The 71,454-nt window shown below is 32.7% G+C and overlaps 14 protein-coding genes across 14 annotated transcripts; 8 read left to right on the top strand and 6 right to left on the bottom strand.

The window, feature by feature from the left end:
• The first annotated feature begins 8,559 nt into the window (after window positions 1-8,559).
• On the top strand, window positions 8,560-9,738 carry LOC130665957 (cyclin-T-like). The gene has a single exon (XM_057466589.1). It carries the CDS (start codon window positions 8,560-8,562, stop codon window positions 9,736-9,738), a length of 1,179 nt encoding a protein of 392 aa, XP_057322572.1.
• A 15,268-nt stretch (window positions 9,739-25,006) lies between these two features.
• LOC130664798 (histone H2B) lies at window positions 25,007-25,474 on the bottom strand. Its single transcript, XM_057464897.1, has one exon. The coding sequence runs from the start codon at window positions 25,444-25,446 to the stop codon at window positions 25,072-25,074; it is 375 nt and encodes a 124-aa protein (XP_057320880.1). The 5' UTR covers window positions 25,447-25,474; the 3' UTR covers window positions 25,007-25,071.
• Window positions 25,475-25,775: 301 nt separating this feature from the next.
• Window positions 25,776-26,199, top strand: LOC130665487 (histone H2A). Its single transcript, XM_057465908.1, has one exon. It carries the CDS (start codon window positions 25,818-25,820, stop codon window positions 26,193-26,195), a length of 378 nt encoding a protein of 125 aa, XP_057321891.1. The 5' UTR covers window positions 25,776-25,817; the 3' UTR covers window positions 26,196-26,199.
• Window positions 26,200-29,588: 3,389 nt separating this feature from the next.
• LOC130665569 (histone H3) lies at window positions 29,589-30,078 on the bottom strand. Its single transcript, XM_057466019.1, has one exon. It carries the CDS (start codon window positions 30,034-30,036, stop codon window positions 29,626-29,628), a length of 411 nt encoding a protein of 136 aa, XP_057322002.1. The 5' UTR covers window positions 30,037-30,078; the 3' UTR covers window positions 29,589-29,625.
• Window positions 30,079-30,309: 231 nt separating this feature from the next.
• LOC130665575 (histone H4) lies at window positions 30,310-30,910 on the top strand. Its single transcript, XM_057466025.1, has one exon. The coding sequence runs from the start codon at window positions 30,369-30,371 to the stop codon at window positions 30,678-30,680; it is 312 nt and encodes a 103-aa protein (XP_057322008.1). The 5' UTR covers window positions 30,310-30,368; the 3' UTR covers window positions 30,681-30,910.
• A 1,007-nt stretch (window positions 30,911-31,917) lies between these two features.
• Window positions 31,918-32,724, bottom strand: LOC130665566 (histone H1-like). Its single transcript, XM_057466016.1, has one exon. The coding sequence runs from the start codon at window positions 32,680-32,682 to the stop codon at window positions 32,023-32,025; it is 660 nt and encodes a 219-aa protein (XP_057321999.1). The 5' UTR covers window positions 32,683-32,724; the 3' UTR covers window positions 31,918-32,022.
• A 3,692-nt stretch (window positions 32,725-36,416) lies between these two features.
• LOC130665567 (histone H3-like) lies at window positions 36,417-48,626 on the bottom strand. Its single transcript, XM_057466017.1, has 2 exons — window positions 48,283-48,626; window positions 36,417-37,038 (listed from the first exon to the last, which is right to left on the bottom strand). The coding sequence occupies exons 1-2, from the start codon at window positions 48,624-48,626 to the stop codon at window positions 36,726-36,728; spliced, it is 657 nt and encodes a 218-aa protein (XP_057322000.1). The 3' UTR covers window positions 36,417-36,725.
• Window positions 37,328-38,054, top strand: LOC130665568 (histone H3). The gene has a single exon (XM_057466018.1). The coding sequence runs from the start codon at window positions 37,370-37,372 to the stop codon at window positions 37,778-37,780; it is 411 nt and encodes a 136-aa protein (XP_057322001.1). The 5' UTR covers window positions 37,328-37,369; the 3' UTR covers window positions 37,781-38,054.
• Window positions 40,650-41,051, bottom strand: LOC130665574 (histone H2B). Its single transcript, XM_057466023.1, has one exon. The coding sequence runs from the start codon at window positions 41,022-41,024 to the stop codon at window positions 40,650-40,652; it is 375 nt and encodes a 124-aa protein (XP_057322006.1). The 5' UTR covers window positions 41,025-41,051.
• Window positions 41,354-41,773, top strand: LOC130665572 (histone H2A). Its single transcript, XM_057466021.1, has one exon. It carries the CDS (start codon window positions 41,396-41,398, stop codon window positions 41,771-41,773), a length of 378 nt encoding a protein of 125 aa, XP_057322004.1. The 5' UTR covers window positions 41,354-41,395.
• A 4,686-nt stretch (window positions 48,627-53,312) lies between the features above and the next one.
• LOC130665576 (histone H4) lies at window positions 53,313-53,674 on the top strand. The gene has a single exon (XM_057466026.1). The coding sequence runs from the start codon at window positions 53,313-53,315 to the stop codon at window positions 53,622-53,624; it is 312 nt and encodes a 103-aa protein (XP_057322009.1). The 3' UTR covers window positions 53,625-53,674.
• A 3,948-nt stretch (window positions 53,675-57,622) lies between these two features.
• On the bottom strand, window positions 57,623-58,167 carry LOC130665570 (histone H2A). Its single transcript, XM_057466020.1, has one exon. It carries the CDS (start codon window positions 58,123-58,125, stop codon window positions 57,748-57,750), a length of 378 nt encoding a protein of 125 aa, XP_057322003.1. The 5' UTR covers window positions 58,126-58,167; the 3' UTR covers window positions 57,623-57,747.
• Window positions 58,168-58,469: 302 nt separating this feature from the next.
• LOC130665573 (histone H2B) lies at window positions 58,470-58,927 on the top strand. Its single transcript, XM_057466022.1, has one exon. It carries the CDS (start codon window positions 58,497-58,499, stop codon window positions 58,869-58,871), a length of 375 nt encoding a protein of 124 aa, XP_057322005.1. The 5' UTR covers window positions 58,470-58,496; the 3' UTR covers window positions 58,872-58,927.
• Window positions 58,928-62,639: 3,712 nt separating this feature from the next.
• Window positions 62,640-66,134, top strand: LOC130665956 (probable serine/threonine-protein kinase DDB_G0283337). The gene is made up of 5 exons (XM_057466587.1): window positions 62,640-62,643; window positions 62,728-62,893; window positions 62,957-63,234; window positions 64,270-64,414; window positions 64,478-66,134. Exons 1-5 carry the CDS (start codon window positions 62,640-62,642, stop codon window positions 65,334-65,336), a joined length of 1,452 nt encoding a protein of 483 aa, XP_057322570.1. The 3' UTR covers window positions 65,337-66,134.
• The last annotated feature ends 5,320 nt before the right edge of the window (window positions 66,135-71,454 follow it).

Genomic DNA, 71,454 nt, shown 5'->3' with positions numbered 1-71,454 from the left:
TTGTAATAAAATATTGGCTTTCACATAATACTTTCTTCATTTTTTGTAAAAATCTTTTATCTTCTCTTCACTTGAAAAGGCTAAAAAATTTGTAACTTGTTACTAAGAAAATTGGAAATTTTCAAAAATTCGGGAAGTTATTGGTTTCGGTCCGATTTTCGAAAATCGAATTTCCAAGAGATCTTGACGGTTTGAAGTTCTAGGGAGCTATTCTGACAAATTTCAAGATGATGCCCGAGTGTATGTATGCATGCATGTACGTACGTATGTAAATATCTGTAATTTTTGAACGGATGAACCGATTTCGATCGACGAGGTGGCATTCGACGCAGCTTATTAGTATCTAAAAGCTGTGAAAAATTGAGCTTGATCGGTAGGGCTCGTTCAGAGATATTCCAAAAATAAAATTCTTTTAAAAACGTTTTTTTTGGATAAATTGTAATGCGTTCGATGGATTGATTGCAAAATCTACTGGGCTCTAAAACTTTATATGCCGCGTCGAATGCTCAAGGAGCTTGAAAACATTACTGTAAATATATTTTCGAGTGTTTCGAACTCGAAAATGCTATTACATGGAATCATTTTTTTATGAGCTTTTCAAGCTCTAACAAGTTACGTTTTATGCTAGAGTTTGAAAAGTTAAGAATCAAAAATCATTAATGAAGAAGCGGCTTTTAAATTTTTACTATCGATTATGTTCTCTGAAATAAATGTGTTAAGGCAGAAATCAATGTCAGTGATCAAAATCAAGATTTGAATGAGTTTTGACTTAGGCCAGAGCAATAATATATGGAATATCCGAGAAAAACATTAAAGACTGGGTTTTTTCCATTTTTTGCTGACAATATGTTTAAAACTAAGGAACAAGTTATATGACATTATCTGATGATCGGAAGAGACTATAAAGAGAAAGAGTTGGTATGATTTCAGACACATTTTAGCACATTATATTTTGATTTATCTGGAAAAAATAACGTAAAATTTTATTTTTTTAACTTTTCAGCGCCGATATGTTTTGAACTAATCAACCGATTTTGACGTTTGAGGTGGCAATCGGCGCGTTTTCTTGAATTCTAGAGCTGATTAAAATTTGAAAACGATCGGTTCAACCATTTTGAAGATATTGAAAAAACCCGTTTCTTACCATTTCTTTCTCCAACGATATCTCTCGAACAAATTAACCGATTGAGATAGTTGTGGTCCCATTCGACGCGGCTTATAAAGTTCTAGAGCTGATTAGATTTTGAAGTCGATCGTTCAACTCGTTTCTGAGAAATCAATAAAAAACTAAAAAAAAAACTTTTTTTTTTCGTAATTCGCCAATATTTTCGAGTATACTTGATCACATGATCTGAAATTTTCAGGAAAGTTGACGGCCAACAATCTTTTTCGATTGCCACTTTAAACATCTAAATTAGTTCATTAGTTAAAAAGTTACAAAGAGTTTACACACACACACACACACACCCACACACACACACACACCTACATACACTCGGACATCATTCTGAAAATAGTCAGAATAGCTTCCTAGGACCTCAAAACGTCGACATCTGATGAAAACTCGATTTTCGAAAACCGGGGTGAAAACAATAACTTCCCGAATTTTAGAAAATTTACAATTTTCTTAGCGGGAAGTTAAGAATGTTTTCTTAAGTTTTTTGGAAATATCTCAAAAACGACCAGATAAATCAATCCCAAAATCTGATCAGCTTTAGTACTCAATAAAATGCGTCGATTGCCACCTCAACCGTCTCAATCGATCAATTCGATTGAGAGATATCGTTGGAGAAAAAATGGTAAAAAACGTTTTTTAACTTCCCGCTAAGAAAATTGTAAATTTTCTAAAATTCGGGAAGTTATTCTGACTATTTTCAGAATGATGCCCGATTGGCTGTGTGTATGTGTATGTGTATGTGTGTGTGTGTGTGTGTGTGTGTGTGTGTGTTTTTTTTTTTTTTTTTTTTTTTAAATAACAATTAAGAACGAGCTTGCTGATTAAAAAGAAGATTCTAAAACAGGTAAGTGCGAAGTCACATTAACAATCCAGCATTTAGCTATACATCCGCTTTTATTGCCTGCATTGGAACTTGAAGTTTCAGTGTCAGCAACCAGTCAAAAATAAGTAACTTTAAGACCAACTATTAGCGTAAGCCTTAATTGTCATTTGCAATTAATAATTAAGCAAAAACTATAAAGTGTATAATTTATTATTTTAACTTCTTTCGACTGACTGTAGAGACATTGAAACATTGAGTTTAGATGCTGTTATCATGAACAGTATTTTGAATAATTTAATTTTATAAAATTTAAAACAAACCATCGAGTATGAAATAGAATTATTTCCATAAAGTTTAATTATTTATTAGTCTTATGATTTAACTGCAATTAAAATAGAATAATTTTTGTTTAAAATTGTTTCTGCCACGATATAAATTATTAGAATCCATATGACACATATCCAAAATCAGTATTATTAATAAAAATTAGCCATTAAATAACTTATACGTAAGAGTTAAAAAAACGAATAATAATTCCCGAGTCTAAAAGAAACAAATTATAATTATGTAAAATTGGAATGATTAATAAATATATAATCAAATTATTTTATCAAATTTTTTTTTTATTATAAAAATTGTATTTGAGCTGCGTAACTATACAATGAAATCGGAAGTTCAAAAAAAGCTTAATCTTTAATTATTAAATATTATTATCAACATTATAAATTTATAAATTGTTAGTAATTATACCCGGGAAAAAATGATCAGGCCTGACCATGCCTGTTCATGTATGATCAGGCCTGAAATTAGACATGATCAGGCCTGATCATACCTGTCCATACCTGTTCATGTCTGAGGCGTTAAATACACTCAGGCCTGTTCATGGTTGTTCATGTCTGTTCATGCCTGTTCATGTCTGTGCAGGCCTGATCATGTCTGTTCATGCATGTTCAGGCCTGACCATGTTTGTTCATGTCTGAAGCGTTAAATGCGCTCAGGCCTGTTCATGCATGTTCAGGCCTGTTCATGTATGAAGCGTTAAATACGCTCAGGTCTGTTCATGCCTGACCATGCCTGTTCATGTCTGTGCAGGCCTGATCATGTATGTTCACGTCTGAAGCGGTAAATGCGCTCATGCCTGTTCATGTCTGACCATGCCTGCTCAGGCCTGATCATGTATATTAATGTCTGAAGCGTTAAATACGCTCAGACCTGTTCATGTCTAGAAAAGTTTATTAAATTCACTCTATGGTAGGTTTTTAAATAAAATAATTTTATTTAATGAATAATTAAATATACCGTTTATTGATAATTTACAAACTTATCGATCGAAATTAATGTACATTCACTATGAACATTCAAAAATTTTTTCTCAGCATATTTGGTCGTTTATATAGATGATTTTCCACTACAATTAGATGAAACATACTCTCTATCTGATTACAATCAATTAATAATGACGAATTATTTTTGGTAAAAGGAATAATATGTTGAACTTGCACCTGTTTTTTTGAATGAACAAAATACTTAGTATTGTCTATGATATATTCATCAACTATAAAATATATTAATCCATCTTCAGTTCGAAAGAAAAGTTTTATCGAACCATGGACTGTAACACTATTTTTCAAGTTTATTCTTTATAAAGAATAACCGTTAATTATATTTCTAATGGATATAGAAAGACTTTATATTCTTACCTTCAAGTTTGATATTTTTATTTTATAAAAATAAATTTTTAAATTTTATCTTTAATTAATATTTTTTAATTATTATAATTAATTTGTTAATAATAATTTAACAGAACTTTTCAAAATAAAAATGTGACTTGCATGTGTTTATATCCATTGTACATATCTAGTGAGAACATCAGTGATAATGAAGTTATTCATAAAAACAATAATAAAAAGTCATCAAACGAAATAGAAAATATTAGTCCATCGAAAGATGACTTAAAAAAGCAGATAGAATTGCTAAAAGCTCAAAAGAAAGAATCATTAATAGCAGAAAACAGTAATATTTGTACATTGACTCTTCAAGACCAAAATAATAAGTCATCGAACAAGGAAATACCTTCAGATAAAAATGTTAATCAAGATGTATCAACAGACAAAAAATCTGATCCGGAAGAAGTAAAAAATAAAAATGATTTCGATAATCTTAACGAGCGTGAAAATGTTGAGCAATTATTCTCTCCTAATCATGATGACGGAAAAGTACGTAATGTACTGTTCTACATGAGTATGAAATTAGAAGACAAAAAAATTATTCAATTATAAATTAAAAATTAAATATTACATTAAAAAAAAACCTACACTGATTTTTTAAATTTCTACATAGGCGTTTTTAATTTTTCTAATTTTTTTATACTTAATTCGTTGTTATTTAATTTTTAAAACTTAACTTATATCTTCTAGATTCATAATCAATGATCTATTAAAATGAATATTAAAAAATAAGCTTACTTATAATAAATAATAACCATTAATTTAAAAATAATTTCATCTTATAGATGAAATACATTGGAAATGATGTATACTGCAGAGAAGTAATCTATAATTCAGCATTGGGAGCTTCGCATAAGGCAACGCACTTGGCAAGAAGGTTACTAGAAGGCGTATTTAAACAAGAAGCTTTGATGGGTTGTACTTTAACATGGCAGGCCCCACGAGGTACAAATAAAAAATTAGTGGTTAAGCCATTAGATCAGCGTGCGAAAGATGCAATTGTTGGTGAGTGTTCCTTTTTATTTATTAATTTCATTAATTACATCTTTATAGTTGATTTACTTTTTTTTTTCAGACTTTTCAATGCGTATAGCCATTGAAAAAAAATGGCCAAGTCAAAACCGAAGTACTATATTTAAAGAAATGACCCAAAAATTAAAGGAATATAAACGTGACCACAATAAGAAAAATCCAACACTTAACAAAAATGATAATTAAATAACAATATTTATTACCTCTATTTACTTCTATATATTAACTTAAATACTTAAGTTAATTTAAAAAAAAATTAACCAAAGGTTAAACGAATATTATAGTTAATATTTAATAACTTTTAATAATAATTAAGTGATATTAACAACAATAAATAAACATTAATATACGCGTAATTAAATAAATATTTAAGAGTTTGTAGTTCTAAAATAAATGAACCAAAGGTTAACCAAATGTTACAGATAATATTTAATAATTTTTTTAAAAGATTAGTGATAATAATAACAATTAACAAACATTAATATATTTGTAATTGGATAACTATTAATAAGTCTCAAGCTCGTAAATAAATAAACCTAAAGTTAACTAAAATTTTATGTAATATTCGGATTTTAATTTTTATAATCACTAATTTCCATTATAGGATATAAATACTATAATTAAATATTCAAATATTTATATTTACAACTTTTAATATAGGTGAAAGTAAGAAGCATCTATTGTTTCAGATCCAGGAAGAATAATTAAATCCGATCCGTTTGTACATGAGCCTTCAGACCTGATCATGCATGAGCAGGCATGAGTATTCAGGCCTGATTAGACATGAAAAATGTTCAGGCCTGCTCATGTCTGATCAGGCCTGAACATTTTTTCCCGGATATACTTTTTTCTGTATTACTTATAATTGTTCATGAACAATTAATTTTTTTTTTGCTTTAGAGTTCCTTACCAAATTTACCGTGTATTTAATTATCATTAAGAAATTTAATTTTTATTCGAGTTAGTTATTAATTCTTTAATGATCCTGAAGGTAGCAGACAGTTCACAACTGTTGGATTTTTTTTTTTTGGACGATACAATTTGAAAATTGAAAAAAATGAAAATATGCACAAAAATATGCGAAAATTAAAAATTTTTTAATTTAGGGCAAAAGATACTAGAAATTTTTTCTTTCTACCAAAATTAATTGTCCATTTAACAATACGGAATTCCCAATTGGACCATTGTCTCGACTATGGAGACTATATACTCTCCATAAGTCTCGACTATTATAGTTGTCCAGTCTATCTCTCATTAACTTTCTATAACTATATAATTATCTTTCTACTCTTAAGATATAAATAATTTATGACCCATTATTGACGATTTAATAAACATTGGAAGCCTTTTCATTTGCCAGGTGTTAAAATTAAGCTAACATTTAAATATGACGATAAGTACTATACCGACATTATCATGACACATCAGTCATTAGGATGCAGGTACAATTTGACCGTGAAGTTCTTTCAGGTATAATGTTAACGCGTAAGACTCATTATCCTGAATGCACCCGCATGGCGCTTGAAATTAGTATTACAAAATATTTGTATTTATTCATCATCATTTCAGGTAGAGCTTAAATCATTAACTTATCGAGAACTCTTATATAGTCTAGAATGTATATTAATGAACCTGAATATTTTAAGTATTAGAATAATAATTGTTAAGATATTGTCTAGACGATTATTATATTGGCGTCTGCAGGGAAATAGAAATGCTCGTATATTACAAAATTACAAAATTTAGTGTCATCTTAGAAAGAAAATTTTTTTTTTAAATACATATGAAAGATCTTTCACGATCTAATTGCGCTTATTATTTTCAAAAAATATGATTGTGAATGTAGCAGACATCAGAGAAATTTAAAACGATAAATAAATAGAGTAAATAATATAAAAAATAATATTTACAAGCTTAATTTTCACAGCTTGTGGGAGATAACAAGCAGCGTCGAATGCCACCTTAGAGATCAAAATCGATTCATCCGTTAAAAAATTACAGAATATTTACATACGTACATACACTCGGACATTGTTGTAAAAATTAGTCAGTATAACTCCCGAGAACCTCAAAACGTCAAGATCTGTTAGAAAGTCGATTTTCGAAAATCGGACTGAAACCGATAACTTCCTTGTTTTTTTCTTTTTTTTTTAATTTTCAATTTTCTTAGCAGGAAGTTAAAAATTCTGGTAAATTTTGAGCTCTGAATATTAATATTGAACGAAAGTTATTACTTCAATTTTATTCTGTGGAGTTATTTTTCATTAATAATATTTCCAACACTCCTCTTCGGAGTAAATTTCACTCCGGAAGGATTCATAAATTAATAAAAAATCATCTACTTCGCGTTTACACCGCATTCACTCCGGATTTAATCCGCACTCACTCCGCGAAATTTTTGCAGGGTACCTACACCTAAAGTTCAAAATCCTGTCCGGTAAACTGTAAAAAATTCGCGGATTAAATCTGGAGTGAATGCGAAGTGAATGAATTTTTAATTATTCACTCCCCTCGGAGTAAAATTCACTCCAAAGGAGAGATTTCGCGGAGTAGATAATTTTTTATTAATTTAATTTCTCCGGAGTGAAATTCACTTCAGAGAGGAGTTTTGGAAATATTATTAATACAAAATAACTCCACTCAATAAAATTGAAGTAAAAACTCGCGTATTATATTATTGATCAGCTGATACGCACACACACACGCACAAGCAATCGCACACTCGCAAACACACGCACCCACACCCGAACACACACGCACACATTCGCACACACGCACATATTTGCACATTCGCACACATTTTCACACACGCACGTATACATCCGAACACACACACACGCATATTTGCACAAACACACCCGAACAGACACAAGCACACATTCGCACACACACACACACACACACACACACACACACACACACACACACACACACACACACAAACACCTGCACACACCCGAAAACACACATGCACGCAAACACGAACTCACACACATACACATTGTTTCACAGCTTAATATAAATTTATTTCACTCCCAATTCACTCCGGACCGGAGTGAATTGGGAGTAAAATAAAATCCGCGTCACTCCGAGATCACTCCGCTAAAAAAAAATCCCAATTCACTCCGCATGCGGGGTGATTTGTTTTTAAAACTCCGGAACTCCGAGCGGCGGAGTGAATGCGGAGTGAATTCGGATCGAAATTAAATCCGGATTCACTCCGGATTTTTAACAGTGTATTATTGATCTTTTATTAATAATTTAAGTATGGAAAGTGTTTTATAAAGAACATCAATAATAAATTTAAAATCCATATAATAAATTTTTTTCAAATTGTGTAATTTTTCTCGCAATTTGTTTATTTTTTTATTGGTTCGCAGATACAGAGTCGGTTATCCCCAAAAATATGAATTAGTTTAACAACTGAATATTATAAGACCGCATGACCTTAAAATTCATAAACGTCACTAGCTTAATGACCTTTACCTTTACTTTTGTTACCTCAGGTACCTTTCTTTCCACCCCAACTATTACTTACTCATTATCCTCTTACTCTTAAGAGCGACAATTTCATTGGCACGATATCTTAAACTGCTTTGTTCGAAAATACCTTAAATCTGGGTGTCTCGTCAATATTCATCATTTTAGTCTTGAACTCCAAACCGTACAGTTCGTTCGAGAATAAATTACAAGTGTACGAAAAAAAAGTTTGTGCAAATTCAAAAGTATATCAACTGTTGTGGTGAAATATAATTTTTACAGTACCTAAAGTGATAGTCGATTTTGAATACTGTGTCATCATGGCTCGCAGCAATTGGTATTTCAACAACGAAGAATTGATGAACTCTCCAAGTTTTAGAGACGGTATCAACGCAGACAAAGAATTAGATCATAAGCAACAGGCCGCTTACTTAATCAACGATTTGGGTACGCGGCTCAAATTATCTCAAGACTGTATAAATACTGCAACGGTATTTATGCACAGATTCTATACCCAGAAGTCATTGTCTCAGTTTCATAGATATGAGGTAGCAACGACGGTTATTTTTTTGGCAGCAAAAGTCAAGAAAGTGCCACAAAAAATCGAAGATGTGATTCGAGCTTTACATACTTGCCTGAACAAAGACAAAAATCACACGCTAGACATCACCACTGCTGAGTACCAGGAAGAGGTTAACACCATAATTTGTAATGAGTGCTTCTTTCTGCTTATATTGGGATTTAATATAGAAATAAATCATCCACATGATTATATATTGAAGTTCTGCAGAACAACCGATGCAAGTAGAGAACTTCGTAAAGTTTTTCTACACATGGCGACCTACTCTCTACAGCTGACGCCGATGTGCTTAAAGTACAAACCGGCAGTTGTCGCATGCTTCTGCATCTATTTCACTGCACAATCGTCTCAGTGGAAAATTATAGGAGTCAGTCAAGAGAAACCTTGGTTTTGGTTTTTTGGTCCCGAAATTACGTGTGATTTATTAATCAGAATGGAAAAAGAATTCAGGGAAATTTTAGGTAAAGTTTCATCTCAAATTCGGAACAGAGTGATGAATTTGTTTAAAGTTTGTCCTAGTGGCCAAGTGACTCTGGCAAGTTATCCAGATAACAGCAGCGAGCCTTTAAAATGTACAAGGTCGGTTAATGAAGTCACACCACCACGGGCAGCTAGACAACAAATATCGAGAACTCGGCGGACGATTAGCTATCAAGAGTATTTAGATCGAAAGAAACTAGAAAAGTTAGCTAAATCGGATGATGAATCGTCGACATCCTCATCTAACGCCACTGAAGATCTGCAAGATAATTCCGTTGGAAGTAAAAGTATTGAAATAACACCGACAACCATAAATGGTATATCAGCAGATCCTAAAATCAGCATCAGTGAAATTGCTGATAGTAATGACCGTAAACGGAAACATGATACTAATGTTGCAAGTATTTTTTCTCCTGCTAAGCAATGTAAATACGTATAATTTTTTTCAAACTATTTGATGTTAGTAATCATTTGTACATATGTTATTAATTGATTTATTATGATAGAATATTATATTAGATTTCCTAATTTCCTAATCCTCAATAAACCAAACGGCTCTTTTCAGGGCCACCAAATTTTTCAAAACGTAAACTACTCTCCAATGTTTCCTAAAATTTTATTAAATTTAAATTGATATTGTAAACTTAAAACACCATTAAAATTGTGTAATTTTTATTATCTTTAGAAATAATATTTTTGTTTATATTTAGTAATTTTTATGATTTTAGTACTCCGATAAATATTAACTGCATAAGCGAAATTGAAAAAATGAAGAAAACATTTATTGGTACGAATAATGTTACATTTTATAATGTTTTATGTATACTTCCAAGTACTTTAACTTACGAGGGGTATTTTTAAATTACTGACTAATGAAGATTCGGAAAAATTACAATGAAATATTTTTAGGAATATTTTTTATTAATATTATTAAGTTTGGAACCGGTGTAGTGTTAATAAGTATAATTAACAAATTTGTGATATTCATTAGTAGTTATGTAAAACAATTACTTATTTATTTTTTTCATTTTTAATACATATATTATGTATATGACATAAATGTTTCACTTATCTTATAAGTGTATAATTAAATCTAATAAGTTGTATTTTTATCATTTATATTTGTTTTTAAGTTTTTTGATACCAAAGAAGTAAAGTCATTGGAAAATAAAAAAAAAAATTTAATCCTTGTTTGGTTTGAAAAATCCATTTTTAATATGTAAGTTATTTTTAATAAACTCGTAGATCATAAGTCGTAATTTAAAATTGTAATTATTAATGTAATTTCCTTATTTATATTACATATATGTATATTGTATATATCAAAAATAAATTACTTTGTTTTTTTAATTTTAGATAATTGTCACAATTTATTTTAATATTTAATTTTTTATAATTTTACTTACTACTATTTATTAATCTATTTAATTAGAATTTCTGCAGTTGTTTTTAATTTGATTTGTGTTTTCGTTATTCTCTATTTTAAAATAAAATAAGTAAAGTAAAAATAGAATCATTAAGTAGAAAAAAAGAATAATTACATTTTCATTTCAAACATCACTTTTAAATAAATATTTAAAATTTTTATTGGCAAAATTTACAATAGAAATTGAAACGTATGTAGTATAAGTTAATAAATAATAATTAGCGAAAGAAAGTAATCATAAGTTTAAAGTTCGATTTATAATAATTAATTATAAATTAAAGTCTCCATTGATGATTGAATTTTTTTTTAAATAACAATTAAGAACGAGCTTGCTGATTAAAAAGAAGATTCTAAAACAGGTAAGTGCGAAGTCACATTAACAATCCAGCATTTAGCTATACATCCGCTTTTATTGCCTGCATTGGAACTTGAAGTTTCAGTCCCTGGTTAAAAAAGAGAATTAAAAAGAATTAACCCTTCGTCACTCGCTCAATGAGCGCGGCGCCGCCTTTTTTACAATTATGCAATTTTCTCATAATTACGGTGACGGATGACGTCGAAAAAATTAGAATGCTTGAATTAGACATTCTAAAAGAATTTCTAGCATTAGCCGCTCCTAAGAAATAAATTATTTTGTTGAAAAAAAATATTTTCATGCGAAAGAAATTGAAAAGCGGCGCGACGCCGCCCAGTGCGAGTTAGTAACCGGTAAATGTCTGCCGCGCGCTGCTGCCAACTTGTGTGTGGTAATATTCTCTTGTACGATATAGATATATAAATATTTCGGTTTGACATTTAGGTATTCTCTCTTAATAGAGATACATTTTTTATTAATAATTAAGAATAATTCTACGCGTAATAAGTATTTTGTCACAAACAAAAATATGTTATTTAAATATTAATTATTATATTTACAAATATATATTTATATTATATGTAATTTGTGTATAATATTCAAGAAGAATTTCGAGGTTATAACCACAACAGGTAATTGAATTTTATTTTGTTTTTAATTAATTTTGAGTTAAAATAATGAAAAAATTCTAGTAACAATAGAAGCATTATTAATAATTATAAAATTAATAATATTAACAATAATCATAATAATAATATCAACAATAAATAATTTATTAAAATACATTTGAGTAATAATTTTATGAGCAAGCGATTTTTTTAATAAAATTGTTGTTAAAAAAAATTTAATTTTAATTGAAACGGAGTAATTCCTAATAAAAAAAATTAAAAACAAAATGGAAAATCTATCTTTTATTTTTTAATTTCGATAAATTAATTATTAAAAAAAATTTTATTTAGATTATTTTTTATATAGATTTAGCAATCTGAAAAATGTGGGAACAGCGCGCTTGATTTAACACGGCGGCGCAGCGCTCACCGCGCCAGTGGCGAAGAATGAAAAAGTGATGCGGGTGACGAAGGGTTAAAAAGAATCAATTTTTCAATATTTTTTATCCTTTTCAATACTGCCAATCCTCTCTTAAATGGCCACGTTACATGGCTTAATCCTTTTTAATTCTCTTTTTTAACCAGGGGTGTCAGCAGCCAGTCAAAAACAAGTAAATTTAAGACCAACTATTAGCGTAAGCGTTAATTGTCATTTGCAATTAATAATTAAGCAAAAACTATAAAGTCTATTTATTATTTTAACTTCTTTCGACTGACTGTAGAGACGTTTAAACTTTGAGTATCAATGCTGTTATCATGAACAGTATTTTAAATAATTTACTTTTATAAAATTAAAAACATGGTTCGAGAAATATCGTCGACGAAGGAATGGAAAAAAATTTTTTTAACTTCCCGCTAAGAAAATCGATGATTTTCGAAAAATTTGGGAAGTTATTGTTTTCACCCCGATTTTCGAAAATCGGGTTTTCATCATATGTCTACGTTTGAAGGTGCTAGGATGCTATTCTGCCATTTTCAGAGCGATGTCCGTATGTGTGTGTGTGTGTGTGTGTGTGTGTGCGTGTGTGTGTGTGTGCGTGTGTGTGTGTGTGTGTATGTGTGTGACCGGCTTATAACTTTTAAACTAATGAACCGATTTGGATAGTTAAGGCGGCAATTGAATGAGCTTGTTAGCCGTCAACTTTCCTAGAAATTTTAGATCATTTGATCAAGTCGACTCGAAAATATTGGCGAATTACGAAAAAAAAATTTTTTTTTTCTTAGTTTTTTATAGATTTCTTAAAAACGAGTTGAACGATCGACTTCAAAATCTCGAAGAGCTCGAAAATGTATTTACAACAATGTTTTCGAGCTCAAGAACCTCGAAAACAGCGGAAAGTTTTGAATTTTTTTTTATTATTAAATTTTTAAACCCTTACATCGTGAAGGTTAGATGTATTTTAAGGTCTCCCTGGCGGTTATGAATCACCCTGGAAACACGGTGGAATCACGGTGGATGCACGGCGGTTACACGGTGGGTTTTTTGTCATTTTATCACCGTGATTCTACGGTGGTTACACGGTGTACCCATCGTGATTCCACATACATCGCGTAATCTCCGTGGATACACCGTGGAATCTCGGTGAATACGCCGTGGAATCACGGTGGGTACAACGTGTAACCATCGTGGAAACACCGTGTATACACGGTGGTAAAATGGCACAAACCTACCGTGTAACCACCCTGGATCCACCGTGATCCCACCGTGTTTCCACTCCCAGGGTGTTTCCACACGGGAAAAAATGCTGGAGTAGAATTTACCACACCAAACTAGTAAAAATTTTACTACACTTTGTGGTCGCCGCAATGACAACTGTAGTAACATAAGCCACAGTGTGCGTGATATTTTACTACTATAGGAGTTCTGTTTACTACTGTAATGTGGTAAAACTTTGTAGTTTCCACAACTACTTAATGTAGTATAAAATACTTATTTTGTGGTTTTGGGAACCACACAATTTTATATGAATTGGTATCTGTTACTATTTTTGGAGTATACAATACCAGATTACTTGTACAATCTACTCCAATATGTGGTAAAATGATTGAAAGAAGAAAATAACAGCGCCACCTATAACTTTTTTACTCCATTCTGTGGGTATTCTCAACTTGTGTCATTGTATTTATTATTATAAATAATATTATAAAACATTATAAATAATAATATATATAATTAAAAATATTTATATACATAATTAAAAATCGAGGCGTGCAATTATAATTTACAAAATTAAAAAAAAATATATATATAACAAATATAATACAAAAAAATTTGTTTTGTATTACCTGTCATTCTTCCTTTTGCTTACCTCACCTACAACTTCTATTAAATTTTATTTCTATGCTCTTATCAGTGAATCGTGATTTTAATGCAATTTTTCTAATCATTGCCTATTGAGTATTTGTTATTTATTAGAATTATAACTTTTAAATCGATGTTTTTTATATTTTCTATTAATAAAAATTAATACTTAATTATTCTAAGTTTATGCTTATACGAGAATTTATTAATTACAAATATATTTTTAAAATTATCATTATCGGGTATTGATAAAAAGTAGGCTTTTGAAATTTAAGTCCTTATTATTTTAAGTTATTCATTAATAAATTCATTTTTATATCATTTTAATTTGATGTACTGTAAGTCTGAAGAATCTAAGATTAATTTTTACATTTTTATAACGTTTTCAATATCATAAAAACTAATGATCGTTATCTAACAGATATTTAATTAATACATTACGAATAAAATATATTCTACTATGTTGTGGAGTAAAATGAACCACAGTGGTTATTTAATGCTAGTTCTTATTACTACTTACTGTAGTAAATGGTACTACAGGTTGTGTACCACAGTGTACTAGTAACTGTTACTAAACGTGTAGTTATCCTATATATTACTAGTCAGTGTAGTAAATGGAACTCCATTTGTAGTAAATTTAACTACACATTTTTTTCCGTGCAGGGTGATTCAAAACCGCCAGGGCTGCTTGTCCATTAAATTTGTATTATTTTAAATGAAGATTTATTACATGACAGTTCTTTTCATTACAAATATTTTTTACTAGTTAAGAAATAATTTTTTGATAGTTAAGAAATCATGTCTTAAGAAATAAAATAAAATAAAAATAATTAAAAATAAATAATTTCAATTAAACGGTTGCGGCTACCGAAATAATCGGTAACGGCTACTGAAATAATCGGTAGCTATTACCAAAAATTAATCGGTAAGAGCTAGCGATTGCCAATCGGTAGCTGCTACCGATTAGTTGTTTCCGTGTGGTATAGATATAAGAAATATTAGTTTTAGCTAAGTATCTCGAATTAACTAAATTGCTGGAGTTGGGTTAACAATGTCAATGACCATTTTAATGAAGTAAACGTCGGGTTTATTTGGCTTTTATAGGATTTAAATTTTTGTTCCATACCAATTGAAGCCTATCATTTAAAAATGAGTCTCAGAAATTCGTCAAGTAGCGTTAGTTATAAAATCGATGGCTCAGTTATTAGTTTTTTTTTTTTCAAAGAATCTTTATTGATATATTATAAATTTAACAACAGTGTGTTACATTACATGTATATTATTGGATATAAATATTTTTATAATTCCTGGCTCGTGAGCTTCTACTTATCTAATATTTAATTTCGGTCGCATGTTTTGTATTACGTTGATATAGACTTTTATTTATTTGTAGGAGAAAAATTGGTTAAAAAAACCTAATTTGATATGTTTTATTTATACTTATATACTAATGCTTATACACTATCCTAATCTTACATCTATTTACAGAATTTACACCATTATTTACATTATTTACACCACCAGCATCTAGAACTATTTGTTGAGGCACCTTCCCGAGTCGAAAAATAATTCCGGATTTTGGCCTCAACAGTGGATTTTGGACTCATTCAGGTCTCATTCGGCAGTTTTTGTCGGATAAGTCTCAATCAAGCCTCAACAGCTTAACTAATTGGTTAAGTCTCATTCTGCCCTCAACGTGAATATGATTATATGAGGCCAAAATCCGTTCAAAATTGCGACTTAAAAACAATATTTCAGTTTCTTTTATTATTGAGGACAAAATCCGTTCATAATTTGGACTTAAAAAGAATACTTTAGTTTCATTTATTATTGAGGACAAAATCCGTTTATAATTGGGACTTAGAAAAAATTATGTTTCATTTTTTTAATAACAATGAACTTAATAAAAATTTAGAACTTAGTAAAATTTTATGTTGTTATATGTTTTAATTAAATTTATATATCTTGAAAGTTATGTGTAATTGATCTTGAAGTATTCTCTATACACTGAGAGAAAAAAAAATTTTTTTCAAGTATTTTTTTTACTTATTTCTGTGAATACTTAAAACAAGAAATTTTTCCAAAATTGAAGTATAATATTTCTTATTTTTAGCAACTATTGCTTCGATCTAGTAATATATTACTAGATACACGAGTTACTTGTAACAAGCAATTATTTCTTGAATTAAGTTGACATATTGCTATATTCAAAAAAGCAATTACGTAAGCCAAGAAAAATCTTTCTTTGACCAAGCAATTTTTTTCCAAGTTCGAGAATATTTTTTCTCAAGTCAAGAAACTTTATTCTTGGCTAAAGACATTTTTCGTATTGAGTCAAATAAAAAAGTTCTTGAACTAAAACAAAAAAAATTTTAAACTTAGTAAAAAATTTCTCATCTTAAGTGATTTTTTTTTTCAGTTTGAGGATATTTTTTTCTCAAGTCAAGAATCTTTATTCTTGGCTAAAGACATTTTTTGTATTAAGTCAACAAAAAAAGTTCTTGAACTAAAAAAAAAAAAAAAATTTTAAACTAAATAATAAAATTTCTCAGCCCAAGTGATTTTTTTTCCAGTTCGAAAATATTTTTTTCTCAACTTAAGGAATTTTTTATCATGGTGTGACGAGACACAATATTTTCATATATAAAAAAAAAAAAATTATTAAAAGAAAAAAAAATAAACGCAAAAAAATATAATGCGTGTAAAAAAAAAATAAATAAAAATAAATAAATTTAAATGAATAAAGAGATAGAGAAAAGATAAGGCGAGTGAAAATAACAAAGTGCGCAGACACAGAGTGCGAAAGAAAAAATTAGTACCAGGAGTCACCGCTAGGCGCAGAAGAGCGCTGCAACATTTTCTTAGTTGGACAGTTAGAATAGAAGTAATAAGTTCCGTTCAAAGGAGTGAAAAGGTCACTCTGTCAACTACTCGCAACAGGACAATATCCTAGTAGAAGAGTACAAGTACCCTTGAGGTAAATACTTGAGAGTAGATAGTAAATATTCGCTAATTCAGAGTGCCAACTGTATTTCCTTTTGGAATTTATAGTACGATTGGCTTTTTGAATTAGCGAATATTTACTAATTTTCACTAATTGACTTTTGGAAAATAGGTTTATTAAACATGTTTTCATATTTCGACTCTAATGAATGATTAGTAATTTAATAATAAATAAATTAATTTAAATTAAAAAAGCGTTAATTTTGGTCTCGTCCATAAAAAATATATACGTAAGTTTAACTTCATCTGGGTCTCATCCACAATTCTATACGTGAGATAAACCTCAGTTTGGTCTCACCCATCAGCAATATATACGTGAGGTTAACCTCATCTGGGTCTCATCGATAAGAAATATAGACATGAGGTTAACCTCATGTACGCCTGAATGGGACAAAAGTCGCACAAAATGAGACTAACCTCATCTCAGATTTATATGAATTTTAAATGGTGAGGACTAACTGAGACAAACCTCAAAATCTCTCATTTGAGGTCTAAAACCGGAATTATTTTTCGACTCGGGAATATAGACATGAGGGTAACCTCATGTACGCCTAAATGGGACAAAAGTCGCACAAAAAGAGACTAACCTCATCTCAGATTTATATGAATTTTAAATGGTGAGGACAAACTGAGACCTACCTCAAAATTTCTCATTTGAGGTCTAAAACCGGAATTATTTTTCGACTCGGGAATATAGACATGAGGTTAACCTCATGTACGCCTAAATGGGACAAAAGTCGCACAAAAAGAGACTAACCTCATCTCAGATTTATATGAATTTTAAATGGTGAGGACAAACTGAGACCTACCTCAAAATCTCTCATTTGAGGTCTAAAACCGGAATTATTTTTCGACTCGGGAATATAGACATGAGGTTAACCTCATGTACGCCTAAATGGGACAAAAGTCGCACAAAATGAGACTAACCTCATCTCAGATTTATATGAATTTTAAATGGTGAGGACAAACTGAGACAAACCTCAAAATCTCTCATTTGAGGTCTAAAACCGGAATTATTTTTCGACTCGGGTTGTGCTTTAGATACACATTACGACTTTCAATTGAGCATATATTTTGTAATATATCATGTGTTTGCAGTTTATGACTATAAAAATTTGTTGTCTGATCGAATATTATTTGTTTTAATAACGGTAGGTTCGCCATGTCATGTAATTTATATTTGTAGATGTATATTCAGCTTGGTTTAGAATTATTTTAAGGCATTTGTTTTCTGCTCTCTGTATTCGCTTATAATTAGATTGGCAAGTGTTACTCCATATCGGGCTAGCATACGTAAGAATTGGTCTAATACACATTTTACATATTATAAGCTTATTTTCTTTTGTTACTTTACTATTACGAGCTTTTAACAGATATAACATCGATATCGCTTTTTGATATTTAAATTGGCAAATGTGCTCTTGTTGGAGTCTATCTCGTCGTCAGTTTCAGATTGGTGTGGGCAACTTTCTTTTTCTCTTCTGTCCCTCGCGGACTTGGAATCACTGTAAAATCATGGTCAAATCCCAGTGAGATTATAGTAAAAACATTGTGAAACCATGGTGAAATTACGGTGAAATCACTGTGATTTTGTGCCATTCGGTCACTGTAGTTTTATGGTTATCTCACAGTGCTATTGCTGTGAGTTTATTGTGATACCGCAGCCAATTCACAGTGAATTCACAGTGAATTCACAGTGAATTCAAAGTGAATTTACAGTGACCTTACAGGAAATTCACAGTGAATTTCCTGTAAGGTCACTGTAAATTCACAGTGAATATACAGTGACTTGACCGTGAATTTTTGGTGAAGTCACAGTAAATATACAGTAAATTGGCAGTGAATTTTCTGTGAATTCACAGTGAATATGCAGTGGATTTCCTGTGAATTTCTGACTATTTTATTCGTAAACTTTAAAACTGGAAATATTAATAAAAATAAGAATAACAATATTAATATTAATATTAATAATAATAATAATAATAATAATAATAATAATAATAATAATAATAATAATAATAATAATAATAATAATAATAATAATAATAATAATAATAATAATAATAATAATAATAATAATAATAATAATAATAATAATAATAATAATAATAATAATAATAATAATAATAATAATAATAACGAGCGATCTGCAGTCACTACGTGAAATTCCAAGATTTCGGACTCTTTCAGAAGAGTTATTCTGAGTTGATAGAACTCTCAGTAGAAAATTTGTGCAGCTGTCAAAAGATTCATTTAGAGTTTTTTAGAAAAATAATTGATTTCCTTAACACGTATTTTTTTTTGTACTTTGACAAAAATCGTTCAAGAAAACATTAATGTCATAGTGTAATACAAGATACCTCTGTATTACTATCAAAAATGGATAATCATCTCTCTGCTAACATTCAGCGAGTAACGCATTCCATGAATGCCTCAAGATCAGAATTTATAACTTCTGAAATAAGTATCTTACTAGGGACACTACAAAAGGTGGGCGCGATCTAGTGGTGAGCACTGAACTACTTCCGCTGCTGCTGCCTAGCATCATAACTTTTAAATCAATAATCATTAGGATTAAATATATATTCATTAATCTCGAACAAATATATATATATATATATTTATTCTAAATGGATATATTTTTTTGTGTCTAAGTAATATTTATTAGAGTTGATATAGTAATATGTTGCTTTAATATTTGGGGTTGTTGGCACAGTAAAATAATTTAGTTGTCTATTAAATAAATATTTTCTTAACTTAACCAAATGATTTTATTATCTTAGAGAGAGAATTATTAATGTCAACCAAATATAGTCTATTAAATCATTTATTAAAAATGAGAAAATAAATCATGTCAACGTAATAAAATTTAGTTGTCCCAAATCAATTTTAGTTTAATAGAATTTAACAAAACCAATTTAATTGCCGAAGAGGAATTTTTTTTGTGAATTAAAACTTCCTGTAGAAAATTTGTGCAGCTGTGAAAAGTGTTATTTGGAGTTTTTTATATTTATTAAAATGTAAAAAAAATATTCATGTTATTTTTTTTTAACTGTTGATTATTTATGATTTTTAAGTTTAAAAAAATTTAGAAATAGTATGAGTGTTTAAACACATGAGTGGAATTATCAAAAAATTTTTATAAATTTGATAAAAAAAAAAAAATGTTTTTAATTACTTCTTTAGATTCCACCAGATGATTTATTATCTAACATGTTTAAGCCACAATTATATTTATATTCTAATATATGTATAAATAATTACCAGCCGTAACAAGTAATTGAAGTATCAATTATCGTCGGCATTATAAATTCGTCTCTTGACACTTAAGCTTCTAGCAACAAATTATTTTGCACACGGCAACGTAATCCGCCAGAAATTTTAATAAATATAAAAAACTCCAAATAACACTTTTCACAGCTGCACAAATTTTCTACAGGAAGTTTTAATGCACGAAAAAAATTCCTCTTCGGCAATTAAATTGGTTTTGTTAAATTCTATTAAACGAAAATTGATTTAGGACAACTTAATTTTATTACGTTGACATGATCTATTTTCTCATTTTTAATAAATAATTTAATAGACTATATTTGGTTGACATTAATAATTCTCTCTCTAAGATAATAAAATCATTTGGTTAAGTTAAGAAAATATTTATTTAATAGACAACTAAATTATTTTACAGTGCCAACAACCCCAAATATTAAAGCAACATATTATTATATCAACTCTAATAAATATTACTTAGACACAAAAAAATATATCCATTTAGAATAAATATATATAAATATATATATATATTTGTTCGAGATTAATGAATATATATTTAATCCTAATGATTATTGATTTAATAGTTATGATGCTAGGCAGCAGCAGCGGAAGAAGTTCAGTGCTCACCACTAGATCGCGCCCACCTTTTGTAGTGTCCCTGGTAAGATACTTATTTCAGAAGTTATAAATTCTGATCTTGAAGCATTTATGGAATGCGTTACTCGCTGAATGTTAGCAGAGAGATAATAATCCATTTTTGATAGTAATACAGGGGTATCTTGTATTACACTATGACATTAATGTTTTCTTGAACAATTTTTGTCAAAGTACAAAGAAAAATACGTGTTAAGGAAATCAATTATTTTTCTAAAAAACTCTAAATGACTCTTTTGACAGCTGCACAAATTTTCTACTGAGAGTTCTATCAACTCAGAATAACTCTTCTGAAAGAGTCCGAAATCTTGGAATTACTCTGACTTTATACGTCAAATTAAAAGTTATTCCGAGTTTATAAGACTTTTTCAAACTTCGAAGAATGCTTGAACAACTTTTTTTCTGATAATTTAAAATCACCATAAAACTATAGTCAAACCACCATAAATTTACTGTGGAATCATGGTGAAATCACCACAAATTTACGGTGGAATCATAGTGAAATCACCACAAATTTACGGTGGAATCATGGTGAAATCACCATCAATTTACTGTGAAATCACCATTAATTCACTGTAAACTCGCAGTGAAATCACTGTAAAATCATAGTGAAATCACCATAGTTTACTGTGAAATCATGGTGAAATCACCATAAATTTACTGTAGAATCATGGTGAAATCACCATAAATTTATTGTGAAATCATGGTGAAATCACCATTAATTCACTGTAAACTCGCAGTGAAATCACAGGGAAATCACTACTAAATCACAATGACAAAATGGCACAAAATCACTGTGAATTCACTATGAATTCACCGTAAACACACCGTAAACTCACGGTGAAAGTGAATTCACTGTGATTTCACTGTGATTTCACAGTGATTCCAAGTCCGCGAGGGGTTTTGTGTATAGGCACTTGCATCAAACAAGATAATACTTGCTTGATTACGTGCGAGGACAAACTAGATGTGTCCTGTCTTAATGTTATTGAAATAATTGTGACTGAACGATGAATCTGTTTTGTGATCTTTATTTTGAAAACGTGTGTACAGCTCGAGAGCTGAAGGTTCAGTAATTATATCGGTTTTACAAAATTCTTACAAGTAGTTGCCAGGTATAATTTTACAAAAGTGGGGATGACTTAGGTAGTGGGTTATTACAAATTTGGTGGGAGTACTTAGGTTACTAAAGTCTTGAATTGTCAAGTCCTTAACAGGAGGGTAGGACATCAGAAGAGTGTCTCTAACATTTAAACTTTTGGATCTCAGAATTCCAAAGAGGTATTTGCAGTTAAAATATTAGGCTCTAATAAAGTTGAGAAGGTAACTGAATTTTGTTTAAATATTTTCTATGGTAAGTTGTCAAAATACTTAAGTGAAAGTGGACAATTATCGGATTAGATCCTTCTTAAAAGACCCGAGTAATAAAACGTTTTAAGTAAATATTCCTTGAGCAATAAATATTTGTACTTAAGTGAAACTAAACATCTGGTGTAAATATGTTTGGGTATTTCCCAGATATTTTTCTTAATAAAAAATGTCTGTTTTCATATCAAATAGCATATATGAACGTTATCACTTAATTAACTGTTTTTCGACTTAATTCTTACTTTGCAAGTCAGTAACTTTTCAGCGAGGTGCTTCGTTCGAGAGCTGGACTCCGAATCCCTCAGTTATTAGTTCAGGTTGGGAATTGGAGAAATGAAAATTTCTAGTAGAATAGATAAATACTTTAGCTAAGTTCATATCAAATACGTGTAAAGTTTGAAGCTTAGGTCAAAATTATCTTATGTAGCGAATTGTTGCATTAAAATTTTTTTATTAAGGTTGTCTCGTAGCGATTCAAACGTGAATCGCTGCGCGCGCTTTCCCATCTCACGTGAATTTAACAACACCTCCTAACTAATAAAGCGCACTTATTTATTATAAGCTCAAATGCCTTGGAGTCAATCGCGATACAGTTGGATGCATTCAGCGTACGATGCAACTTTGGCGAGCACGGTTCCACATTTCATGTGGCAACGACAAACGTGTGACCGAAGTTGTACAGTACAAACGAAGTGTCTTCCACGGAGATTCCCTGAGCCTTCTACTGTTTTGCATCTCACTGCTACCAATATCTGTTGCACTACGCCGTACCCGTGGATACTCAGTGGGCCCACCAACTGATCGGAAGTATTCGATCACCCACTTACTCTACATGGATGATCTGAAGGTATATGCTCCTGATAAGAAACACTTTCAGACAGCCTTGAATATCGTAGGGGAGTATACACGGGATGTTGGCATGGCCTTTGGGTTGGACAAGTGCGCGGTCGTTAATCTGGTGAAGGGTAAGTGCTCTGATGAGCGTGAAGATATCGAGTTAATAGATGGGAGCGTCATTGACCATATTGACGCCGGAGAGTCGTACAAATATCTAGGGATTGACGAGAGTCCTATGCAGGACGTCTTGAAAATCAAAACGACTCTCTGCAGCGAGTATGGGCGGAGACTCCGGAAAATCTGGTCATCAGAACTTTCCGGAAAGAACAAAGTCTCCGCAACAAACATGCTTGCTGTCCCAGTGCTTCTCTACTCTTTCGGTGTCCTTAAATGGAACCGAAAAGAGCTTAGAGATCTCGATATCAAGACGCGTAAAGTCATGAACATCAAGCGGAGCATGCACCCCAAATCCTCAGTCACCAGATTATATCTTTCCCGGCACATCGGAGGGAGAGGTCTACAGAGCTTGGAGTGTCTACATGATCGTATGGTTTTGGATTTAACATATGAAGTTGTCAATTTCACAGCAGATGAAGACGACTCCCTCATGCAAATTGTTCATAGTCATGAAAATAGGCATAAGGGAGCGTTTTGATATAAGGTAGCAAGGTACGCGGCAAAATCCTTCGGTCTTGGAAGAGTAAACCCTCTTATTGAACTCCCTAAGGAGGAATTTAAGAGTCATCAGGAATGCTGAGCAGCAAAAACTGCTCAGTACACACATGGACAAGTCCATGACAGCGTGTTCTTTAAACACGTGCGTAACCATGGCTTGTCCACCCAGCTGACGTTTTCCTTCCTTAAGTCAGCTGGCCTGATGTCCGAGACCGAAGGATGTATTTTGCCTGCCAAGATGGTGTAATCAATACCCTCGAATACCGTGCTAAAGTACTTCAGATGCAGCTACCCGACACTTTGTGTAGGGTGTGTAAGCAACATCTTGAGACGCTTATGCATCTCTTGTCAGCATGTTCTGTGCTGGCAAGAAGTGCATACATTCAGCGTTACAACGCTGCTCTGTGAGTACTTTATTACCACCTTAGACACACGCACGGTATCGATAAAACACCAGGGCTGCCTTATCTGCCAGGAGATATTCCACAAGTTGTTGAGAATGGCCGTTGCCGTATTTATTGGAACGTACTATTTGCAACAACGCGGAAAATCGACCATAATAAACCTGATATTGTGCTCTTCGATAAAACCACTCGTGACATCTATGTCATTGAGTTTTCAGCTCCAGATGTATAATATCACAGTTAGAGAAGAGCACAAACACCAGATTTATCAGAATCTCCCGTTTGAAATTGGTAAACTTTACCCAGGCTACCGTGTCAAGCTTGTCGTACTTATTGTTGGCGTCCTAGAAGGGATGAAACAGTCTTTTTTGTCTGCCCTGGCAAGAGTGCCAACTTGTTCAGCGCAAGTTGAGTTTCTGGCATCGCGGATGCAAAAGGCTGTTATCCTCGGATCCCTCCGTTTACGTAGGCAACGAAACTTGGCCTGCTGCGCATGCTGATCATCTTGTTAATGAAGCATAGCAGCAGTAATGATTTGGCGCTCAGGTGAGGTCCTCGGTAGTAGAGTCGAACTACTGGGGATAACCCCCTGAACATTTAACAAAAATGAAATAATAATTAAATTTATTTAAAACCGTAAGATGGATGGTGGAGAAAAAGGTCCTTCATGATATAATGTAATTTAAACGGTTGTTATACTATAAATTACATTTATTATTATAAAATTGTTATTATTTATAAAACAATAATGATAATAATAATAATAATAATGATTTACTCGGGAATAATCAACTTGATAAGCATTTATACGTTTTAAAAAATTTGGTGGCCCTGAAAAGGGCCGTTTGGTTGATTGAGGGAATAAGAAGTTTATTTAGAGCTGGTGTACTTGGTGACGGCTTTAGTTCCTTCACTGACGGCGTGCTTGGCCAATTCACCAGGTAATAGAAGACGCACTGCAGTTTGAATTTCCCGGGAGGTGATGGTGGAACGTTTGTTGTAATGCGCAAGTCTGGACGCCTCAGCTGCGATACGTTCAAAGATATCATTGACGAAACTGTTCATGATACTCATGGCTTTACTAGAGACACCAGTATCAGGATGAACTTGTTTCAACACTTTGTAGATGTAGATGGCGTAACTTTCCTTACGCTTCTTCTTGCGTCCTTTTTTATCGGACTTGGTAATGTTCTTCTGGGCCTTGCCCGACTTTTTCACGGCTTTACCGCTTGTTTTAGGAGGCATGATGATCACTGATTCAACACTAGTACAAGACTGGAGTCAAAATGTGAATTGGCCAACATTTCGTTTCTTTTTTAACAGCTAACGCATTGGTATGGTCGGACCAATGATATTGCGTACCATCGGGTGGAGAGGATACCCGTAATCCTATTGGATCGCAGGTACCGAAACAAAATAATAACAATATTAATCGTGTCGGTACCTGCGATCGAATAAAAAAAAAGTATCGATGGAGGGGATAATTCCTTCACTGTGAGTGGCTCGCAGTAACCGACATAAAGTTGGGAAATACAGTGACTTTTGCTGCCAGAAGCACAATTCGTCTCTGACGCTCTTGAGTAAATTTCGTGTTCCGTTCACTCTAACTTAAAATCATGTCTGGTCGCGGTAAAGGTGGTAAAGTAAAGGGAAAGTCAAAGACTCGTTCAAGTCGTGCTGGACTTCAGTTCCCAGTGGGTCGTATTCATCGTATGCTGCGCAAAGGTAACTACGCAGAACGTGTCGGAGCTGGTGCTCCAGTGTACTTAGCAGCTGTTATGGAATACCTTGCTGCTGAAGTACTCGAGTTGGCAGGTAACGCTGCTCGTGATAACAAGAAGACCCGTATCATTCCACGTCATCTCCAACTGGCCATCCGTAACGATGAAGAATTAAATAAACTTCTTTCTGGAGTTACTATCGCTCAAGGTGGAGTCCTGCCCAACATCCAAGCTGTCTTATTGCCCAAGAAAACCGAAAAAAGCAGTTCCTAAATTACTATCCACTTTCCTAATAAAAAAACGGCCCTTTTCAGGGCCACCAAATTTTTCAAAACGTTAAAAACTATCTTGTTCATAATGAGGTGCCCAGTTTCAAAGACAGACAACCATAATTTTAATGGTATCATCAAAAACTTAAACCTGTAATGAGCAATCATTTTTTATTCGATCGAGTAGCTGAGCTTTTTTGATCAAAGCTTTTTTACGCGCGTTTGGAATCGGGACATCGCAAAAAATGAACCGGGTACTTGATCTCCTAATTGGTATTCACTACTTATTATGGTTTGTGTTTATTCAACATGAACGATCTACCATAAGTTATTTAAGAACAATAGTATAATTAATATATTAAGAATAATATACTATATAGCATTAAAATAATATATTGTGCGATGAATAGCTCAAGTTGATGAGATTATTATATTAGATACTCGATGTAAATATACTTTTAATTTCAAAAATAGATACTATTATTATTTTTATTTTCGTATTCCTAAAGGTCTCCAAATAATAATTTACTATGGTATAGCGAAATTAGATTATGTTAATGGATAATTAGAATCTTATCCAGAATGCAAAAGAAGCTTCGCTCCTCTGGGGTGTCTCATTCCTGCTTGAAAAATCCGATAGATTCTTATAGCTGTATATATAAGGCTCTATACTGAACTATAGCATACTTCTCATAGAACTTATTAATTTTTATAAAATATCTACGGGAATTTAGAAGAATCTATTGGATTCTATGAGATTTTCTAAAAAGGGATAGCGACCATTACTCGTCTTTTTTTTACATTTTTTGTAAGCCATGTATCTAAAAGAATTGTGTAAAAATTTTAAAACGATCGGAGAAGTTGATCTATGTTATTCTTTGACTTTTCGTTGCTACCTTTCTACCTGAGCGCACCCGCTCGAACCGCCTTTTGTCTGATCCTTGCTCTCTCGCCTATTTGCATTATTGACTCGACACTTCCCTTTCATATTTTCTTTCGTCCAGATTTAGTTGTCGCCATTTTTTTTTAATCATCATTTATGTTTAGATTATGAATTTTTTACGCAGAAAGTTATTAAATGGCATAGAATTGTCAAATGCAAAACTTACATTAAAATTATAAAATTTTGCGTTAGTTACCAAGTGAATATGGCTTAAAAAAAAATAATAATAATTTTTAAAAAATTTCAGACTGTCCTACATAATTTATAAGAAAATGATCTGTTTCCCCAACTTATGCCTACGCATGCGCTAACCCTTATCGTTTTCTAATAATTTATTCGTCTGACGTTTGATCTCATGCAAGCGAACACTTTTGTCTTATCCTATCGCACTCAACTATCTGGGTTCCTTTTTGAGTAGGGAACGAATGATGGCACAAAGAAGAGGACGAAGACAAACCCAGCAACGCATACAGTCTAGTTCTTTCTTTTCTTCTGCCTGACCAAGTTCCTCTTTTCTGTCTTTCTCGCGATAGATTCGATTATTTCTAAGTGTAACATACGAACTTTAACTTTTTAAACGTAGCCCTAATCCCGAACTTGACATTTTACAAACTCTGTCTTTATTTTCAAAGGCTTACCCAGGTAGGAAAGAACAACTGGGCAAGGTTTGGACCAAGCCTTGGCCAAGCGTCACTAGGATTATGCAAGGCTTGGCACGTGCCTTGGCTGAGCGTTGGGCCAAGGATTGGTCCAAGCCTTGGATGATAGCCATGTCCCCAGCCTTGGGAAACAAAATATCAAGCCTCGGCCGAGTCTTGGGAAACGAAAAATTGAGCCTTGGCCAAGGCTTGGGAAACAAAAAGTCAAGCCTCGGCCAAACCTCGGGAAGCAAAAAATCTAAGGCTCACCCAATGCTCGATCTAAAATGTTATTATTTAAACTAATAAATATAATTAAAAAAAAGTTTGATCACACTTTTATCAACATTACATTGAATTGTAATTAACTAATTACTGAATTATTGGGAAATAACGAATAAAATTATTTGGGGGCTACCGGGGTTCGAACTGAGATCCTTCTGATTACTAGGCCGGGACGCTATCCACTGTGCTAAATCTGATGTCCAAATAATCATGATTTTTTTGCTTGTTAATTATTTAAATACAATTTAATTTAAAAATATTAAATCGTAAACATGGGGTGAAATGTAGTTTTATTTAATGAACTTAAAATTGTCTGATGAGTAATGACATATTTATATCAATTTGTAATTTTATGATTTGATATAAATGAATAATTTAATGCAAAATAATCTGTAATCTAAAAAATCAAAAAACACGTTTTTTGGGTTCACAATAATGACAGATAAAAAATATCGAATTGTTATTTTTTATTAAATAACAATTAGTAATTAAGCTAATCGAAGGGAAACGATTTATTACACCTAAAAAAATTTTTTTTGAGTATTATAAAACCAAAAATAATTGTCAAGAGAAAGAAATATATTCTTAATGTTGAAAACAATTTAATAAAAAAAAAAATTATCATTTTTTGGAGAGGGGCCTCTCTGCCCCACAAAAAAAAATTTTTTTTTGCCTTCGTATCCACCAATGATGTAAAATGTAATTTTTCTTTATGTATATTACATATAAAAAATTTGAATTTAATGAAATTTCATCAACTTTCAGAATTTTTTTTTCAACTTTTTTAAAGGATACCCCATTTTGACCGCCAAAAATAAAAATTTCATGTTAACTAAAGTTTTGTGCATAGCAATAACTAATTAAATGAAAATTATTGTATATCAAATAATTTTACTTTTTAAAAAATATCAACTCTTGATATTAATCGTATACTCGGTAGACCGTTATGCCCTGGTCTTATCTGTATACATATATGTAGATACATGCAAAGTTGATAATTTTAATATTAAATAAAAATTTAACCCAGGCTGAGGCATTGGCCAATGGTCAGCTGCCAAGGCTCGGCTTGACAAAAATTAAACTATCGGACCTAGCCTCGGCCGATCCTCGGGCCAATGGTCAGCGGCCAAGCCTCGATTTAACAAAAATTAAACTATCGGGCCTGGCCCTGGCCGAGGCTCGGGCCAATGGTCACTACCCAAGGCTCGGCTTAATTTAATGAAACCATTGGACCAAGCCTCGGCCTAAACTTGGGCCAATGGTTAGCTGCCAAGACTTGGCTTAACGTAATCAAACCATTGGGCCAAGCCCTGGCCGAGGCTTGGGCCAATGGTCAGCTGCCGAAGCTTGGCAAGTGACAACAGGGCCAAGGCTCGGCCTATCGTCAGCCTTGGCGATTCCTACCTGGGATAGAAATAAAATCAGGAATGGGTAAATTAGGGATAAAATTATTTTTTGTAAATGATTAAATGTTGTAAGTAAATGACTTATTGAATTTTCTTCGTATGAAAAATTTGATGGCCCTGAAAAGGGCCGTTTGGTTTATTAAGTTTTGATGTTGTAATAACTTAAGCACGTTCTCCTCGAATACGACGGGCTAATTGGATGTCCTTGGGCATGATGGTAACACGCTTGGCGTGGATGGCACAGAGGTTGGTGTCTTCAAAAAGACCAACGAGGTAGGCTTCGCTGGCTTCCTGGAGGGCCATCACGGCTGAGCTTTGGAATCTCAGGTCGGTCTTGAAGTCCTGAGCGATTTCACGCACCAAACGTTGAAATGGTAATTTACGGATGAGGAGCTCAGTACTCTTCTGGTAACGACGGATCTCACGAAGAGCGACTGTTCCAGGACGGTAACGATGTGGCTTCTTGACACCACCAGTGGCTGGCGCGCTCTTACGGGCGGCCTTGGTAGCCAGTTGTTTACGTGGAGCCTTTCCACCAGTCGACTTACGAGCAGTTTGCTTAGTACGAGCCATGATAAGCTAGTTTATCTCCGAATAACCGTAGTATTACGTTCAGAAACTTAGAACAGAATGAGTTTTCGAAGCCGAAAATCGCCTTTTTGTTGACTCGCAGAGCAGATGGCGCGCAATTCGTCTTTTTTCTCGGTGGAAGGGGTAATTTAGCCAATCACTTTGATTGGTCGATTTCTGAGAGTAGGAGAAAAATGCACCACCGCTCTGATTCGTCCAATTCGAGGGGTAGGAGTAAATCTAAGAACGTCTTTATAAACAGGCTCAAAATCGGTTTTGGAGCATTCTCAGTCTAACTTTGTCAGTGTTTACTTAAAAGTTCTTAACTCGCAATCATGACTGGTCGTGGTAAGGGAGGAAAAGGATTGGGAAAAGGAGGAGCCAAGCGGCATCGTAAAGTTCTTCGTGATAACATCCAGGGTATCACTAAACCAGCTATCCGTCGTCTGGCTCGTCGTGGTGGAGTCAAGCGTATCTCCGGTCTGATCTACGAAGAAACCCGTGGAGTTCTCAAGGTCTTCCTTGAAAACGTTATCCGTGACGCAGTTACCTACACCGAGCACGCTAAGCGTAAGACTGTCACCGCCATGGACGTTGTCTACGCTCTGAAACGTCAAGGCCGTACTCTCTACGGTTTTGGAGGCTAATTTTATCACTCGACCCAGCAATTCATTAAACCAAACGGCCCTTTTCAGGGCCACCAAATTTTTCATACGTAAAAAGTAAATCGAGTTTTATTCTTAAATATTATTGATTGCATCATTTGTTCTGTATTTGCTCACTATTCTATGTAACCAATTTATGAACCCTAATTATCTTGAATAATAAAACTACAAAAGAACGCCTTAATAAACAAACGGTATATTTTATCATCGACATATCTACCTACAGTACATCTAAAATGCATTATTTGAGTTGTATCATGGAAAATTTGCCTTATTCCGATTAAAAACCCATTCATAAACCTATTTGCAATAGTACTCAACACCAATTACGATATGTAGGAAGTTATTCGTATAAATAATCTCAAGTGCTAGAATTTCATTTTTGGGAGATTAACTAGAGATTTAAGTTGAAGCGCAGCTGTTTTGATCAATATCTTTGTAAGCTTTACCCAATGCCACCACTCGAATCTTTTTTCTATCTCTATCAACAATAATATTACCTGATTATGTATTATTTATATTCAAAAATTGAATAGTACTTTTGTCCTGAATAATGAACTATTGTTATTGACAATATTTTGCTCTGGTTAGAAAATCTCATAGAATTCAATACCCTGGCGGTTTTGAATCACCCTGGAAACGAGGTGGAATTACAGTGGATCCAGGGCGGTTACACGGCGGGTTTTTTGTTATATTATCACCGTGATTACACGGTGTACCCACCGTGATTCCGCATACACCGCGTAATCACCGTGGAATCTCGGTGAATACACCGTGGAATCACGATGGGTACACCGTGTAACCATCGTGGAAACTCCGTGCATACACGGTGGTAAAAGGGCACAAACCCACCGTGTAACCACCCTGGATCCACCATGTTTCCACTCCCAGGGTGTTTCCAGAGTGATTCAAAACCGCCAGGGTAGATTCTCATAGGTGTTCCCATACAGGTTTTATCAAAATTAACGAGTTCTTACAAAAGCTATAATTAAGTATACGCTTTATACTTACAACTTTATAAACTTGTTTAGAAACTATGATATAAAACAATTAGTAGTGTTAAACGCCCAAAAGATGTTATACTCAAAGGATTTAATAGTGTAAAATATCATCCAATTTAAATATTTTTTCATTATTTTAAATCATAGTCTTTAACCATCAAGAGAGTGTCATAATAAAGACAAATATTAATCTCGAAGAGTTGGATACGTTTTAAAAAATTTGGGTGGTCCTGAAAAGGACCGTTGGTTTTGTTTCTTATATATGTATAATGTATATCGAGTATCTAATAATCAAACATCCCTAAGAATGTATGAGTGAGAATTTATTTTTTGGCTGTTGAGGTTTTCTTAGCTGGACCTTTTGTTGTTTTTGGTGCGGCAGCTTTCTTAGGTTTCGGCGATTTGGGTTTAGCTGTTGGACCCTTGGCAACTCTCTTAGCTTTTGGAGAAGCGGCGGCTTTAGTTTTTGGTAGAGCTTTAGCAGCTGGTTTCTTTGGCTCAGATTTCTTAGCTGGTGCCTTTTTAGGCGATGCAGGTTTCTTAGCAACTTTGGTTTCACCGGTTGCCTTCTTGGCTACTGGTTTCTTAGCAGCTGCAGGTTTTTTAGGAGCGGCAGCTTTCTTTGCAGCAGCTTTTGGCTTCGAGGCTGCTTTCTCTACTGGAAGTTTGAATGATCCAGAAGCACCTTTTCCTTTTGTTTGAACCAGAGTTCCCTTAATGACAGCTGCCTTAAGAAACTTTTTGATGAACGGTGCTTGTTTTTCAACATCAACCTTGTAGGTCGCAGCGATGTACTTCTTGATGGCTTGAAGGGATGATCCACCACGTTCACCAAGAGTTTTAATAGCGGCAGTAACCATGTCAGCAGCACTTGGATGAGTTGCTTTAGTTGCTGGTTTCTTGGCAGCAACTTTCTTAGGTGAATCGACCTTCGCCGGAACTTTCTCTTCAACCGGAGCCGGGGATACCGAAGTTGCAGTCATTGTGACTAATTTCCACGAGTAATACTTTTAAAACGAATAATAAGCTTCTGAAAACTGACGTAGACAGAATATGGCGCCACTGTGGTAAAACACTGAGTCCACACTTTCGCGCGGACCGTGGAGAGAGACTGCTTCAGTTCTTGCCAGAATCATGTCAACGGATTTAATTCAGCGGTGTTGAAACTTTAGAGAAACTTATAGTTTTTTAAATATATTGCAATCAATTTATGTTTAAAAAACATTTTTTCTTTTAACAAAATGCTTGACAATAGTTGAAACGATTTTATTTCTCTTAAAAACCTCAAAGTATCAAAAATATCTAGTATTTCATTAGGACACTATGGCTCCAGGGCCATAAGTCTTTCAACAATAACTTTAATAAACAATCATGTCAATATTTAATTGCCTTGAAATTTATTTTTAAAGTTGCTTCGATGTCTATTGTAGCTGTAGAAATTTTTGTAATCAGTACATATCCGTTTATTGTCCGAGAAATATTAAGATATATGTCTCTTGCCCAAGCGGAGTCAAAGTTTACTCTCTACTCATTATTGTTTCCATCCTACATAATGAAAAACTTTACGTGATTGTGTAAAAAAAAAGGACGTGTTATAATTTACTTGTAAATATTAAAATTTTTTTTGTGTAAATTTAACTCACTGCTATCATCTTGTTTGATCAGTTTTAATGACAGTAAAACAGCTTATTGACAATGATGAAATTTTGAATAATCCCACTATATTACAAACATTTTACAAAATATTTTTTTTTTTCAAATGAAAATAACCCTGAGGGATTTGATTTCACAGTGTTTTATACGATAGATATTAATAACTTTACTTTTTTTATGGAATTTTTGCCGTAAAAAAATCGGTAAATTTACCGTAATTTAGGTGAAAGCACCACATTTTAAGGTATAAATTCAACTATGGAAAGCTAATCGTAAAATACGGTATTTTTGCTGTAATTCACGGTATTTCACTGTTATTTACCTCATTTATCGTAAACTAGTGCCGCTGGAGTAAAGAAAAAAGTATTTTTTGTAGAAAACTTTCATTCTTGATGGTCATTTAACCCGTCAGCACTCCCGTTATGAGCATTTTGCTCACGCTCGATTTTAAACATGAATAACTTTTTTTTTTCAAATGGAACGAATAGTTGAAATTTTTTCTATCTTTGAATAGTTTTATCTATTTTCAGATTCCGCTTGAACAAAATTTGTTCGGTTGTCATAGAAATTATAAAAAAAATTTTTTTTATGCTCCTCAAAAAATGTGAGCATTTTCCTCATCACGGGCGTAAAGGCGTAAGTAAAAAAATTCTACGTTCGGTTACTCTCGTGACTGCTCGTCTACCTTCGGCAGTCTGCGAAGTTATTCGGTTGAATTCATTAAAGTTTAAATTACGTTTATTAATCGTCAATAAATTACAATTATCATTTATTTATTATTTATTATTCTTATAATACATAGAGTGATTAATTTATGAAAAATATTTTCTTGCTTAAAATTTGAAAAAATTTGTTTGATGCCTAGGCGTTAAGCGTGAGCAAAACTCTCATCACGGGCGTAAAGTATACCGAAAAGCTGACGGGAGTGCTGACGGGTTAATAATGTGTTTTCCAATCCTCTTTTATTCTCTTGAATCCTCCACGGGAACAGAAATTAAATATTATTTTAGAATTAAAAAGAATTAGTTAAAATTAAACTTTTTGAATCCTTCTTTATTCTTTTCAATCCACCGCGAGAACAGAAATTGCAACATTATTTTAGAATTAAAAAGAATTAGTTAGAATTAAACTTTTTCGAATCCTCTTTTATACTTTCGAATCCTCCGTGCGATCAGAAATTACAATATTATTTTAGAATTCAAAAGGATAAGTTAGGATTAAAAATATTTAATCCGTTTTTATTCTTTTTAATTCTAAAACGATAATAATTTTTTCGCTAGACGAAGGAGAATTAAAAAGGATTCATTTTATGTTTGATCTGAATTCTCCGGAGAATTAAGAGTATTGAAGAGTATTAAGTAGTATTAAATATGTGTACTTTTTTAATCCTTTTAATTCACTTTTTTAACCAGGGAAGGTAATAGACGTCTTCCTTTGATTGTATATTATTAAAATCTAAAAATATAATTTTAAATAGTTTTTAAATAGTTCAAAGGGTGCAATAAAAATTTAAAATCCCTTTGAATCAGTTAGGAGACATGGAAAATATTTTTTTTTATCAAATGTTATTTAAATTGCTCACAAATAATTGTTCTCGTACTTTTACTTAGTTTTTTAAGAAATGTTTTACTACTGCAACGCACATATCTAAGGTAAATGTCCCAATACCGAAACAACGAAGGGTGTACGACTGATTTTTATCGTTTTAAACATATTTAAATAGATAAAAAAAAAAAAAATAATTTGTTACATCATTCAAATTGGACATTTACCTATTCAAAAATAATCTAATTCATTAATTTTGCGTAAATTTAATAGATATCAAAAAAATTTTTCTACGACACCCGAAAGTATTGTCCCCATATCGGAATTCGCTTGACCTAATACCGGAACTTTGAATTAAATGAGTGTTATTTTTCAAGTAAATGAGTTCAAAAAAATTTCAAAAGACAAATTTCTTTCATTAATTAATAATAAATATAAAATATTGTAAGAAGGAACACTTTAATATATTTCACTTGCTAGTAGATAGAACCAAATATTTATTTAACAGTTAAACATTATTAAACCCGACAACTAATCGTATAATATGGACAGTTGATAATAAGTAATATAATAAGGGAAAGGGTGAGAGTAGCTAGATGAGGTCACGTTGGGTACTTTCGGAGGGCCCCGTCGGAATGCCTCTTCTTCGTCCGCCTCAATGTCCATCTCGCTCTTCTCTAGTAGGGGTGAACCTTGTCACAGGCTGGGGATAGCTCCTGACGTCAGAGGCTACAGGCCTCAAGATACCTTCTCAGCAAAAAGCTCGGTACCCCCATGAAAAAAATTAATAAAAAAAATATATGTTAAAATATAAAAAAAATATATTTTTCATATAAAAAAAATATATTAAAAATCTATGAAATATATTAAAAACCTATGAGAATCTACCCTGGCGGTTTTGAATCACTCTGGAAACACCCTGGGAGTGGAAACATGGTGGATCCAGGGTGGTTACACGGTGGGTTTGTGCCCTTTTACCACCGTGTATGCACGGAGTTTCCACGATGGTTACACGGTGTACCCATCGTGATTCCACGGTGTATTCACCGAGATTCCACGGTGATTACGCGGTGTATGCGGAATCACGGTGGGTACACCGTGTAATCACGGTGATAATATAACAAAAAACCCGCCGTGTAACCGCCCTGGATCCACTGTAATTCCACCTCGTTTCCAGGGTGATTCAAAACCGCCAGGGTATTGAATTCTATGAGATTTTCTAACCAGAGCAAAATATTGTCAATAACAATAGTTCATTATTCAGGACAAAAGTACTATTCAATTTTTGAATATAAATAATACATAATCAGGTAATATTATTGTTGATAGAGATAGAAAAAAGATTCGAGTGGTGGCATTGGGTAAAGCTTACAAAGATATTGATCAAAACAGCTGCGCTTCAACTTAAATCTCTAGTTAATCTCCCAAAAATGAAATTCTAGCACTTGAGATTATTTATACGAATAACTTCCTACATATCGTAATTGGTGTTGAGTACTATTGCAAATAGGTTTATGAATGGGTTTTTAATCGGAATAAGGCAAATTTTCCATGATACAACTCAAATAATGCATTTTAGATGTACTGTAGGTAGATATGTCGATGATAAAATATACCGTTTGTTTATTAAGGCGTTCTTTTGTAGTTTTATTATTCAAGATAATTAGGGTTCATAAATTGGTTACATAGAATAGTGAGCAAATACAGAACAAATGATGCAATCAATAATATTTAAGAATAAAACTCGATTTACTTTTTACGTATGAAAAATTTGGTGGCCCTGAAAAGGGCCGTTTGGTTTAATGAATTGCTGGGTCGAGTGATAAAATTAGCCTCCAAAACCGTAGAGAGTACGGCCTTGACGTTTCAGAGCGTAGACAACGTCCATGGCGGTGACAGTCTTACGCTTAGCGTGCTCGGTGTAGGTAACTGCGTCACGGATAACGTTTTCAAGGAAGACCTTGAGAACTCCACGGGTTTCTTCGTAGATCAGACCGGAGATACGCTTGACTCCACCACGACGAGCCAGACGACGGATAGCTGGTTTAGTGATACCCTGGATGTTATCACGAAGAACTTTACGATGCCGCTTGGCTCCTCCTTTTCCCAATCCTTTTCCTCCCTTACCACGACCAGTCATGATTGCGAGTTAAGAACTTTTAAGTAAACACTGACAAAGTTAGACTGAGAATGCTCCAAAACCGATTTTGAGCCTGTTTATAAAGACGTTCTTAGATTTACTCCTACCCCTCGAATTGGACGAATCAGAGCGGTGGTGCATTTTTCTCCTACTCTCAGAAATCGACCAATCAAAGTGATTGGCTAAATTACCCCTTCCACCGAGAAAAAAGACGAATTGCGCGCCATCTGCTCTGCGAGTCAACAAAAAGGCGATTTTCGGCTTCGAAAACTCATTCTGTTCTAAGTTTCTGAACGTAATACTACGGTTATTCGGAGATAAACTAGCTTATCATGGCTCGTACTAAGCAAACTGCTCGTAAGTCGACTGGTGGAAAGGCTCCACGTAAACAACTGGCTACCAAGGCCGCCCGTAAGAGCGCGCCAGCCACTGGTGGTGTCAAGAAGCCACATCGTTACCGTCCTGGAACAGTCGCTCTTCGTGAGATCCGTCGTTACCAGAAGAGTACTGAGCTCCTCATCCGTAAATTACCATTTCAACGTTTGGTGCGTGAAATCGCTCAGGACTTCAAGACCGACCTGAGATTCCAAAGCTCAGCCGTGATGGCCCTCCAGGAAGCCAGCGAAGCCTACCTCGTTGGTCTTTTTGAAGACACCAACCTCTGTGCCATCCACGCCAAGCGTGTTACCATCATGCCCAAGGACATCCAATTAGCCCGTCGTATTCGAGGAGAACGTGCTTAAGTTATTACAACATCAAAACTTAATAAACCAAACGGCCCTTTTCAGGGCCATCAAATTTTTCATACGAAGAAAGTTTAACTCGTTTCTCGTTTATTTTATTGGTTACAATTGAAAAACAATGAAATGCCATATTTATCCCAATTTCCCAACAATACCATACACGCTTTTCTTTCAATTAAACACTGCCTAATCATACTAATGCATTTGCCTGCAAAATACTAGTACTGCTGATAATATTAGGGTACAATTTTTGTTATTTATAAAAATATATATTTTAATGAATAAAGTCTATTGAAGAATTTAGTAGTCCCAAAAATCCAGCGCTAAAACAAAATACGAATATTTTCATCATATACTTTTATATTTGTAGAATTTCTGTTTACAATTTTAGGTGCTACGTATTCATCTTAGAGGGTTTGTTTTTGTTAAAATATATGTATGCCTGTTTGCTTGCAAACTTTACCAATTTCGTTGTTATGTTTTATATTTTTCTCTCATTTGATTGTATTATTAGTGACGCAGAACAAATAATCATGCGGATTTGTTTTTTTTTTCAAATATTAATAGATTTCATTATATATAAAAATCTAAACTAACTACAATCCAATATCAATGAATACCTGCACAATATTATTAATTTACGGATAATATGTATATAAAATTAAAAAATAATATATACAATTTAATGTGAGGAAATCGCATGACCTTGACAAGTCGGTTAGAAAGCACAACCTCTCCGCTTCGAATTCGAGACGTGCAATAATGAAAAACAAAAGTACACAATAATAGACAACACCGAAAAGTATAAAAAGTTTGAAATAAAAAAAAAATACACGAAGTAAGAAGAGTAAATCATTCCAAACCCGCGATTGTTGTGAATTTTTAAAAAAGAAAAAAATTATTTTTAGTTAACAATAATGTACGATTCAAGTCAAGGGATGTGATTAATTGAAAATAAAAAAAATAAGCAAGGCGCCTAACACGAAAAAAAAATATTTCTTGGCGCACAAAAATTTCACTTGTTCAATCAAATTCTTGTCATTATCAATTGAAAACAAAAATTTCTCAGGGCGAGAAAATATTGTTTGTTAGATGCATTTACCTCTCGCTTTTCCTTTACTATTAAAGCGAGCGTTTGAATGGTTACTTTGTTCAATCACCTATGAGGTAAATTAAGAAACATCATGGGATTTTTAGTATTGAAATAATCGAGGAGCTTTATGCTTAGATTTTGTAGTTGAAAAATCGCAGTTGATTTCTGATGATATAGTGGAAGATAATTTAAAAAAAGGATTTATTTAATTGAGGTTAACTCAGCAACATAAATACATTAACAATCTTACCCTGATTAAAAAAGTTCATTGAAAAGTATTGAAAAAGATGAGAATTGAATCCTTTTGAATACTTTCTATACCCCAAAGTTTTCATTTGGACATAAAATTAATACTATTCAATCCCAAAATAATATAAGAATTTCTAAACTTCCGAGGAATTGGAAAAGATTCAAATGAATTGATATTTTTAATCTTTCTGAATACTTTGCAATACCAAAAAAGTTTCGAGTCTTAGAGTCACGTAGGGGATTATGAAGAATTCAAATGAATTGAAAGTTTTGAATCGTTCTGAATCCTTCTCAATACCAAAATAATTCCATATTGGAAGGTATTGAAATGATGAAAGATTAAATTCTTTTCAATACTTTTGAATTCCATTTCAAGGGGGTATTCTGGTCTAGAGACATGAATTTTAGGTAATTTCTGAAGTGCTGTAAAAAAAAAGCAAGCAATATTTTAAGTATCGATTTTTTTATACATTATTTATTCACATTAGAAGCATACTAAAAAAAATTAAAAAGTAAAAAAAATTCAAAATTCTGTTAGTTATCAGCTGATGAAGTGGGGAGTCTCAAAAATTTGGTGCGTGACCATACCCACGATCTTAACTCTCCTAGCAATCGGAAACCAAAAAATAACAAAGATTATCAATCTATAATAATGTCGCAATGTCTGGAACTACGGAAAAGTTGGAAAAATTTTTTTTTACAAAATGGCGACTGCCTAAAGAAAAAAAAAATTTTGTACCACTTTTTTGGACATTCTTCGATTTTTTAAAAATAATAAAAATGAAAATTTGGGGATGGCCGTAGTTCCGGACATAGATAAATCCCTAAAGAAGACTCTCTTAAAATTTCAAGTAAATCGGTTTGGTAGAACCTGAGAAATCACGGGTATCAGATTCAAAAAGACAGTTCTGAGAAAAACGCGTTTAAAGTTTCAAGTAAAATTTTTGCAGTCTAAGTCATAAAATTATATTTTTAACTTACATTTATTCAATCTGCCATTCCTGCTGCATACATCGGACCTTCCTCGTTATATATATATATATATATATATATATATAACGAAACAAAAGGGCTTACTAAGAAATATAGATTCAGGTAGTCGGAGAATCCATTATGTCTTTTGTTCGATTAGTTGCAGCTCAACCGGTTTGGATGCCAGCTCAGCAAAATACTTATTTCTCCGAAAATAATTTGAATTTTGAAAAATCCTCTTGTAGACATATTCTTAAATAGTTAAACTATGAAAATATGAAAAAAAAAATCGATTTTTTTTTATTTCTAGACCAGAATACCCCCTTAAGAATTAGAAAGTATTCAAATAATCGAAATTTCAATTCCATTCAATACTTTCCAAAACTTCCGTGAGATTGAAAAGAATTGAAATAATTTTCAATCCTTTTCAATGAACTTTTTTAATCAGACTAATATTGTTTAAATGTAAACTTAAAACTTGAGAAGCATTAGTACGTTTTAAAAAATTTGGTGGCCCTGAAAAGGGCCGTTTGGTTGATTGAGGGAATAAGAAGTTTATTTAGAGCTGGTGTACTTGGTGACGGCTTTGGTTCCTTCACTGACGGCGTGCTTGGCCAATTCGCCAGGTAATAGAAGACGCACTGCAGTTTGAATTTCCCGGGAGGTGATGGTGGAACGTTTGTTGTAATGCGCAAGTCTGGACGCCTCAGCTGCAATACGTTCAAAGATATCATTGACGAAACTGTTCATGATACTCATGGCTTTACTAGAGACACCAGTATCAGGATGAACTTGTTTCAACACTTTGTAGATGTAGATGGCGTAACTTTCCTTACGCTTCTTCTTGCGTCCTTTTTTATCGGACTTGGTAATGTTCTTCTGGGCCTTGCCCGACTTTTTCACGGCTTTACCGCTTGTTTTAGGAGGCATGATGATCACTGATTCAACACTAGTACAAGACTGGAGTCAAAATGTGAATTGGCCAACATTTCGTTTCTTTTTTAACAGCTAACGCATTGGTATGGTCGGACCAATGATATTGCGTACCATCGGGTGGAGAGGATACCCGTAATCCTATTGGATCGCAGGTACCGAAACAAAATAATAACAATATTAATCGTGTCGGTACCTGCGATCGAATAAAAAAAAAGTATCGATGGAGGGGATAATTCCTTCACTGTGAGTGGCTCGCAGTAACCGACATAAAGTTGGGAAATACAGTGACTTTTGCTGCCAGAAGCACAATTCGTCTCTGACGCTCTTGAGTAAATTTCGTGTTCCGTTCACTCTAACTTAAAATCATGTCTGGTCGCGGTAAAGGTGGTAAAGTAAAGGGAAAGTCAAAGACTCGTTCAAGTCGTGCTGGACTTCAGTTCCCAGTGGGTCGTATTCATCGTATGCTGCGCAAAGGTAACTACGCAGAACGTGTCGGAGCTGGTGCTCCAGTGTACTTAGCAGCTGTTATGGAATACCTTGCTGCTGAAGTACTCGAGTTGGCAGGTAACGCTGCTCGTGATAACAAGAAGACCCGTATCATTCCACGTCATCTCCAACTGGCCATCCGTAACGATGAAGAATTAAATAAACTTCTTTCTGGAGTTACTATCGCTCAAGGTGGAGTCCTGCCCAACATCCAAGCTGTCTTATTGCCCAAGAAAACCGAAAAAAGCAGCTCATAAATCGCTTTCGCATCTCCATATAAACAAAACGGCCCTTTTCAGGGCCACCAAATTTTTTAAAACGTACGAAATTCTTTAGTTTATAAATTTTTGTAACTTGATACAAGTATACTTATGTAAAATTTCAATTGTCGTCGCCAAAATGATGGATAATATTTATTCTTTTTTATCTTATCTATCTTTTCGCTGACCTGTTCATTATTCTATTCTGATTCACTAATTCTATGAACAGTCGAATTCCACGGACTGGCCACAGTCGGACTGGCCACTTTTTAGAACATACATAAACGACAATCTTATCATCAATAAACATATTAAAACTAAAGGAGACGTTGACAGTGGAATAGATAATTTAACTAACATAATAACTGAAGCTAAAAACATAGCAATACCGAAACAGAAGCACAAAACATATATGCAAGAACTAACCTCACACATACAACAAATTATTGAAGACAGAAACATGTACAGAAGAAAATATCAAAGAGATAGACTAGACGCGAACAAACAAATGAAAAATAAATTAAGTAACCTAGTAAATCAGGAAATCAAGAAACACACAAACGACAAATGGAACAGCAAACTTGAAAAACTCAATGTAAAGGACAATTCCATATGGAAAACTGCCAAGTCCTTTACCAAAAAATTCGAAAATACAACACCAACACTACACAGCTCGACAGGACTTGTATTTACGGACATAGACAAAGCTAATGCACTCGCAGAAAATTTTGAAAAAGTACACCATCTCACAGAAAATGACGGAAACCTAGAAACAGATATTAACATAAATCAAATATATGCAAAACTACGAAACGAACCTATAGACTATGACAGTATAGAGCTGACTTCACCAAAAGAAATACACAACGCCATTAAAAAGACAAAACCAAAAAAAGCCCCAGGACCAGATGACCTACAAAATATTATACTCAAAAACCTACTGAAAAAAGCAATCGTACAGTTTACATAATCTACAACCAATGCTTTACACTATCATATTTTCCAGAGGAATGGAAAAAGGCTGTTGTACTTGCTTTTCCCAAACCTGGCAAAGACAAACTGTTCCCTCAAAATTACAGACCGATTAGCTTATTGTCAACATTAAGCAAAATCTTTGAAATAATCATACTTAACAGAATTAAAAAATGGGAAAATACAAATAAACAAATGATTGAGGAGCAGTTTGGCTTCAGAGAGCGGAGAAGCACTGTACAACAGCTAGCTCGAATCACAAATCATATAGCAAACAACTTTAACATTAACAAATCAACAGTCACGTTGCTCTTGGATATTGAAAAGGCCTTCGACACTGTCTGGCACGAAGGCTGAAGGCCTCATTGTAAAACTATTCCTCATAGGAATACCACGATACCTAGTAAAATTAATGCTACACTACCTACATAAAAGATCTTTCACAGTAAATGTTAACAATGCACTATCAGATATTCAACACATTGCTGCTGGTGTGCCACAGGGGTCCATTCTGGGCCCAGTCCTTTTTATTTACTTTATAAATGACCTCCCAATAGATGACGATACTATTACCGCACTTTTCGCTGACGACACAGCTATACTCAGATCCTCATGGAATAAAAAGACAGCACTCAATAAAATCCAAAACACACTTGACAACTTTCTTAAATACTATAACACATGGAAAATCAAAGTCAATGCTGCTAAAACGGAGATCATTTTTAGCCAAAAATATAAATTAAAAAAAACCGAAAAAGATCTCACAATAAAAATAAACAACGAAACAATATTACCTAAAAATGAAGTTAAATATTTAGGAATGACCCTTGATAAAAAATTAACTCATTATAGTCATATATATCTAAAGCTTGCAATAAAGCATACCAAATAAAAAATCTACTATACCCACTCATATGTGCGAAAAGTATATTGTCAATTAAAATCAAATTACTCCTGTACAAAATGTTAATAAAACCTATCCTACTTTATGCAACCCCCATCTGGAGCAATGCTTGTAATACTTCAATAAATAAAATAAGAATAGTACAAAACAAAATCCTCAGAAGTATAAGCCAAGCCAGACCAGATGAAACCACTGAAAGCATTAGAAAAAACTAAATATTCAAGACATTACAAAAGACATATATGACCAAACAAACACTTTTTACAACGTTAGTATCAAAACCCATAAAATCCTAAAAAACGTAGGAATATGGGACGAAAATACAGCACCATTTAAAATAAAACATAAACTACCTCATAGTCTACTACTGTAAAAACAAAAGTAAACATGTAAATACTGTAAATAATGTAAATAAATGTACTAGTTTTAAGTTAATATGTAAGTTAGATGTTAAGTATAAAAAGAAATATATGGGCTTTTTTAAATTTTTTACCCGACTTGAAATCACAAATAAATAACAAATAAACCAATCTACATTTAAAATTTAAAACATAAACATATTTGGTTAGTTTTTTATAAAACGGGAACAAAATAAAACTATACAAACATTGTCAAACATGTATTACGAATAAAATATAAATAAAAGACTACAAAAAAAAAAAAAAAAAAAAATGGTCAAAATAGAGGGGAAGTTCCGACCTAATGATGCTCAACTGTATTTATAGTGATATTTTTTTCGTGCAGTGGTGGTTGAAATTTCGATAAACCCTCTAAAGAGTTCATTGTAACTTTTATGCATGTGTAGCAAAAAGTTAAACCAACAATGGTGTTGCTTACTGTTAAGCGTGTTCCAAGCGATGATGAACTGAACCGTTTACGTCTGCGCAGGGGACATTTTCTTTCTTGGTTTATTTGGCATATACATGACTCATCATATATATAGCAACTAATGAAATGCTTTCAAATTTTTTCTTCAATACGCTAGCTATGCTTGAATAAATAAATATGAAAACGTGTAAACAAATATTCTATTAAAGATAAATACTGTGCAAAGTTTTATTACGGGAGTACTGATCTGCAATATAAATGTAAAACAACAAAGTATTGTTATATAAAGCTAATGAATAAAGAGATAAAGTAAACGTATCATACATCAATCTACAATGCTAAGTTACTAGAATAGAGAGATTAGGTCTTTTTTAAGGGAAAAGAACTGGTCTAGAAATCAGCTTTTCCAAAGTAAGGTGAATTTTTAATACTTTATGAAGACTGGAAATGGGTAAAAAAAATGCACCATCAGCTGTTAGGCGAAAAAATAAGAATCGAGAACTATTAGAAAATTAATCAATCAACAAACAGGTATTCTACAATCGTCTAAGTGACTTATTTGACTCCTTAATTCATAATCTTTCGAAACAGTATTACTGTCATACTTCCATCCACTGATTATTCAATTTCATTTCTATTTTAACAGGCGCTCTTACTTTTTTCTCTCTCACACCCAAGTGAGCGAGTGGTATTGTCTTTGTTGCACTAATACACTAATCAGAAACTTTGGTCGAGCTTGTCTCTCAAACAAGCGAAGTCGGATTCAAAGTAAAGTCAGTGGACTATGTGGATAACCTCAAGTTTATATAATTTTCATAAAGTAATCATTTAGGTTCAATATTTCAAATATTTTATTTCATATTACCAATATTCGGTGTTGTCAATAATGTAAGTAACATCTAGATCACATTTTTAAAATTACATTAAATGATACTGTAAACCAGGAAAGCCTGTTTTTATGCACACACATGTACGGAAACATGCGTGATAATGTATCACAATTAGGCGTTACAAGATTTCAAGAGAATTTTAATTATAAATTTTTTTCTCAATATTTATACTTTAGCGTAAATGAGAGAATTATTCTTTTTTTCAAGTCTTTTGTAATACAACTTGATCAGTAAATATTTACTTTCACGATGTGTACTTTTAATCTGTTCCGATCATTTTTGGCCTCGGACTAAAAACTCCGAATAAATATGCTTGGAAAATTTTAATCGGAAAATAATGAAATTAAATATACTATTTTTCAATTGAGTTTCAAACGGCGTTTTTAATCAGAGTACACGTTTCAAATTCGTCAGTCATATCATTTGACAAATGCCATTTACATAGAAGCAATGTCTATGAACCTCAATAAGGGTAAAAAAAATTTAACAACATAGACAAGAAGTCTGTAGTGATCATATTTCAATTCGTCATGTGATAGTATAATTTAATCGGCATAATTCAATACAAATTTTAAACAGGTACCACCTCAGTTAAATTTCTAACTCGATCAATCGGTGTAACCTAATCGGTTTAACATAGTGATGTTTTCATTACATTATATTATGGAAGTGATGTAAATAATTACGATATAAAAGTATTATGCACTGTAAATAATTGTCTGGTAGTGAACACGACATTCTTTATTACTACTAACTCTGTTTCAAAAATCAGATAGGTTCTTATAGCTGTATGTATAAGGCCTATGTTATGTCCAAGCGACATAACATATATCCCAGTCCCTTGATTTGAGTCAAGACACTTAAATCCTTTACTCGGGTAACGGAGACCACGTTATTTGGTGCCGAGCATGAATAATAGGAATAATAGGAGGAGTGTATGTGCGTTCTTGAAGTTAGCAATAAAAATGTCAGGAATTACAGATGCGGTTTGTTTATTGAAGACAGTTATTCAGAATGTACACAAGTCGATGATGATTAAAATAATCGGTGGTTGCTGGACAGGACACTCGGACATCTCCCAGATTTGACTGCTTCTGATTGGCGGCAAGTAGTTGGAGGTAAATTACGTTTTGCAGGTGCTTCTGGTTCACTTCGACAATTTCACTGGTCACCATCACTTAAACTAATTCGCTGCCGCACTCGAATGAAAGATTATTCGGATTATCAAAATGTTGTTGCGAGATTCACGACGCGACGAATTGCCCGATGATTTTCGTTAAGTTAAGATCAAATATCGAGGTTAATCTCGAGTGAATTTATAAGATGCACGCTAGCTAAATTTTATTCGTAAATTTAGAACCGCACTGATTACCGAGAAAAGTGGTAAGAATTTATTAGTAATTTGTTGCAAAGACGGAATAAATCGATTAAGTCGAAATGATTTTATTGCAATTTGAAGGTTGGAAAAAATATATTCAAAAATTGAAAACGCCAGAGAGAGCGAACGACCGAGCGAGCGAACGAGCTAACGAGCTTGCTTTTTGTAACAACCGATGGGTCTTTTTATACTCTCGAGACTGGATACTGGCGAGGGAGAATTTTTGGACTGTTGGGGCACTGGAGGGTTATTTTTCTGAATTGCGTAGGGGGCATGGGTGGTTCTATTTTTGAGAGAACCAATATGCCTTGACTTAGTTACAGGTGGGTGGTAAATCTAGCACCTTGGTAAGGTAAATAGATGCATAATTCCCTTAAAATTGAGAGAGATACAAATTGTGATAAGGAGGGAAGTAGGTGGGCCCTAGGTATGTAGTTACTAGAAATTTGGAAGAGGCGGGATAAGACATTACGTGATAGGGTAATGAGGAAGTGGAGGGAGTAATATCCTAGGCGGAATAGGGGAACGTATAAGTTAGTTTCATAGAATAAGATAGGTAGCTAGGCCAGGCAAGTAGGGGGCCATTGATAAGCTCCTTGTTAAATTCTTATCTTGTGAACACAAAGACTCTCGACTGCTAGAGCTAGTAACAATGACTACTCTGGACATCATAATTTACAAGAGATTCTTTATTATAATCTTGGTTTTATATTTATGTTTACACAGCTGCTTCTAGTTGGTAACGTCTTTCTTTTAATTCGGAGAATCGGTACCGAGGTAATATTAAGATTTATTATCTTGCCGTTGAAACGCGGAGTAGCCGTTATCTCTAACTAGAACAAGGCAAGGTGGATAGAAAAGAATAGTATGTACTAGGTTTAAATTTTTATAAAAACCGGATGTGAGTAAGTCTCGGTAAATATGGGGTAGTCAAGTGATGACTCGCTGCGGGTAAAAGAACGCAGCTGAGGAATTTGGCCTCGATAATAATTTTTATTTTATATTTAAATTCCGAGAACTACCGACGATCGCCTCGTACATTTATGCCGGTTAAGCCGAATTGAATATTCTTCCATTGTGAGCACTTGCAAGATAAAAAAAAAGACTGAGTTTACTGACGATGAAATGCTCGCAAGAGCACTATTTTTATTCGTTATAATAGCCATTACAAAATTTCCTGAGCACCTTAGAACGCAACACCTATGTGTATCAACTATAGCATTTCTTATAGAACTCATTCATTCTTATAAAATCTCTATGAAAATTTATGAGAATCTATTGCATTCTATGAGATTTTCTAAACAGGGAATCTACTATGCATTTTGTATTAGAATAAAAAATATAATTATTAAGTGCAATCAGAGTTGATGAACAAGAGAATGACTTGTTGAATTTTCTTAGTATGAAATATTTGATGGCCCTGAAAAGGGCCGTTTGTTTTTCATTAGTTTCTGATGTCGAAATAACTTAAGCACGTTCTCCTCGAATACGACGGGCCAACTGAATATCCTTGGGCATGATGGTAACACGCTTGGCGTGGATGGCACAGAGATTGGTGTCTTCAAAAAGACCAACGAGGTAGGCTTCGCTGGCTTCCTGGAGGGCCATCACGCCTGAGCTCTGGAATCGGAGATCAGTCTTGAAATCTTGAGCGATTTCACGAACCAGACGTTGAAATGGTAATTTACGGATGAGAAGTTCTGTGCTCTTCTGGTAGCGACGAATTTCACGGAGAGCTACTGTTCCAGGACGGTAACGATGAGGTTTCTTGACTCCTCCGGTGGCTGGTGCACTCTTACGGGCGGCTTTGGTAGCCAGTTGTTTACGTGGAGCCTTTCCACCAGTCGACTTACGCGCAGTTTGCTTGGTACGAGCCATGACAAGTTAGTTAGAGATTTAATGTAACGATACGTTCAAGAGATTGTGGTGATTGAAAAAAGCGGCGGCAGTCTTGGCTTTTTCGTCAACTTTCTGGTCGCATGCGCGTTCTGATTCGTTCATTTTCGGTAGAGAGGGATAATTTATCGAACGTCTCTGCGATTGGTTCCAACTCAAAAGCGAGAGAAAAATTGGTCATTGGCTGAAACTGAGCAGAGAGGGAAATCATAAGAAAGTGCTTATAACTGGCCACTTTTGGTGGCAAGTTCATTATTTGATGATCATTCGACTCCCTCTCGATAACAAGATTACGATCAGAATTCGGCATTGATTCAGTTCTTCGGAATTCGAAGATTACGATTAGGAAGAAGAATTGGATTCGACTCACAACTCTCGAACTGAACACATCGCTCGAGATTCAAAGTGCAAAGTGAAACACAGTTAAACATTACAAGCGACAACCTCAAGAAAAAAAATCAAAGAAGCCAGATGGCTTCTTTAAAAACTAAGATGAAACAAATAAAGCGGAAGAAACATAAGCCTCCGCAGAAGGACGACCAAGCCAAGGATGCAGCGGCCAAAAAAGCCAAAATTAACGCAGACCAAATTAAAAATGATGACATGGAAACTACACACAGCAAAAGTGAAGACAGTGACGATGAGCCACAAGAATTACCTAAATTCAGAAGTGTGCCGATCATCGTGGACATCAAAAGCAAAACTCATGACCAAATTGTCGACCTGATTAACCTAATAAACGAAACTACCACAAACACCAAATACAAATTTTCGGAAGTCAGAATGACACTCTACCCGCAATGCAAAGAAGATCATAATAAAGTCATGAAGCTTCTTCATCAAGAAAATCAAGAACATCATTCATATCCTCTGAATGATGAAAAAGATTACAAGTTCGTAATAAAAGGACTACCAACAATACCAGAAGACCATATTAAAATGGAACTTGAAGAGCTAGGATTCAAGCCAAAGAAAATTACGAAAATGAAACAAAGGAAAGAGTCAACTAATAAATTTCCTCTCTACTTTGTATCTATGGGTCCAGAAACAGATTTCAAAAGTATTTACTCCCTTAAATTCATATGCAACGTAGTTATCAGAATCGAACGATATCGAAATCCAAAATTAGTCACACAGTGTTATAATTGTCAGCAATTCGGACATGGATCTAGCCATTGTCACAATAAACCACGATGCGTTAAATGCACAGAACCTCACAAAACTGGAGACTGCAAGAAAAAGAAAGAAGATGCTCCGCAGTGCACTAACTGCAAGCAAAATCATCCAGCAAGCTACACTGGCTGCTCAGTTTATCAAAGCTACCTGGCAGCCCAAGAGAAAAGAAGACAAATGACTTCCAAGCCACAGAAGCCACATACAACACCACCGACCAACGATTCCAAAAATTACCCAGGGTTACCGACGATGCCAGCAACTAGTCAAGGAACACAGGACAACATAATCAACTACAGCACGGCAATGAAGCAGACACCACAGGGTAAGAATAACCAAAATGAACCATCGATGTTCAAAGACCTTATGACTGAACTCAAAGAATTAAATTCTATCTGTAATCTTAGATCCCTAGTTAAATTAATTAGATCTCTTAATGAAAAACTCAGAAATTGTAAAAATGATAAATCCGCGCAATGCTCTGCAATATTAGAATTTATGTTAGCTTATGAAGATGAAAACAATAACATTAATAATGGCGAATAATCATAACCATACCATAAAAATAGGACATTGGAACGCGAACGGACTTTCTCAAAAATGCTCGGAACTTTTCGAGTTTATAAGACAAAATAAAATAGATATAATGCTCATTAACGAAACAAAACTCAACAATAATAATAGACTCAGCAGACTGCCAGGATACACTCTCATAAGACAAGACAGACCAGACAGTATCAATGGTGGAAGACTATTAATTATCATTAACAACTCTATTAAATTTTCTGAACTACAAAATAAAGAATATGACACAATAGAAGCACTCGGAATTAAACTAGCTGACAATACTGAAATCTACTCAGTTTATGTCCGACCTAAAATCGCGCAAAAAACGAATAAAATCGACCCCAACGAAATTAAACAACTAATGTCAGGATCACGAGTACTACTAGTAGGAGATCTTAACGCTAAGCATACTGACTGGAATTGCAACATTAAAAACACTAATGGTAATATAGTATCAAATCTAGCAGATAAATATCAATACGAAATTCTTGCACCAGATCGCTATACTCTGTATCCCACCAACGGTGGGAGACCGAGCATAGTGGATCTGGCTACACTAAAAAATTTATCTAACACCAACCAACTAGAAGCTATCAACGAACTAGATTCTGACCATCTACCATTGATACTGACCATAAACCCTACAAACAAAACGAGACATGACACTAGAACATTCTTAAATTACAAAAAAGCTGACTGGCCACATTTTAGAGAAATAATTAATGACTCAATACTTATAAACTCTAACCTTGACACAAAAGCTAAAATAGACATATGCATCAAAAACTTAACAAATACAATTAATGACGCACTAGAAACTACTATTCCTAAAACCAACATTACTAATAAAATCAAACCGCTTCCAGACGACATACTACAATTAATTAAAGACAGAAACATACTTAGACGACAATACCAAAGAACTGGCTTGAAAAATCTAAAAACACAAAAAGAACAACTCTCAAACACAATTAAAAAATTAATTGTAGAATATAAAAACAAGCAGTGGGACGAGAAACTACAAAAACTAAAAATTTCTGATAATTCTATCTGGCAGACTGCTAAGTCATTCACAAATAAAACAACCAATAGCACGCCAATACTTCACGGTCCTAACGGGCTGGCCTTTACTGACAAAGAAAAGGCCAACGTGCTCGTCGAGCATTTTGAGACAGTCCACCATCTAACTGAACACGAAGGTGACGAAGAGACAGATTCGAAGGCAAACAACGCGTATAATGATCTATTACATACTCCTGTAGATCCAGATAGTATAAAATTAACATCACCTCGAGAAATAAAACTTATTATTAAAAAAACCAAATCAAAAAAGGCCCCAGGTCCTGACAAAATTCAAAATATTATTTTGAAAAACCTACCATCCAAAGCTCTAGTGCAGCTAACCCACATATATAATAACTGCCTAAAACTATCTTATTTCCCCTCTGCCTGGAAAACAGCAACTGTTCTTACGTTCTAGAAACCAGGGAAAAGCAAACTTTTTCCACAAAATTATCGCCCTATAAGCTTACTCTGCACGCTTAGCAAAATATTAGAGACAATAATTTTAAAAAGAATAAAAAACTTTGAACAAGAAAATAAAAAGCTTATGGCGGAACAATTCGGTTTCAGGGAAAAACATGCAACAGACCTACAACTTGCACGAATAGTAAATTACATTTGCACACAGTATAACTGGAAAAAATCAACAGCACTAGTATTATTAGATATAGAAAAGGCCTTCGATACCGTTTGGCATCAAGGACTCATCTATAAACTCCGCAAATTAGACTTACCACTTTACATAGTTAAAATCATACAACATTATCTACAAAATAGACACATACAAGTTCAAGTTAATAATACACTCTCTAATAAACAAAAGACAGTTGCTGGAGTACCGCAGGGCTTTATACTGGGACCAGTACTATTTCTTTATTATATTAACGACATCCCGAAAGACAAAGATACCAATCTAGCGTTGTTTGCCGACGACACTGCGCTCTACAACGCCTCAGCCAACAAAAGACTGGCTCTTGATCGCCTACAAAAAACACTAAACACACTCACGCAGTACTACAGTAAATGGAAAAAACAATCTTACGCTCAAAATAAACAATACAATAATAGAACCTAAAACCAATGCTAAATACTTAGGTGTCATCTTAGATAATAAGTTAACATACCAAGCACATATTAATAAGGCATGCCTTAAAGCTAACAGTATTAAACAAATACTCTATCCGCTAATTAAATCTAGAAGTAAATTAAGTACTAAAAACAAATTAACATTATATAAGAGCATGATCAAGCCAATATTGCTGTATGCTGCACCTATCTGGGGTGGCGCATCAGCATTCAATATCAATAAAATCAAAACAACTGAAAATAAAATCTTACGCATGATAAGTAATGCGCACCCTAGAGAAAGCAATACTGAGATCAAAAAAAAACTGAATATAAATGAAATTTATACAGATATTTACAATCGCACTTATGCATTTTATACTACTAGAGTTAAGCAAATAGAAATTCTAAACAATGTTGGTATCTATAATAAAGATAACGCTCCATTTAACATCAAACATAAGTTCCTCATCACCTCCTGATCTGTTAACAAACAACAAACCTGTAAATACTTGTAAATAAATGTAAATATCATTCTTTATTTAGCTTTAAGTTAGTCTATAAGAATTAAAAGTGTAAGTGGTTTTTTCACCAATTTTTCCACTTAATAAAGATGATTATATTAAAATACTGAACAATCAAAATAAGAACACATAAACATTTGGTAGTAGTAAGGAACAAATATTATAAACATAAATTTTGTAACCAATTTGAATGAAAATAAAGAACTTTCTAAACTAAAAGTTCATTATTTCTCTGACTCTCGTCGAGTAAACGTGTCTATTCTTTCAAACCCCGAAAATGACTGGTCGTGGTAAGGGAGGAAAAGGATTGGGAAAAGGAGGAGCCAAGCGGCATCGTAAAGTTCTTCGTGATAACATTCAGGGTATCACTAAACCAGCTATCCGTCGTCTGGCTCGTCGTGGTGGAGTCAAGCGTATCTCCGGTCTGATCTACGAAGAAACCCGTGGAGTTCTCAAGGTCTTCCTTGAAAACGTTATCCGTGACGCAGTTACCTACACCGAGCACGCTAAGCGTAAGACTGTCACCGCCATGGACGTTGTCTACGCTCTGAAACGTCAAGGCCGTACTCTCTACGGATTTGGAGGTTAATTTTATCATTCGACTCAGCCAATATTAAACAAAACGGCCCTTTTCAGGGCCACCAAATTTTTTACACGTAAAAAACAATACAAGCTGAAATCCATATATCCATAAATACCCTCACTGTAACTTACTGTTTAAAAAGATATTAAATTGTGATACCACATTCTAAATTTTTAGTTATCAATTACTAATTTTTATAATTCATTTTTTCGCGTACATGCCTGATCATGCATGGCGAGGAAAGAATAGTCACACATGAGTCATGCAATATTCATGGATGACCAAGCTTAATTATGACTGATCACGCATGAGTCGTTTTAAGTTATGCATAATCATGCATGACTCTGTATAACAAGAAATGAATGATTATGCATTGGATTGCATGCCTGAGTATGAAATTGCATGAGCATACATGACCATGCCTGATTCATACAACTTCATACTCAATCATGGATGAGAATATGTAATACGTAAAGAAACCCATAGGAATCCATGTAGAAAAGAATAGATTGTCTGTAAGAATTCATAGAAAAAAATATAAAAGTATATGTATTTATATAAGAATTCCGAGAGGAAACCATGAACATCTGGATTCCCATATTAGTCGGAGCGCTAGTAACGCACGTTTCATGAAGTGTTTGATGCACCTTGAAATTTTTTAATTCAAAATCTATTGGGTGGAAAAGCAGATATACCTGTGTTGGCTTGACCCATGAACAATATGTGAATAATAAAAATTAAAGCAGCAATTATATTCAACGGAAATAATTTACTTATTTAAATTATTTGTAATATTGAATAAAAGAATTAGAAATCAAAGTTATTTTTATTTAAAATAATTCTATTTAAATTTTGTAAAATCTGAATTTAATTTTCAATGACTCGAACAAAGAATTTGGAATTTTAATATTCAAAAGAAGAAGTTTATACGTAATCAAGAGCTTAATAATTAATGGGCATAGAGGACCGATTTGCGGTGGTTTTTATAGGCGCCACTTTAGGCGAGGGGTAGCATACTTGACCTCGATTGATTTTGCGTCTAACGAAAACTAGGATAGTAAACGAAAGCTGTAGTAATCAGAACGAAAAATAAGATAGAATGACTAAGCAAAGTCATATAGCTGAGTTACTAGCGGGGAGTGGTGTAAGACAAGGCGTACGTGCCGATCTTGAAAAGAAACTTCTAGAACAAAGCCAAAAACTCAAAAAAAAAATCGGTCTGTCAGTTGACCCTGCGGGCCAGCCCCAAAACTTCCCGCTGTTTTCGAGCTCGCTGAGCTCGAAAACATTATTGTGAATATATTTTCGAGCTCTTCGAGCTCGCAAATACTTTTTCTGCCCTCCGGCCGGAAAGTGGCAACTTTCGGGCCGCTGCCCTAAACGAAGTTGCAACTTTCCGGCTTCGTCAAGCAGAAAAATAGTATACGCACCTTGGCCAGTAAAAAAGAAAGCCTCAGACCACATGTTTGTCAGCCTCGGCTTCGCCTCGGCCAACAATTACATGTGCTCTGAGACTTTTCTTATTTTACTGGCCTAGGTATGTAATATACTATTGTATGCCATTGTTTTGTAAAAAACCATTTTTTAGCATTTCTTTCTTCCACGATATCTCGCAAACGAATTAACCGATTTTGATGGTTGAGGTGGCAATCGACGCGTTTTATCAAGTTCTAAAGCTGGTCGAATTTTGAAATTGATTTATTCAGCCGTTTTTGAGAAATTTCAAAAAAACCAAGGAAAAAATTTTTTTTGAATTCTTTCGTCAACGGTTTCTCTTGAACGAATGAACCGATTTTGATGGTTGAGGTGGCATTCGACGCGGCTTATAGAGTTTTAGAGCTGATTAGATTTTGGAATCAATCCATCGAGCAAATTGGAAGTTATCCAAATAAAACATTTTTGAAAAAATTTTATTTTTGAAATATCTCTGAACGCACCCTACCGATTAAGTTCAAATTTCTACGGCCTCAAGACATTAACAAGCCGCGTCGAATGACACCTCAACGATCAAAATCGGTTCATCCGTTCAAGAGTTATGAATATTTACATACATACATACGTACGTACGTACGTACGTACATACGTACACACATACATACACTCGGACATCATCGTGAAATTAGTCAGGATAGCTTCCTAGGACCTCGAAACGTCGACATCTGATGGAAATTCGATTTTCGTAAATCGGACCGAAACCAATAACTTCCCGAATTTTTGAAAATTTACAATTTTCTTAGCGGGAAGTTAAAAAAACGATGGTAGTCCCTATGGGTGGAAGGAGGAAATCCAACACCATGTTATTAGATAGGGTTTATTTTAGTCGTTAATTGTGGTTTTTCAATTATAAGTTTAATGTGTAGGTTTTTATTGATTATTAATCCTCTCATTAGTGTCTTTCGAATGATTATAGTCATTGCTTCCTATCGTTAGTGGTTTAAATGTTATACTTACTTTTGTTTATTACGGGATAAATATTAAATAGTCTGCAGTTATTATTGATTTGACTAATAAAGGTGCACTAAAGGATTATTATAATATTTTTAGTTAGTAAACCTATAGATAAGATAGCAGTTCAAAGATATATGTTAATTTCAAGTCACCTAAGTCAGGGCAGTGGTTAGCAGTCTCGCCTAGAAATTTGATGGACCTGGGTTCGAACCCCACGACAATCAAAGATTTTTAAATGATGCGGTGAGGAGTATTGAGTAAGAGATATGAAATTGATACTGCAGGTTTAGGAACCTGTATGATGGGTAAAGTTAGACGAGTGATTTGATAGCCTTGACGGTTTTGAATCACCTTGGAAAGACGGCGATATCACGGTGGATCCACGGCGGTTACATAATGGGTTTTTTGTCATTTTATCACCGTGATTCCACGTACACCGCGTAATCACCGTTGAAACGGTGCAACTTATTTCCCACGTAGAGATGATGAAAGACAAGTTGCACGTTCACAAATTTATTTATTACAATAAATCTCCACAAAATTCACTAGACTTAATTTTACTATTTATTACAATACTTCTAGATTAATAATATTGTGACTTCTTTATCTGAGTAATCCACGATTCTCAGTGGTTGAGGACCCAACAGCTACCTACCAACGTTGACAATTACCTACTTTTACCACCGTTACAGGAACAAAACAATAAGAGCTTCGTAGAAGGCTTACCTGTGTCATCACTGATCCCGAGTATTCGCTTCACCACGTGGAATAATTATTTAATACTTATTTAAGGACAAGGAATTTATTCTCTAATGTAAAATAAATTTCTCTCAACACGTGGTTAAAATAACGAATAACTTTATGATAAAAATACTAATTTAACGAGCACTTAGCCCACAGAAATAATATTCCCAAATCAATCAAAAGTAACGGCAATAATGCCCAAAAATATAATCGGAACAAGATTCCACAATTTTAATTAGATTTCATTTTCAATAATAAAACGTGACCGTTCACTGTAATGGCGGACCAAAGAAGGAAGAGCTTTCCTCTCCCCGCAAGTTTCGCGCGTCCATCACTTTCCCACGTAGCAATTTATGGTTTTGTTACCATCTATGATCTAACATCGATACAAGTTATCGATTGCTTAGCCCCACCCTAGGGGACACGCCGTATAGGCTCGCACGGTATTGCTCCTGCAATCCGGCGACGTATACTCCTCAATTGATGGTAAGAGAGGACACCAATAACAAGTCGCTAATTGGCGGGTCGATTTAAGTCCCTCTAGGGCTGTGAACACATCACTTGGGGCTTTCGTTGGAGAAATATTCATACGAATATTTCTCTAGCGAACATAGGTCCTCGAATAACCTGCAACAAAGAAAGGTGCTTCTCTGAACGGCAACGCGGATAGTTTGAATAATATATATTTACCAATAATGACGAACGTCTCGTCACACCGTGGATACACCGTGGAATCTCGGTGAATACACCGTGGAATCACGGTAGTAGAATGGCACAAAACCACCGTGTAACCATCGTGATTCCACCGTGTTTCCACTCCCAGGGTGATTCAGAACCGCCAGGTTAGAGATAAAACTTGAAAAAGATAACTTTCGTTTTAATAAATTTGGTGGCCCTGAAAAGGGCCGTTTTGTTTATATGGAGATGCGAAAGCGATTTATGAGCTGCTTTTTTCGGTTTTCTTGGGCAATAAGACAGCTTGGATGTTGGGCAGGACTCCACCTTGAGCGATAGTAACTCCAGAAAGAAGTTTATTTAATTCTTCATCGTTACGGATGGCCAGTTGGAGATGACGTGGAATGATACGGGTCTTCTTGTTATCACGAGCAGCGTTACCTGCCAACTCGAGTACTTCAGCAGCAAGGTATTCCATAACAGCTGCTAAGTACACTGGAGCACCAGCTCCGACACGTTCTGCGTAGTTACCTTTGCGCAGCATACGATGAATACGACCCACTGGGAACTGAAGTCCAGCACGACTTGAACGAGTCTTTGACTTTCCCTTTACTTTACCACCTTTACCGCGACCAGACATGATTTTAAGTTAGAGTGAACGGAACACGAAATTTACTCAAGAGCGTCAGAGACGAATTGTGCTTCTGGCAGCAAAAGTCACTGTATTTCCCAACTTTATGTCGGTTACTGCGAGCCACTCACAGTGAAGGAATTATCCCCTCCATCGATACTTTTTTTTTATTCGATCGCAGGTACCGACACGATTAATATTGTTATTATTTTGTTTCGGTACCTGCGATCCAATAGGATTACGGGTATCCTCTCCACCCGATGGTACGCAATATCATTGGTCCGACCATACCAATGCGTTAGCTGTTAAAAAAGAAACGAAATGTTGGCCAATTCACATTTTGACTCCAGTCTTGTACTAGTGTTGAATCAGTGATCATCATGCCTCCTAAAACAAGCGGTAAAGCCGTGAAAAAGTCGGGCAAGGCCCAGAAGAACATTACCAAGTCCGATAAAAAAGGACGCAAGAAGAAGCGTAAGGAAAGTTACGCCATCTACATCTACAAAGTGTTGAAACAAGTTCATCCTGATACTGGTGTCTCTAGTAAAGCCATGAGTATCATGAACAGTTTCGTCAATGATATCTTTGAACGTATTGCAGCTGAGGCGTCCAGACTTGCGCATTACAACAAACGTTCCACCATCACCTCCCGGGAAATTCAAACTGCAGTGCGTCTTCTATTACCTGGTGAATTGGCCAAGCACGCCGTCAGTGAAGGAACCAAAGCCGTCACCAAGTACACCAGCTCTAAATAAACTTCTTATTCCCTCAATCAACCAAACGGCCCTTTTCAGGGCCACCAAATTTTTCAAAACGTACTAATGCTTCTCAAGTTTGATGTGCTCTAATTGAAATATTTACAATTACTTGATATGCAACAGATCAACAAATTACGTATACTGAGGAATTGAAGTTTGCACTGTATATCTTACACTAGGATCATTCTGGTTTAGATGCTAAAAAAACCTATTTTCCTACATTTTACAACAAATTAATTATGGTAGATATTAATATAAAATTTGTGCAGCTTAATAAGTACACTCTCGAAATACACAAATTAATTATAAACGTAAAACTCCTTCAGGTATAGGAGGAAAAAATGTAAGTGACAAGTTAGTCGTTAAACATAAGGTGTGTATGAGTGTGTGTATGGTTCTATTAGCAGTAGTAGTAGTAGTAGTAGTAGTAGTGAAATGACTAAATGTATTCGAATATTAATATTCACGGCCGAATCGGTAAACACTCGGAGCCTTAAAATGCAATCTGAGTATTTATACTCCAGAACTTCGTATATTATATGGTTTATAAGTATTCTCATCTTACATACATCCCGATGAAAAAAGAATTTGTACAATCGTATAGAATCATATATCAATTATATATAGACTATATATAATTATATATAGACTATATATAATTGGATAGAAAAAATGGGCCGATCCAATTGTGTACAATTCTATACAAATTGTATGCAATTCTATATAATTATATACAATTCTATATATTGCAATTATATAGAATTGTATATAATTTGTATAAAATTGTATATAATTATATAGACGTATACAATTCGTATAGAATTGTATGCAATTTCTATACAGTTGTATACAATTGGATCGGGCCATTTTTTGTATATAATTTTATACATTTGTATAAAATCTTTTTTCATCGGGATATTGTGTATATATATTTTTATTATTTAAAATCACTCCGCATCCTTATAGTATATAATCAAATTCCTAAAATAAATGAGAGTGTAAGCAACCAAAACTATATCCAATGATGTCTCTCACAAAAGTTTGTTAATTAATGGAAGAATACAGTGATATTCGGACTATAATGAAAACCGAAAACACTTCATACTAGAATTGAAGAAAAAATATTCCAGATATCTGGTGGAAATTTTTCGGAATTTCCTCTGAAAAACTCAGTTCTAAAGTTCTAAAGACTTTTTCAAAGTTCTAAAGACTTATTCAGAGTTTTTCAGAGAACAGTCAGAAAAATTTCCACCAAGGATGCTCGAAAATGTACGATCGTGAATAGTTATGAGCAAAATTAATTATTAATTTGCATAATAAAATAAATAACCGAAAGACAACACGGAAGAAAGAAAACTGGAATAATTACAGAATAAAATGTAAAAACAATAAGCCCGACATACTAACAATTACAAAAGTTACGATGTTTACTGTAATTTATTTAATTTTATCCAGTAAAAAATAAGTTGCAAATTAAGCAGTAAAATATATTTACAGTGTAAAAACGTAAATTGAACACAATAAAATGTAAAATAATCATTACCTTTTGCTCACAGAAAGTTCTTTTCTTTAAAAACCATTTATTCCTTTTTAAAACTTTAAAAATTACCATTTGGCAGTTGTGTCAAAACTGAGGTACCAATTCCCGATGAAAAAAGATTTTGTCTAATCATATATGATCATGCATATTTGTCTCCACGGAGAGAAAAATATCGCCAAATTGACTATCCAATGTATCCTCAAATGACGTATCGTCACAATAACGATTCGTATAACTAATTTAGGAATACTCTCATATTAATTTAATAATTTATAGTATCATTAAAATAAAGATACGTATTTGGGTTAGGTTAAGTATTCGTTTATTTAATTTAACAATACGACGAATAGTCTTTGTAACGATATGTAGTTTCGTTGATATAGGTATTTGTATCGCCAGCGTGAGGATCCGTATAGCTAAATTGGCTATACGTATCATCGTTCTCGGTTGCCGGATGCCTAAATTCAGAGTTTACGCAATAGTCATGTCAGCGATTCATAAAATGCCTAAAATAAGGATACGGATCGTCATTTTGACGATCCACTGTGAGGAAACTCTGTATAGCTGAATTGGCTATACGGCGTATCGTTAAGTAAGATGACTATACAGCGTATAGCTAGAATAGCGATACGTATACTTAATCTGGCGATATTTTTCTCTCCGTGTATTCATGATCAGATCCAAAAATTGGCCAGGTCTGATCATACATAACGTGGTCTGTTTATATACGAACAGATATGATTATATATAACCATGCATGAACGAATATAGTCATTTTTAGAATCTCATTTAGAATATCTATAAATTATTAATTAAGTAATTTAATAAGGATTTATTGTCTTTATCAATATAAATGTGGGTTAAAATTAAATTATTAAAAAAAAAATTATTATCCGTTGACTACTATTTTACTACGAGGTCACCCGTCCAATTAATGTCTCATGCCGATGCTGCTTAACTTTGGTTATCGGTGGATTGTAGTCTGATCCTCTAGTCTGTTCTACACTTATAATCAAGAAAAGTTTATGGCATTACTTAACTCAAATAGTCAAATTGATACTTTATACTTTTAAATTGCTGCCGAAACATTTGAACATTTTTTAAGTATTGGGGATTTAAGTTTGATTGATAGTTGACAGAATAAAAATTTGGCTGAAGCTAGTTGTCCGAAAAAAAATAGTAATATCCACAGATAAGATTATTACATTGTAAAAAATCCGGAGTGAATTCGGATTGAAATTAAATCCGAATTCACTCCGCATTCACTCCGCCACTCGGAGTTCCAGAGTTTTAAAAAAATCACTCCGCATGCGGAGTGAATTGTGAGTTTTTTTTTAGCGGAGTGATTGCGGAGTGACACGGATTTATTTTTTATTAATAATATTTACAAAACTCCGCTCCGGAGTGGATTTCACTCCGGAGAGATTAAATCAATAAAAAATTATCTACTCCGCGAAAACTCCCCTGCGGAGTGAATTTCACTCTGAGGGGAGTGAATAATTAAAAATTCATTTACTCCGCAAATTTTTTACAGTGTATAAAACAAATTTATATTAGAATAAAAAAAAAAAATTTTGAATAGACGAGTAGTACACAACACTTTTGTCGATGAAGGATGGGACGCACTCTTATTGGTTATAATTGAAAGCGCGAATTACAAACTTAAAAAGGCGCGAAATTAAAAAAAATTTCAAATTAAGTTAAGCTTTCAAGCTTTATAAAAAAAAATGCTTTTTGAACTTACAATTAACGAGTGAATCAAAAAAACACAATCCACTATGCATCTGTTTTATTATTTAAATTTTTTATTGAGAAGATTTTTATTATTTTTAAAGTAAGTATTTTTTTATATAATAAAACTTACTTAAGTAAGTTTTTTAATTTTTAATTATTTATATAATGTATTAATATAAACAAAATTTTTTTTTCTATACATTGCTGTTATTTTCTTATATAATATAAATAATTAAATACATAAATAAATAAATAAATATATATAGTATAATAAATAAATATATATATATATATATATAATAAATTTAAATAATTTTTTGTTTTTTAGATGCATATATTTAAAAGCTATTAAATAAATTTAAATGACAATCAGTCTTTTTAAATAACTGACATCTTCTGATTGACATCTGTTTTAAGTCAAAAATTAATCTGAAACAAAAAAACAAAATTTAATTCAAATAATCTAATATAATTTATTTTCCTTAATTAAAATGGGTAAATATGGATAATTTTATTTTTTAAAACTTGTAAATGATATGAAATCATAAAAAGATAATGGATTATAAATTTATTTTTTAGATTTTGATGAAATTAATGAAGATATTTCAGACATATATCAAGACGGTGAGGATACGACTGATAATGAAGAATCGTGTGATGTATCTCAAGAAGCAAATGAGGTGAAGGAGTTGAAAGTAAACGATACGTTCATCACATTTGATGAATTGGAGAAAAGAATAAAAAAGTATCAAGACTACAAAAATTGTGTTTTTTACAAAAAAGATTGTGTCACAATCGAAAAATGTAGCAAACAGGGAGTCGAACGACATATTGAATTGAATTTAAAATATTATTCAATTCGATACTGTTGTATCAATGGTGGCAAAAAATTTAAAAGTATGTCTACTGGAGAAAGATCATCCAGCACTTTTCAAAAAGGTTGTCAAGCGTCATTTAAAGTGAGAGTAAATGAAGATGGTATGAAGTTAATTATATCGGACATCAATTCAGACCACAACCATCAAACGATTAAAGAGCTGTATGATCATTTGCCTCAAACCCGAAGAATGACTCCAGAAGTAAAAAGTAAAGTGAAGGAGCTGTTAGAATTAAAAGCAAATAAAAATAAAATAAAAGATAAAATTAGTAAAGAGACAGGAAAGGTCGTACTGCTAAAAGATATCCACAATTTAAAATACACTGGACATGAAAAAAATAATTTAGAAAATGTAAAAAAAATTCTGACAGATGAATATAAAGCGGACTGCCACTTCTTTATCGAGGATAATGTTTTTAAAGGACTTTTTTTTGCCACACCAGAGATGAAGTCAGCCATAGACGCATATCCAGAATATGTTGGGATAGACGCGACATTCAAATTATTAAATATACGTGCACCAGTCTATTTAATGATAGTAGAAGATTTGAATGGCTGTATGGAAATTGTTGGAGTGAGCATACTAATTAATGAAAATAAAGTATCGCTTGAATGGATGATGGATAGCTTTAAAAAGTGCCATCCATCGTGGGAAAAAATAAAATGTGTTATGACTGATAAGGACCTCACCGAAAGAGACGCTATCCGAAGTAGCTTATTACCTGACGAAGTTAATTTAATTATGTGTGCGTTTCATACTTTGAGGACGTTCAACAGGGAAATTACGACGGAAAAAAGAAGAATTACACCGACAGAAAGAGATGAAGCAAAAAGAATTTTACAGCAAATGGTGTATGCTGAGACAGAAGACCGTTATAATGAGCTGTACGATGAATTAAGACGCTTGCCAAAATCAATTCTGGATTATTTCAATGAAAACTGGCATGATTGTCGGAATGAGTGGTCCTTATCAAGTGATTACATGCAACATAACTTTGGTCATGACACAAACAATCGTTTGGAGTCAATAAATGCCAAAATTAAAAAAGATCTTGATCGTTTCATGTCACTGGAAGAATTTATTAAACAGTTTTTAACTTTTCTGGAATGCTCACAAAGAGAACGAGATCATAAAGCTGCTTCAGATTATTAGAAGAGAAAAGTGTTGAGTTATTCAAAAAATTCTCCAGAAAATTGTTATGCTAATTATTTAACGAATTACGCTTTGAAATTCATAATAAAAGAATTTAATAAAATAGATCACTTGGAGTTGGAATACAATGATAAATTAAATATTTATGAAGAAATTATTTCGCCAACAGTGAAAGTATCTTCCACTTCCACTTACTGCAGTTGTCTGGAGCGAACATCAATGAACTTGTCTTGCAGGTAAATTTTTTTTAATTGTTTTATTTGACAAAAATACTGAATATTTTTGTAATATTTATTTAGACACATATTATTGGTTAGAAAAATAGAGAAAGAAAATTTATTTGAAGAAACTTTATGTAATGAAAGATGGACCCGCAATTATTATTTTGAGACTCAAAGAGTTTTTAAATCTTCCGATGAACAAATCCCTGTTCCAGAATCCATTATTTCTTCCATTGAATATAAAAAAAAAATTTTGTCGGAAAACGAAAAATTCAGAAAAGCAAATGAAATAGCTAAAAAATTGCCGAGTCTAGCCGCAGAAGTTGGTACGAAATTGTTCACAAGTAGATTTAAAGTTCTAGTTGATTTATTAGAAGCGTGGCAAAATAATGAAGAGGTGGAAATAATAAAAATAACAAACAGAAATAAGCAAAAAATTAATAATTCTAGACTAAGTAGAATAAACCTACATCACGACAGCAATAACAGCAACAACAACGAGAACGATACAATTATTGAGGATAGCGACTGCGATAATAATAATAATTTTAATAACAATAATAATAATAATAATGATGATGATGATAATAGTGATAGTGAAATGTTAAATCAATTAGAATCTTCAAAATCAAGTGATCACGAATTTATAGTTGATAATAATACTACTGGTGGACTTGATTATCATGATGTACCAGAAACAAATTTATTGAAAATTAAGGTAATTGATGAAAAATCAACAAGAAAGAATTATGATCTCCAGAACGACTCAAGTAATGACAATTCCGAGTCTATGAAAATTATGGTTCATGAACCACCACAACCAAATAATAATTATGCTGACAGTTCTGATGATGATGAAGATGATATCGATCGTTACTTGAAATTAAAAGACATAAAAATTTGTTACCAGACAGTTCAGAAGATGATGATCAAATGATAAATAAAAATGATGAATTGAAAGAAAATGAAATAAATTTAAACACATTAAATCTGTGCAAAGATAATAGTTTAAATAAATCGCTACTCGTAAATAGGGTTTCAACTGTGCCAAAAATTTTAAATGAAACGAAAACTTCCTCGACGATAAGAAAAGATATTAATGTCCTTTCAAATATTATAGTACAACCTTCATTAAAGCGAAGAGGACGGCCGAAAGGCACTGATAAGACTGTTATTGGACTGCCCAGAAAAGTAAAACGTGCTAAAAAAGAAAAAGAAATTCCATTTATCGAAAAGTTATCAATCGAAAAATCAAAAATTATTTTAAAATGGTTGATGCCACGAAATAATATTGATGAAATATTAAATAACAAAAGAAGAATAAGTGAATCGGATGTAACAATATCGATTAACGAATTATCTTTTGCAATTATTGATGATAAAAATATCAATTTATCATCAATAAAACAATATTTCACCAATGAGGGGTGGGAAAAAGTGAATCATTTGTGTGAACAAAAAAAAATTGAATGGCAATGTAAATATTGTAAAATAGATTTAAATAAGACGGTCGATAATGACGATGACAATGACGATGATGATGACATGGACGAAATAAAAAAATTTAAAATAAGCATAGGATGTGACTATTGTCTCGAATGGTACCATTTGAAATCTGCTGGTCTGGTGAAAAAACCTAAGTACCGATTATGGATGTGTGCTGGCTCCAAGAGCACACGATGATTGTCATAATTTATTGCACTTTGTTATCGTTGATATTTTTCCTTGATAATAATACACTTTTTCCTGTGAATTAGAATAAATAAAAATCGTTAAAATTATAATTATAACCTATAAGTTTTTTTACTTAATTTTATATAAACATAAATTAATTATGATACTGTCCTCTTAGAGCTGTGATTTCCAAACTTCGTTTCAGTATCCATGGTAACTCATCAAAACTACAATTAAAATATAGTTTTATTGGGTATAACTTTATGCATAAAAAAATATTTTATTATTTTTTTTTTATACTGTTAGCAAATTATTTTTCGTAAATAAATTATTAAGTTAGATAGTATAATACTTACTTTATTAATTATAAAACAATTATTTTGATTTTTAACTAACTTTCAAATTTTTTTATAACCATAATCAATTTATTAATTTTTGAATAGTAATTTTTACTTTTCATTAACTTTTTAATTTTTTTATAATAATAAATAATAAGATATGAATTATTATTTCGGGTGTGTTTACGCTGTAGAATCTTGTAAAGCTTATAAAAGCAGTTTACATTAATGGGGAAGTACATGACCCAACTGTGTGAATTTGTACATAAAATAAATCATATTTAAATAAAAATTTTCTATTTTTTAAAGCGATATGATAAAATTTTAGTTTTAAAATTAACGGACGAATAAAATAAATTAATCATCCGATTATTGGACGAGTAAAAAAAATTAATACTCCGATTATCGGACGAATAAAAAAAATTAATCATCCGCTTATCGGATGAATAAAACAAATTAATCATCCGATTATATGACGAATAAAATAAATATGACCCTGAAGTTAGCCGACATCCGACATTTTTAAAATAAATTTTAAATTAAAAATTCCCTAACTTTAGGAAAAAAAACTTTTTTTGGATTTAAAAAAAATACTCGTGTTTATTTTTTCAAAATTAAGACGATTATTTTTTTAGTTTAGTAAAAAAATAATTATCTTCGCCATAATTAAAAAATTAAATTTTAAATCATTTATTTCTAGGTTCTAAATTGATACGAAAATCAAAAGCTTGCTCTGTTTACCTACCATTTTTACAAATCTACACGAGTATTTTTTTATTTTTTCGATTATCAATTCTAATTTCTGAAGTTAGCCGACATCAGACATTTTTTAATTAAAAAATTCTCTAACTTTTGAAAAAAATTTTTTTTTTTAAAATTGAAAAAAATACTCGTGTTTATTTTTCCGTAATTTAAACGAGTAATTTTTCAAATATAAAAAAATATGTATATATTAGTTATAATTCAAAAACTAACATTTCAATCATGTATTTTTTTATTATAGATTAATATAAAAATTAAAAATTTGCTCCACTTATTTATTATTTTTCGAAATCTACACGTGTATTTTTTTATTTTTAAAATTTAAAATTTTAATTTCTGAAATTAGTCGATATGTGGTATTTTTTAATTGTTTACTAAAAATTGAATACTAAATATATTTTATGTAAGTTATACTTTTAAAATTTGTTACCTGGGTTAAATTATAGTATAACTTAACATTAGAATGTAAGAAAACTATTAATGAAATTGATACTTCTATTATAAAAGTTTATTATTATAAATATTAATTATCTAAAAATCAATTGAGACTTTTTTTGGTTGTATTTGTTTATAATTTTAAAATAAATACTATAGATGTTAATTTTCATACTATAACTTCACGGAAAAAAAAGAAATAGGTGCTACAACAGGACGCCGTCCTTTTGCAGCAACAGGACAAAATCCTGTTGCAGCGACAATATTTTCATGTTGTAGCAACAGGAAACATCCTGTGGTAGCAACAGGATTTTGTCCTGTTGCAGCACCTATTTCTTTTTTTTCCGTGAAGTTATAGTTTGAAAATTAACATTTATAGTATTTATTTTAAAATTATAAACAAATACAACCAAAAAAAGTCTCAATTGATTTTTAGATAATTAATATTTATAATAATAAACTTTTATAATAGAAGTATCAATTTCATTAATAGTTTTCTTACATTCTAATGTTAAGTTATACTATAATTTAACCCAGGTAACAAATTTTAAAAGTATAACTTACATAAAATATATTTAGTATTCAATTTTTAGTAAACAATTAAAAAATACTACATATCGACTAATTTCAGAAATTAAAATTTTAAATTTTAAAAATAAAAAAATACACGTGTAGATTTCGAAAAATACTAAATAAGTGGAGCAAATGTTTAATTTTTATATTAATCTATAATAAAAAAATACATGATTGAAATGTTAGTTTTTGAATTATAACTAATATATACATATTTTTTTATATTTGAAAAATTACTCGTTTAAATTACGGAAAAATAAACACGAGTATTTTTTTCAATTTAAAAAAAAAAATTTTTTTCAAAAGTTAGAGAATTTTTTAATTAAAAAATGTCTGATGTCGGCTAACTTCAGAAATTAGAATTGATAATCGAAAAAATAAAAAAATACTCGTGTAGATTTCTAAAAATGGTAGGTAAACAGAGCAAGCTTTTGATTTTCGTATCAATTTAGAACCTAGAAATAAATGATTTAAAATTTAATTTTTTAATTATGGCGAAGATGATTATTTTTTTACTAAACTAAAAAAATAATCGTCTTAATTTTGAAAAAATAAACACGAGTATTTTTTTTAAATCCAAAAAAAGTTTTTTTTCCTAAAGTTAGGGAATTTTTAATTTTAAAAATGTCGGATGTCGGCTAACTTCAGGGTCATAAATAAATTAATCATCCGATTATCGGACGAATAAAATAAATTAATTATCCGATTATATGACGAATAAAATAAATTAATCATCTGATTATATGACGAGAATAAAAAATTCATACTCCGATTATTGGACGAATAAAATAAATTAGTTATCCGATAATTGGACGAGAAAAAAAATTAAAGATAAGATTATCGTAGAAATAAATATTAGTAATGACTGTTAAAAAATCGTACAAGTTATTTTAAAAATTTTTAAGTCATAATATCGGATGAATAAAATAAACTAATTGTCCGATTATAGGACGAATAAATATTTATCATTCATACGATTAGCGGAAGACTAGCAACAGCCGAAGATTAAATACTATAGTTTATATTTAAATTACATCTAAAACCAAAGATCTTTGTAAGATATTAATAACTTAACTTTTATACACATCGGTCAACAATTGGTGCATTTACCCTATCGCTAATAAGTTTCATAAAATCAAAAATTTATTTTGCACGCCTCGAACGCGAAGCGGAGAGGTTGTGCTTTTTAACGGACTTGTCAAGATCACGTTATTTTTTCGCATTAAACTGTATATATTATTTTCATATCACACTTACACGTTATAAAAAGCACATTAATCTGAAGAGGAAACACTACTTAATAAGACTGATACTTTCATTAAGTTGTTCGATACGTATTATAATAAAAAAAAGTTAAATAAAAAATATGTATCGTGGGCGTCAGTTAGGCTGCAGTCCAAAAAAAGTCTGTGGCACGGATAGTTCGTGAACGGTTTGACAAAATGACTTTATTTTTTTTTTCACTGTCTTCAGAATTATGCAAAGAAGGTCCTTTTCGAAAATCACTACTGTAGTCCTCGTTTTTTTTATAATAAATCATTTCTGTTAAAACCGGCACTATGACGAGTAAACAAACACACACTGCAGCCATTTTTTATTTTATCGGGAATGTTTTTTTTTAATCATCAAACTTTGCTGATATCATAAGGTTCTACTTTACCATCAGATAATTTTGATTAATTGCCAACTGTCATAGAACTGAATTGAGAAAAAAAAAACGACGAATTTCTTTCTAGATGTTTATTAAAAAATTTTGTAATGAAAATAAATAATTTATATATTTTATTGTTACGTGAGCATTTAAGGTGTGCACTTTTGGATTTTCCAAACTTTTTTTTTTCTCTTGGCTGTTGTAAAAAAAGTTTCTGTACATCGAAAAAAAAATCCTGTCAAAATGACGACTTTTTACTTCAATTTTTAAAGGTGGCGCTCGCTCTTTGAATTTTCCCATGCTAATGGGTCGAGTGCGTTCGAAGAAATTCCAAAAATAAAATTTGTTTAAAAATGTTTTTTTTAGATAACTTTCAATGTGCTCGATGGATCAATTCCAAAATCTAATCAGCTCCTCAAACTTTATAAGCCGCGTCGAATGCCACCTCAACCATCAAAATCGGTTCATTCGTTCAAGAGAAACCGTTAACGAAAGAGTTAAAAAAAAAAAAAATTTTTTTACACGGAAAAAAGAGCAGTTGAAAAATTACAGTTTCTACAGTAAAAATCGGCCTTCCGGGCAAAAATCTTTAAACATTAAAGCTTTAGCTGTAATTTTAGAAATTTGTTATAGTAATGAAATTAATACAATTTTAAGCAGCAAATTTTACAGTTTAAATCAATAATATCGAGTCTCGAACTGTAATATTTGTTATTTCTGTAAAATTTACTGATAAAAAATGTAATTTTTACAGTTTCAGACTCGGAGCGCTTTACTACTATACGAAACTGTAATTTTTCAACTGCTCTTTTTTCCGTGTAGTTTTTCGAAATTTCTCAAAAACGACTAGAGAAATCGATTTCAAAATCTGATCAGCTCTAGAACTCAATAACACACGTCGATTGCCGCCTCAACCGTCTCAATCGATCAATTCGTCTGAGAGATATCGTTGGAGAAAAAATAGTAAAAAACGGTTTTTTTCGAAAACAACGGCATACAAAAGTATTTTCGAGCGAAGAGCTCAAAAATGTATTCACAACAATATTTTCGAGCTCAAGGAGCCCGCAAGGTCAACCGATAGACCAATTTTTTTTTATAAAGAATCCTATAACTTCATTTGACGTTAAGGAAAAAATTTGAGACATGGACATTTTTGTAGAAAATTTTATGCTCTATAAAATTGTTCAGAAGCTCGAAAGCCTTAAAACGTAAGGTTCAAAAGTCACAGGTATTCGAAGTTGATAACTTTTCAAAAATCAATTGTATTATGGTTGTGATCATGTTTTTAACACAATCTGTACCTAAATCGATTTGAAAATAAGTGAAAAATATTTTCATGGTACAATAAATTTGTTAAAATGGTGATTTTGATCGTAGCCGAGTTTTCTTCAAAGAAAATTAAGTAAAAAAATGGATTATCTTTATGTCATACAAGCAGAAAATAATAATTTCCATGAAAAAGTATTTATTAAACATATTTATTAATCATAAAGTACAAAACTTATATTAATGTTTTTTAAGCCTTCTTGTAATTAAAGATATTGGTTACAAAGTCTTTTTTTGATACTTTTCATGAGAGTAGCCGTTTTGATGTAAAAACCGTTTGAACGTTGATTTTTGAG

Source organism: Microplitis mediator, chromosome 3, assembly GCF_029852145.1.
Source record: "Microplitis mediator isolate UGA2020A chromosome 3, iyMicMedi2.1, whole genome shotgun sequence".
Taxonomy (NCBI): Eukaryota; Metazoa; Arthropoda; class Insecta; order Hymenoptera; family Braconidae; genus Microplitis; species Microplitis mediator.
The sequence above is the reverse complement of the archived record's forward strand: the minus strand, read 5'-3'. Positions and strand labels throughout refer to the sequence as shown.

What these genes read in the sequence shown, in the direction of transcription:
- LOC130665957 (XM_057466589.1), top strand. Translation starts at nt 8,560, where the DNA reads ATGGCTCGCAGCAATTGGTATTTCAACAACGAAGAATTGATGAACTCT.
- LOC130664798 (XM_057464897.1), bottom strand. Translation starts at nt 25,446, where the DNA reads ATGCCTCCTAAAACAAGCGGTAAAGCCGTGAAAAAGTCGGGCAAGGCC.
- LOC130665487 (XM_057465908.1), top strand. Translation starts at nt 25,818, where the DNA reads ATGTCTGGTCGCGGTAAAGGTGGTAAAGTAAAGGGAAAGTCAAAGACT.
- LOC130665569 (XM_057466019.1), bottom strand. Translation starts at nt 30,036, where the DNA reads ATGGCTCGTACTAAGCAAACTGCTCGTAAGTCGACTGGTGGAAAGGCT.
- LOC130665575 (XM_057466025.1), top strand. Translation starts at nt 30,369, where the DNA reads ATGACTGGTCGTGGTAAGGGAGGAAAAGGATTGGGAAAAGGAGGAGCC.
- LOC130665566 (XM_057466016.1), bottom strand. Translation starts at nt 32,682, where the DNA reads ATGACTGCAACTTCGGTATCCCCGGCTCCGGTTGAAGAGAAAGTTCCG.
- LOC130665568 (XM_057466018.1), top strand. Translation starts at nt 37,370, where the DNA reads ATGGCTCGTACTAAGCAAACTGCTCGTAAGTCGACTGGTGGAAAGGCT.
- LOC130665574 (XM_057466023.1), bottom strand. Translation starts at nt 41,024, where the DNA reads ATGCCTCCTAAAACAAGCGGTAAAGCCGTGAAAAAGTCGGGCAAGGCC.
- LOC130665572 (XM_057466021.1), top strand. Translation starts at nt 41,396, where the DNA reads ATGTCTGGTCGCGGTAAAGGTGGTAAAGTAAAGGGAAAGTCAAAGACT.
- LOC130665567 (XM_057466017.1), bottom strand. Translation starts at nt 48,626, where the DNA reads ATGGCTCGTACCAAGCAAACTGCGCGTAAGTCGACTGGTGGAAAGGCT. An exon ending in AATCTCTGTGCCATCCACGC is followed by an intron (nt 37,039 to 48,282) that starts CAAGCGTGTTAC and finishes TTAACTCGCAAT; the next exon opens with CATGACTGGTCGTGGTAAGG.
- LOC130665576 (XM_057466026.1), top strand. Translation starts at nt 53,313, where the DNA reads ATGACTGGTCGTGGTAAGGGAGGAAAAGGATTGGGAAAAGGAGGAGCC.
- LOC130665570 (XM_057466020.1), bottom strand. Translation starts at nt 58,125, where the DNA reads ATGTCTGGTCGCGGTAAAGGTGGTAAAGTAAAGGGAAAGTCAAAGACT.
- LOC130665573 (XM_057466022.1), top strand. Translation starts at nt 58,497, where the DNA reads ATGCCTCCTAAAACAAGCGGTAAAGCCGTGAAAAAGTCGGGCAAGGCC.
- LOC130665956 (XM_057466587.1), top strand. An exon ending in TTGGAGAAAAGAATAAAAAA is followed by an intron (nt 62,894 to 62,956) that starts GTATCAAGACTA and finishes CGAAAAATGTAG; the next exon opens with CAAACAGGGAGTCGAACGAC. An exon ending in TCAATGAACTTGTCTTGCAG is followed by an intron (nt 64,415 to 64,477) that starts GTAAATTTTTTT and finishes ATATTTATTTAG; the next exon opens with ACACATATTATTGGTTAGAA.